The sequence below is a fragment of the Daphnia pulicaria genome, chromosome 4 (assembly GCF_021234035.1).
Source record: "Daphnia pulicaria isolate SC F1-1A chromosome 4, SC_F0-13Bv2, whole genome shotgun sequence".
Classification (NCBI taxonomy): Eukaryota; Metazoa; Arthropoda; class Branchiopoda; order Diplostraca; family Daphniidae; genus Daphnia; species Daphnia pulicaria.
In genome coordinates, this window is record NC_060916.1 from 14,741,879 (window position 1) to 14,808,871 (window position 66,993).

The 66,993-nt window shown below is 41.2% G+C and overlaps 11 protein-coding genes, 4 long non-coding RNA genes and 2 other non-coding genes across 26 annotated transcripts in view; 14 read left to right on the plus strand and 3 right to left on the minus strand.

Moving 5' to 3' along the window:
• The window catches only part of LOC124338438, a 728-nt gene extending 419 nt beyond the window's left edge, over nt 1-309 (plus strand). Inside the window, exon 3 of the long non-coding RNA XR_006917837.1 lies at nt 1-309. This exon is cut by the window's left edge and continues 187 nt beyond it. This is a non-coding gene — a long non-coding RNA (uncharacterized LOC124338438).
• A 258-nt stretch (nt 310-567) lies between these two features.
• Nucleotides 568-2,290, plus strand: LOC124337763. The gene is made up of 2 exons (XM_046791787.1): nt 568-582; nt 626-2,290. Exons 1-2 carry the CDS (start codon nt 568-570, stop codon nt 2,288-2,290), a joined length of 1,680 nt encoding a protein of 559 aa, XP_046647743.1.
• A 1,080-nt stretch (nt 2,291-3,370) lies between these two features.
• LOC124337764 lies at nt 3,371-5,620 on the plus strand. The gene has a single exon (XM_046791788.1). The coding sequence runs from the start codon at nt 3,371-3,373 to the stop codon at nt 5,618-5,620; it is 2,250 nt and encodes a 749-aa protein (XP_046647744.1).
• A 132-nt stretch (nt 5,621-5,752) lies between these two features.
• Nucleotides 5,753-6,121, plus strand: LOC124338436. The gene is made up of 3 exons (XR_006917835.1): nt 5,753-5,885; nt 5,946-6,015; nt 6,080-6,121. It is a non-coding gene; the product is annotated as an uncharacterized LOC124338436 (long non-coding RNA).
• Nucleotides 6,122-11,768: 5,647 nt separating this feature from the next.
• LOC124338272 (trypsin II-P29-like) lies at nt 11,769-17,670 on the plus strand. Its single transcript, XM_046792387.1, has 9 exons — nt 11,769-11,971; nt 15,157-15,265; nt 15,345-15,551; nt 15,643-16,104; nt 16,190-16,311; nt 16,383-16,512; nt 16,603-16,884; nt 16,990-17,077; nt 17,149-17,670. Exons 3-9 carry the CDS (start codon nt 15,537-15,539, stop codon nt 17,226-17,228), a joined length of 1,179 nt encoding a protein of 392 aa, XP_046648343.1. The 5' UTR covers nt 11,769-11,971; nt 15,157-15,265; nt 15,345-15,536; the 3' UTR covers nt 17,229-17,670.
• LOC124338273 (zingipain-2-like) lies at nt 12,263-14,201 on the minus strand. 2 transcript variants are annotated; one of them, XM_046792389.1, is made up of 9 exons: nt 14,110-14,201; nt 13,932-14,040; nt 13,723-13,866; nt 13,570-13,665; nt 13,364-13,500; nt 13,007-13,306; nt 12,851-12,944; nt 12,560-12,787; nt 12,263-12,492 (listed from the first exon to the last, which is right to left on the minus strand). In XM_046792389.1, the coding sequence occupies exons 2-9, from the start codon at nt 14,028-14,030 to the stop codon at nt 12,415-12,417; spliced, it is 1,176 nt and encodes a 391-aa protein (XP_046648345.1). In that variant the 5' UTR covers nt 14,031-14,040; nt 14,110-14,201; the 3' UTR covers nt 12,263-12,414. The 2 variants fall into 2 exon arrangements, with proteins under 2 accessions (XP_046648345.1, XP_046648344.1); XM_046792388.1 differs by having other exon boundaries at nt 13,932-14,044.
• Nucleotides 17,493-17,564, plus strand: Trnac-gca. Its single transcript has one exon. It is a non-coding gene; the product is annotated as a tRNA-Cys (tRNA).
• A 212-nt stretch (nt 17,671-17,882) lies between the features above and the next one.
• Nucleotides 17,883-18,716, plus strand: LOC124338383. The gene is made up of 4 exons (XR_006917764.1): nt 17,883-17,979; nt 18,166-18,273; nt 18,349-18,388; nt 18,496-18,716. It is a non-coding gene; the product is annotated as an uncharacterized LOC124338383 (long non-coding RNA).
• A 1,564-nt stretch (nt 18,717-20,280) lies between these two features.
• Nucleotides 20,281-22,450, plus strand: LOC124338270 (venom peptide isomerase heavy chain-like). Its single transcript, XM_046792384.1, has 7 exons — nt 20,281-20,435; nt 20,600-21,109; nt 21,219-21,340; nt 21,408-21,537; nt 21,611-21,889; nt 21,988-22,076; nt 22,150-22,450. The coding sequence occupies exons 1-7, from the start codon at nt 20,421-20,423 to the stop codon at nt 22,226-22,228; spliced, it is 1,224 nt and encodes a 407-aa protein (XP_046648340.1). The 5' UTR covers nt 20,281-20,420; the 3' UTR covers nt 22,229-22,450.
• Nucleotides 22,451-22,652: 202 nt separating this feature from the next.
• On the plus strand, nt 22,653-22,724 carry Trnac-gca. Its single transcript has one exon. It is a non-coding gene; the product is annotated as a tRNA-Cys (tRNA).
• Nucleotides 22,725-29,659: 6,935 nt separating this feature from the next.
• Nucleotides 29,660-32,578, minus strand: LOC124338209 (mucin-5AC-like). 3 transcript variants are annotated; one of them, XM_046792292.1, is made up of 8 exons: nt 32,467-32,578; nt 31,529-32,378; nt 30,962-31,474; nt 30,732-30,893; nt 30,520-30,661; nt 30,341-30,446; nt 30,047-30,277; nt 29,660-29,980 (listed from the first exon to the last, which is right to left on the minus strand). In XM_046792292.1, the coding sequence occupies exons 1-8, from the start codon at nt 32,533-32,535 to the stop codon at nt 29,858-29,860; spliced, it is 2,196 nt and encodes a 731-aa protein (XP_046648248.1). In that variant the 5' UTR covers nt 32,536-32,578; the 3' UTR covers nt 29,660-29,857. The 3 variants fall into 3 exon arrangements, with proteins under 3 accessions (XP_046648248.1, XP_046648247.1, XP_046648249.1); XM_046792291.1 differs by having other exon boundaries at nt 30,962-31,492; XM_046792293.1 differs by having other exon boundaries at nt 30,962-31,461; nt 31,525-32,378.
• An 8,847-nt stretch (nt 32,579-41,425) lies between these two features.
• Nucleotides 41,426-45,879, plus strand: LOC124338225. 4 transcript variants are annotated; one of them, XM_046792312.1, is made up of 7 exons: nt 41,426-41,557; nt 41,632-43,820; nt 43,964-44,390; nt 44,467-45,391; nt 45,532-45,654; nt 45,739-45,745; nt 45,834-45,879. In XM_046792312.1, exons 2-3 carry the CDS (start codon nt 42,083-42,085, stop codon nt 43,984-43,986), a joined length of 1,761 nt encoding a protein of 586 aa, XP_046648268.1. In that variant the 5' UTR covers nt 41,426-41,557; nt 41,632-42,082; the 3' UTR covers nt 43,987-44,390; nt 44,467-45,391; nt 45,532-45,654; nt 45,739-45,745; nt 45,834-45,879. The 4 variants fall into 4 exon arrangements, with proteins under 4 accessions (XP_046648268.1, XP_046648269.1, XP_046648267.1 ...); XM_046792313.1 differs by having other exon boundaries at nt 41,632-41,804; nt 42,081-43,820; nt 45,739-45,879; XM_046792311.1 differs by having other exon boundaries at nt 45,739-45,879.
• A 1,066-nt stretch (nt 45,880-46,945) lies between these two features.
• LOC124337765 lies at nt 46,946-52,408 on the plus strand. The gene has a single exon (XM_046791789.1). It carries the CDS (start codon nt 46,946-46,948, stop codon nt 52,406-52,408), a length of 5,463 nt encoding a protein of 1,820 aa, XP_046647745.1.
• A 1,221-nt stretch (nt 52,409-53,629) lies between these two features.
• LOC124337766 (keratin-associated protein 16-1-like) lies at nt 53,630-54,726 on the minus strand. Its single transcript, XM_046791790.1, has 2 exons — nt 54,625-54,726; nt 53,630-54,523 (listed from the first exon to the last, which is right to left on the minus strand). Exons 1-2 carry the CDS (start codon nt 54,649-54,651, stop codon nt 53,630-53,632), a joined length of 921 nt encoding a protein of 306 aa, XP_046647746.1. The 5' UTR covers nt 54,652-54,726.
• A 1,681-nt stretch (nt 54,727-56,407) lies between these two features.
• On the plus strand, nt 56,408-58,193 carry LOC124338386. 3 transcript variants are annotated; one of them, XR_006917769.1, is made up of 7 exons: nt 56,408-56,637; nt 56,720-56,808; nt 57,267-57,351; nt 57,407-57,528; nt 57,594-57,697; nt 57,858-57,946; nt 58,008-58,193. It is a non-coding gene; the product is annotated as an uncharacterized LOC124338386 (long non-coding RNA). The 3 variants fall into 3 exon arrangements; XR_006917770.1 differs by having other exon boundaries at nt 57,423-57,528; XR_006917768.1 differs by having other exon boundaries at nt 57,267-57,528.
• A 2,816-nt stretch (nt 58,194-61,009) lies between these two features.
• LOC124338268 (cell wall integrity and stress response component 3-like) lies at nt 61,010-65,228 on the plus strand. 2 transcript variants are annotated; one of them, XM_046792379.1, is made up of 6 exons: nt 61,010-63,263; nt 63,327-63,455; nt 63,513-63,837; nt 64,343-64,524; nt 64,601-64,838; nt 64,944-65,228. In XM_046792379.1, the coding sequence occupies exons 1-5, from the start codon at nt 62,814-62,816 to the stop codon at nt 64,808-64,810; spliced, it is 1,296 nt and encodes a 431-aa protein (XP_046648335.1). In that variant the 5' UTR covers nt 61,010-62,813; the 3' UTR covers nt 64,811-64,838; nt 64,944-65,228. The 2 variants fall into 2 exon arrangements, with proteins under 2 accessions (XP_046648335.1, XP_046648334.1); XM_046792378.1 differs by having other exon boundaries at nt 64,601-65,228.
• A 569-nt stretch (nt 65,229-65,797) lies between these two features.
• Nucleotides 65,798-66,559, plus strand: LOC124338355. The gene is made up of 3 exons (XM_046792501.1): nt 65,798-65,929; nt 66,062-66,211; nt 66,299-66,559. Exons 1-3 carry the CDS (start codon nt 65,828-65,830, stop codon nt 66,377-66,379), a joined length of 333 nt encoding a protein of 110 aa, XP_046648457.1. The 5' UTR covers nt 65,798-65,827; the 3' UTR covers nt 66,380-66,559.
• The last annotated feature ends 434 nt before the right edge of the window (nt 66,560-66,993 follow it).

Here is a 66,993-nt window from a genome sequence, read left to right on the forward strand (position 1 = left end):
TCGAGATTCTTCTCACCTTCCAGGCGGTTTAGTGTTGGTTGCTCATTCCGAGCCCTAAACCTGCTGACAAGTCATCGAAACTCTTCATCTTGATTCCTGGCCGGTCATCGTAGATTCGATATTCTTCTTCAACGTTGGGTCCATCGACACCACCTACTATGGACGCTGCAGCTATCACCACGTTGAAGAAAAAGAGGACGACGTTACGACAACAGATCACCAGAGCTGTCACCAGCCTCACAGCCTTGGTCAACGCTTCAGGTTCACGGAGAGGCGTGAAGGCGCTGGTGGTACACCTCGATGATCTTATTCTCAGAACCTCCGTCTTGCAGTCGGAAATCACAGCCGTAGAAGAAGACGATGATGAAGCGGAACGACAAGACGCCACGCATCTAACTTACGCTTCCAAGGGGGATGAAGTCATTGCAGCGGCCCAAGTTTATCTGTCCAGTCGCGAAGGAGAAGCCGCATCAGTATTAAACCCACTTGATGACCAGCCCGATCAGAATTCGCCGCTGTTTCCTATATCACCGTCAGAAGCAGACCAGCGCGACCAAGCACAGAAGGATGCAGCCGTGCAACGTGAGCAAGCCCATAAGAAAAAGTCGCAGCGGCTCAAAAGAAGTGTGATGAAGTCAGAGCTCGGGCAAACGCTCTTTGGGAAGAAGCCGAAGCAGCACAAGAGGCTCTCCGTCAGCTGAATCTCCGTCAACCAGATCCGGATCATTTCTCGTCCGTTAGTCAAAAGCTAGAGAAACGGTCTCCAGCAGCCGAGGAATGGCGGACCAAGCAACGAAACCTGAACGTCAAACAGGAAGCTCCGGATGATTGGATTGATCTCTACAATGCTGGCCTTCTACTTCCGGTCCATAGCCAATTCTCCTCTCGTTCTGCCGTCTCCGCGGAATTGGACGTTTATAACGGAAAAGCCGTTGAATGGTTTGGTTGCATCGACCTGTTTCGTGCATTAGTGCACGATACTCCGAACACCCCAGGAGAAAAGCTGGCACTACTAAAACATTACCTCAAGGGCGAATGTCTGGATGTAGTCTACGGGCTCGGTGGCGGAGAGACGGCCTACAAGCAGGCACTGGTGCGTCTGAAAGAGACATTCGGACGAAGAGACGTGATGCGAGCCGCCCACATCCAGGCTATCGAGCGACTTGAATTCAAGAATGAACCAAGAGTGTTCAAACGTTTTGCCGAAAGAGTTCGGACCCATCTCTTCGACCTCAGCAGGATTGGAGCCGCATCATCAGCCGACATCATCGAGAAGGTCTGCTTAAGACTCAACCAGCAAGATCGACTCGACTGGAACGCGGGACGACGTGGCCGTTTGGAATTCCGCAGCCTCAACGATTTCGGTACATGGATCTGTGAGCGAGCGTCCGATTACCTCAACGCCTACAGCATAGCCGCGGATCAAGCCAACGAGACAGGAGGGCCATCATCAACACCAAGAGGAGCCTTTCCACGTCGAGCTAAGACTCATCATTCGTCCGCAAGAGCTACAGATGGAGGCGGAGCTGGCTCAACGAAGAAACCCTTTTGCTTCAAATGCGAAAAGGGGCATTGGCTCCAAGATTGCGGAGACTTTAAGGCCCTTTCAGTGGGTGAACGGGTCAATTTCTGCATGCGTCGCCGGCTGTGTTTCGGCTGTTTCAGTTGCAGACATTCAGCAAGAGATTGCCAAAGCAAGCGCCAGTGCAAGCAACCGGACTGCAGATTCTTTCATCATATCCTGCTCCATGAAACTGAGAAGCCGTCGACGACGGACGCCCGTCCTTCAACCGCTCGTGTCATTGGCCGACAGAGAGTGGCCCTGGGAATGATGAGGCTGCACGTGCAATCCGCAGATGGTAACTGGATACTCGCCAATATTTTCGCCGACGAAGGCAGTGATACCACCCTGATGAGGACGTCATTTGCGTCAAATTTAAAGCTGCAAGGGCCGTCGCAGGTGTTGACGGTGGATGGTGCCGGCGGAGTCATCAACCGATACCAGTCCAAACGAGTCCAGTTCCAGTTGCGCGCTGAATCAGGCGAAATCTTTACGATGGAAGGTTCAACAATGAAGATGGTCGCCAGCCCCACTCCTATCACGGATTGGAATAAAGAAAAGCAGAATTGGCCGCACCTCCGCGACCTCCCGGTCGGAGTAGTGGGAGGAAAGGTGGATCTTCTCGTAGGTACAGACTACCTGCATCTTTTGGTGCCTCGCGAGACCAGAGAAGGGCGAGATTATGAACCAATCGCCTTTAAAACAAGACTTGGTTGGATCGTGCGATGAGTTACCAACCGAGGCCATCAAGTTACATCCATTCGTAGCTGCACGATTGCTGGCCAGACCCCCCTGGATAATTTGACAGCGGAAGTTCGTCGTTTCTGCGACACCGAGGCCTTTGGGACCGAATTCACCGCCGGATGTGTATCAGCCGACGACCGCCGAGCTCTAGCGATGGCAGAGGAGAAGACCCGGAGGTTACCCGTCGGATATGAGGTGCCAATTATCTGGAAGGAGGGGGAGCCGGACCTCGTGAATAATCGACCCATGGCCGCCAATCGCTTCCAAAGCCTTCTCAGGAGGTTCCAGCGCGAGCCGAATTTGGAACGAGACTACGAAATGACGATGCAGAAAACTCTGGATCAAGGATATGCATCACGGGTTCAAGATCCAGCGGATGAAAAGTACTTCCTGGCCCACCACGGTGTCTACAAGGGCGTGAAATTACGAATAGTTTTCGACGCCGCCGCCTCTTTTAAGGGGAAATCATTGAACGACGCAATGCTAAGTGGCCCTGCTCTACAACCTGCGCTGGCCGCCGTCGTCACTTGCTTCCGTCGGCATGAAATCGCTTGGGCGTCTGACATCGAGTCCATGTTTAGCCGTTTCCGGCTTTCAGCAGAAGATTCGAAGTACTTTTGTTTCCTGTGGCGAGATGCAGCAACGTCGGAGCCAGCGGTTTACAAGATGGAGCGACTGCCTTTTGGTGCCAGCTGCTCCCCTTTCGTCGCCATCCGCACAGTACGTCAAATCATGGAGGATGCCGGAGACGAAAAGATGGCTGCCGTCGTACGTGAACGGATGTATGTAGACGATTATTTAAGTTCAGCAACAACCGTGACAGCCGCCGTGCAAGAGGCCTCCACTATGAAGACGAGATTGGCCGAAGCGGACCTGAATCTGCAGAGCTGGGTCTCCAATTCCGAAGAATTTATGCGAGCCATGGCATGCGGGGAGAAAGCTGAACAGAAGACACATCCGTTAGGCGACAGCGGCGAAGAGAAGGTGCTGGGAGTATTTTAGGATACACGCACTGACACGTTAGGCTTCAAGGTTGCCGAGAAGTCTTACACGGAGTTAACTCGGATGGAGCTGGTTAGCCGAGTTGCTGGAGTGTTCGATCCGTTGGGCACCGCCTCTTCAATCATCGTTAAGGCTAAGATTCGCCTCCGAGACTTAGGCCAAAAGGGCCTAAAGTGGACGGACGTCGTCGAAGGAGAGGACCGAAGATGGTGGGACCAGTGGTTCGAGACTGTCCTCCAGCTGAACGACGTCAAGATGCCGCGCTGTCTCTTCCCAGATTCCGCCAACATCGTCTCATCTGAATTACACACTTTCTGTGACGCTTCCGAAGAGGCTTATGCCGCAGTGGTCTACGTCCGAAGCGTCTATGGTGACGGAAGCGTTGTCGTCCGGCAAGTAAAGGCGACAAACAAGTTGGCGCCAAAGAAGACCATCTCCGTTCCAAGGCTGGAATTGAACGCCGCTCTGCTGGGAGCACGAGTAGCCCGAGAAGTTCAAGAAGCTCTTCCAGCTCATGTGAAACGACGACGGTTCTGGACCGACAGTAGCACGGTCCGAAATTGGATACGAGCCACCGCAGCTGATTATCAAACATTCGTCAGCAACCGCGTCGGAGAAATCCAAACCATCACAGAAGAAGAAGAATGGAGGTTCGTGCCAGGGCTGTTGAATCCGGCGGATGCGGCCACTCGTTCCACCCTAGACGGCGTCAATTTTCCTGCCGTGTGGCTGACAGGGCCGGAATTTCTTATGCTGACCGAAAAGGACTGGCCGACTGATCTTCCGTGGCTTGTGGTGAAAGATGAGTCGAGGACTAGCCGCACCTTGCTTGCTTCCGTGCCGGAATCGCCGGTCGTTTGGACCGACGTGAAGATAGCCCCGGACGACATTGCTGCGCTCAGTAAAATGGACGGCCGATATTTGGAGTTGGTGAAGAGCTGCCAAACCGAAACATTCGAAGAGGAGATCCGTCGCATCCGGAGAGGCAAGAATTTGCCGTCTTCATCGAACATTCTGGCCCTAGCACCAATTTTAGATTCCGGCGGAATTCTTCGACTCGGTGGTCGAGCCGGGCGGGCGCAATTGCCCTACGACCAGTTGCATCCGCCGTTGTTATCCGGAAAGCATCCTTTTGCCGCGACGGTGGTCCGTGCGTTCCATGAACATTTAAAGCACGTTGGAACAGATTTCTTGTTGGCGTACGTCCGTCAACATTATTGGATCACCAACGGCCGTGAGCTGGTGAAAAGAATACGCCGTGACTGCGTCATCTGCCGACGGAATAGGGCCAAACCAGGAGAGCAGCTGATGGGAAACCTGCCGAAAGCTCGACTGGATGCTGGAGCGTTGCCGTTCACTCGGACAGCAATCGATCTGTTCGGGCCTATAGAAGTCGGTCTCTACCGTAACCGCACGGCCAAGCGATGGGGAGTACTCTTCACATGTTTAGTGACGCGAGCTGTTTTTCTTGAGTTGGTGCCTTCTCTATCCAGCACGGATTTTCTGCTATCGTTGAGGAAGTTCATCGCTTTGTACCGCCAGCCGGCGGTTATTCATTCGGATAACGGGACGAATTTCGTTGGTGTGGAACGTGAGCTACGTGAAGCCGTCGAGGCCCTACACGCCTCCGGAGAGGTTCCCGTTTTCATGGAGAAGGCAGGGATTGATTGGAATTTCCAGCCTCCACGTACACCCCACTTTGGCGGCGCTCATGAGTCGTTGGTCAAATCGACTAAACGCGCCCTTTACAACGCACTGGAGATAGAAGGAAAGAGTCTGCGTCACCCAACGGAAGACGTCTTGAGGACTCTTTTATATGAAGTCGCTGGTTTATTGAACACCAGGCCGCTCACATATGTGAGCTCCGATCCCGAGGACTTCCGGCCGCTCACACCGAACGACTTCCTTAAAAGATCGCCGACCGCCTTCCCGCCAGCTGGATGTTTCGATGATGCAAGCCCTCGTGAACATTATCGCTATCTACAACGGCTGCTCAACTTATTCTGGGATATCTGGAGGTCAGGGTATCTGCAATCTCTGGCCGCCCGCAAGAAATGGAAGGTGCAGCGGCCAAACTTCACGGTGGGAGATATCGTTCTCGAGATAAATAAGACACTCGGCCGCGGACAGTGGAACATCGGACACATAGTTCAAGTTTATCCTGGGTCAGACGGCTGTGTCCGAGCAGTCGACGTCCAACTACCAACTGGAATCTTCCGGCGAGGAATTACCGAATTATGTCTTCTGGAATCCAGCTCGGCCGGCGAGCCGGCCTCGGGGGAGGATGGATCGGCGAAAGCGCACCCCGTCTGAAATTTGGCAACGTTTTCCCTCCCTCCTTTTTCCCCATCTCAATTGTAAATTAATGTCGTCTGTAAACCACGTTGAATTCTGGGCTTTCACTCTCTCTCTCTCGTGTTTAACTGATTTGTTCGTGATTGCCCAAAGTCAATTTTTACTGGGTTTAAGGACCCGCGTGTGTGTGTGTGTCGCTCTTCTTATTCTAAGAGACGTCACTCGAGTTGAATCTAGTGTGTGACGATATATCCGACATTTGTGTGTCACAGGACACTAATTGGTATGTGTTATTTATGAATTCATGTCAATCACCTTAATTACAATGTATGTTCCCTCCCAGGCCTATACACCTCTGGGTGTTGACCCTGTGTACGAGTGATTCTCACCTTGTGTGTAGCCTGTCTTCACAGGTAGCTAAATTTTTACTCGCTCTCTCTTTGATTATGTCCCTAACCTTATTTTATTCCTTCTCAGGAACCACCACTTCCTTATCACAAAGTACACCGTGTTCATTTATATGAACACAAGTCAAGTCGAACACAATACAAGAGATTTTGCTCTTACGAGCCAACTCAGGTTTTCATTAAGTGGAAACAGTATTGGACATCGATTAACATATCCTGTAACAGGGAAACCCTTAACATTTGTAAAACAATCAGAATCGTCATTTCAAATTCATTGAAGTTGTGATTTTCAGTTCCTGGAAGTATTTCTTTCAACTTATTTATATTTCTTTTCCTTCATGCATGTCTTAATATATTCATTGATTTTAAAGACTTGAAATAGTATATTGGACATCGATTAACATATCCTGTGACAGCGAAACCCTTGACATTTGTAAAACAATCAGAATCGTCATTTCAAATTTATAGAAGTTGTGATTTTCAGTTCCTGGAAGTATTTCTTTCAACCCTTATTTCTATTTCTTTTCCTTCATCCATGTCTCAATAGATTCATTGATTTTAAAGACTTGAAATAGTGTATTGGACATCGATTAACATATCCTGTAACAGGGAAACCCTTAACATTTGTAAAACAATCAGAATCGTCATTTCAAATTCATTGAAGTTGTGATTTTCAGTTCCTGGAAGTATTTCTTTCAACTTATTTATATTTCTTTTCCTTCATGCATGTCTTAATATATTCATTGATTTTAAAGACTTGAAATAGTATATTGGACATCGATTAACATATCCTGTGACAGCGAAACCCTTGACATTTGTAAAACAATCAGAATCGTCATTTCAAATTTATAGAAGTTGTGATTTTCAGTTCCTGGAAGTATTTCTTTCAACCCTTATTTATATTTCTTTTCCTTCATGCATGTCTTAATATATTCATTGATTTTAAAGACTTGAAATAGTGTATTGGACATCGATTAACATATCCTGTAACAGGGAAACCCTTAACATTTGTAAAACAATCAGAATCGTCATTTCAAATTCATTGAAGTTGTGATTTTCAGTTCCTGGAAGTATTTCTTTCAACCCTTATTTCTATTTCTTTTCCTTCATCCATGTCTCAATAGATTCATTGATTTTAAAGACTTGAAATAGTGTATTGGACATCGATTAACATATCCTGTAACAGGGAAACCCTTAACATTTGTAAAACAATCAGAATCGTCATTTCAAATTCATTGAAGTTGTGATTTTCAGTTCCTGGAAGTATTTCTTTCAACTTATTTATATTTCTTTTCCTTCATGCATGTCTTAATATATTCATTGATTTTAAAGACTTGAAATAGTATATTGGACATCGATTAACATATCCTGTGACAGCGAAACCCTTGACATTTGTAAAACAATCAGAATCGTCATTTCAAATTCATTGAAGTTGTGATTTTCAGTTCCTGGAAGTATTTCTTTCAACTTATTTATATTTCTTTTCCTTCATGAGTGTCTTCATAGATTCATTGATTTTAAAGACTTGAAATAGTGTATTGGACATCGATTAACATATCCTGTAACAGGGAAACCCTTGACATTAATAAAACAATCAGAATCGTCATTTCAAATTCATTGAAGTTGTGATTTTCAGTTCCTGGAAGTATTTCTTTCAACTAATTTCTATTTCTTTTCCTTCATACATGTCTTAATATATTCATTGATTTTAAAGACTTGAAATAGTATATTGGACATCGATTAACATATCCTGTAACAGGGAAACCCTTGACATTTGTAAAACAATCAGAATCGTCATTTCAAATTTATAGAAGTTGTGATTTTCAGTTCCTTGAAGTATTTCTTTCAACCCTTATTTCTATTTCTTTTCCTTCATCCATGTCTCAATAGATTCATTGATTTTAAAGACTTGAAATAGTGTATTGGACATCGATTAACATATCCTGTAACAGGGAAACCCTTAACATTTGTAAAACAATCAGAATCGTCATTTCAAATTCATTGAAGTTGTGATTTTCAGTTCCTGGAAGTATTTCTTTCAACTTATTTATATTTCTTTTCCTTCATGAGTGTCTTAATAGATTCATTGATTTTAAAGACTTGAAATAGTGTATTGGACATCGATTAACATATCCTGTAACAGGGAAACCCTTGACATTTATAAAACAATCAGAATCGTCATTTCAAATTCATTGAAGTAGTGATTTTCAGTTCCTGGAAGTATTTCATTCAAATTATTTCTATTTCTTTTCCTTCATGCATGTCTTAATAAATTTATTGATTTTAAACACTTAAAATAGTATATTGGACATCGATTAATATATCCTGTAACAGGGAAACCCTTGACATCAGAATCGTCAATTCAAATTCATCTTGTTAAAACTCTTTCTTTATTACAGGATGTGTTAATTGATGTTCCAATACATTTTAAAGTGTATTGAATCAATAAATTCATAAAGCAATTCATTAAGAAATAGTTTTAGAAAAATGGTTTATAGAAAATCTTCTAGGAACTGCGACACTTTTATGAGATTGAAGTTGTTATAATATATTTTTCAGTTGTTAGAACTATTTCTTTATTACAGGATGTGTTAATCGATGTCCAAAACACCATTTCAAGTGTATTGAATCAATAAATTCATAAAGCAATTCATGAAGAAATAGTTTTCGAAAAATGGTTCATTGCAAATCTTCCAGTAACTGCGAAAAACACTTTTATGAGATTGAAGTTGCTATTATATTTTTTTCACTTGTTAAAACCATTTCTTTATTTCAGGATGTGTTAATCGATGTCTAATACACCATTTAAAGTGTAATTTATTAATCAATAAATTCATAAAGCAATTCATGAAGAAATAGTTTTGGGGTTTTTTTTGCAGTTTTTTTTTTTTTTGTTTTTGTTTTTTTCAACGCTAATTCAACCTAAGAGTTGGTAAGATTTATCTTGTGGTTTTATTGTAGAATAAGGTATTACACACCGATTTAGAACACACCAAGCACGATTTGAAAAATTTTGAGGGTTAACTATTAAGGCAGTTTTTTTGGTTTTTCTTGAACGCCAATGCAACCTATGATTTATAAAGAGTAATCTTATCATCTTATGGTTTTATTGTGGAATAGGGTATTGGAAACGGATTAAGAATGTAATAATTACCTTTATAAGTGAAAGGAAAGGTATCCATTACGATTTGAAAATTTTTTAGGGTTAACTATTGAGCAGTTTTCTGGTTTTTCTTCAACGCAAATGCAACATATGATTTATAAAGAGAAATCTGATTGTTTTATTGCAGAATAAGGTGTTACACACCAATTTAGAACGATAATTACCTTTATAAGTGAAAGGAAAGGTATCCAGCTCGATTTGAAAAATTTTTAGGGTTAACTTTTGAGCAGTTGTTTTGGTTTTTCTTCAACGCCAATGCAACCTATGATTTACAAAGACTAGCAGCTGAAGTATTCATTTGGCAACGGCGTTAATCATGGCGGCACGAAAAAAATAGCACAACAAAACAAATGAAAATCGGGGGGCAGGTGGGTGAGTCGAATAAGGCGCCGCTTAGGCGCTTAGTGATCGGGGCAGTGGGGCACTTGGGGTACCTACCGAGTTCGACTCTCCTGGTGGGGTGAGCATATATTTGCTCCCACGCCTGGGCACGCACCACTACACATACAGTTCACACCTCTTCCTTTCTAGAAACGCATAAATCGTCCAAAAAGCACAGAAATCAAAATGATGGTACTTCCATCACCCTCTTCCACACAATAACACAATACAACAGTTACACTGCTCACGCGAACGCCAAAAAAATCAAATATCTCGTCGTCGGTGCAAGAAGGTCATCAAGGTGAAGACCAGTTGAGATGTCGGATGCTAGCATAGCAGACGCACCTTATCCTACCCATGGACTACTTTAACTAAAGGACGGGACTCTTCGGCCTTTCCTATGTCGGCCATGTAAAAACTTTTCCGGGAGAATCGGAATCAAAATTTAAAAATATGTATTGTGTTACCTAATGTCCCTATACCTAAAATGTACGGTTATAGAGATATTGCAAATTACTTTACGGAAAATTTGAAAAAAGACAAAACACCGGTGCCATCTAGGAACCAAACCTCCTAAGCTTTTGGAAGTCTGCCCATTCGTGCATACCAAGAGAAAGAGACACCACTCTCTTATCTCTATTGCTTTCACATAGCTGCCTAACTCTCTTTTACCTTGTGGCATATATTCTTGAGAGCTTAGGGTGCTTGGCTGCTAGATGACACCGGTGTTTCGTCTTTTTACCCCTACTCCTGAAAGTAAAATTAGAATACCTTATTAATTAGTTTTTTTTACTAAGATTTATAAACACAGTTGGAATCAGCGAAAAAAACTGCATTTATTGATGTTTTCCATTAATTATCTCCTGAACAAACCCCACCCGACTAGCTTTAACACGGCGAGATAGGCGAAGAGTCCCGTCCTTTAGTTAAAGTAGTCCATGTCCTACCAAACCAAAACCATAGACTACGAAGTCTATGCCAAAACAAATGAAAATTACAAAAAAGTGGTCGTCGATTCGTCGTGTCTCTTCATAAAATTGTTCATTAAACAGGTAAATAATTTAAAAACTAAGAATGGAGTAGTTGGACATCCTGCGTTGCGCATTCTCCGCAAATTCGAAAATCTCATTTGTGTCCAACTTGATCTGTGTCGCCTACAGCGTCTTATGGAAAAACCAACTTTTTCTCGGTAAAAAAGTTGTTTTCTTACCTATAACTTTCATTTCCCCCCTTTTCTTCCTAACAGTGAATACTTTATTCATTTCTCTATTACCTAATTTTTATTTCTATCCCCAATTCCATCTGGTTAATTTTTAATTGATTTTTGTTTGTGACTGGTTTTTTTGTTGTCTCCTGTAGCAGAAGAATTTCGTTCGTAGCGTGGTCGATTCTGTCTAGAAACGTCTAGAAACGTCTGCTACAGGAGACGAACAAAAAAACCAGTCACAAACAAAAATTAATTAAAAATTAACCAGATGGAATCGGGGATAGAAATAAAAATTAGGTAATAGAGAAATGAATAAAGTATTAACTGTTAGGAAGAAAAGGGGGGGAAATCAGAGTCATAGATAAGAAAACAATTTTTTTACCGAGGAAAAGTTGGTTTTCCCATAAGACGCTGTAGGCGACACAGACCGAGTTGGACACAAATGAGATTTTCGCATTTGCGGAGAATGCACAACGCAGGATGTCCAACTTCTCCATAAAAGGTATGCCTAGTGTGATTAAGGGAGCTTAAATGAGAGGAGAAACTTGTTCCACAGAGATCGACGATTCGTCGTGTCTCTTCATAGTCTGGTACACATCTAGGTCTACACACTCAATATCTGATTATTACCAGGCTAGTAAATTACTTTAAACTAAAGAATGTCAGTAATTTTATTATGTGAGCTTAAATAGGAGGAGAAGTTTGTTCCAAACATGTAAAATGTTTCTGACTAGCACCAAATAAACCCCCAGCTGTCGATGCATGACAGCTTTGGCAGTTGGTTTGCCAAGCAATGCAAGGTCAAATTTTAATTTTGGCAGTGTGTGTTGCCTGAACCAGTCATCATAACAACGAAAGCAAGTTTTGTTGGTGCGCTGGTAATGGCTTGTCATCAGCAACAACCTCAGTAAATCGACAGTGAAACCTTAAATTCTCCTGTTTAAAACCCACCATCAAATTTCCTGTTTTTATTTATTTTTGTCTTTGCTTTCATGAGTCTAACCCTTTTAAATTTTCAATTTAGATAAAAAACACCCCGTTTTTTTGGAGAATCCACCGATGACGTTCGACTCATCTCTTCTTCCCTTTCGTTGAATCCTCGTGTACATTTGATCGGTGTATACACGAGGACCCCTATCCCACCTGACATATTGAACTTACTACGTATGGAGCACCTGTGAATGCCTGGCCGTATTTACCAGGCTTAAAAGGTAGAAACAATATTACTCTTCTCTCTTTTTGACTATTTGGCGATCAAAACAAAATACGGAGAACAAACTTATACAAATGTGTATACCGATCAATGAGTTATCATTCAATAGTGAGTTCACCCTTGCAGAGTACGATTTTGTATAGACGTGCCGTCTTGTAGAGATACCGACAATAGGCGAATAATTTCTAGATGAGGAACATTGAGGTCTGGTTTTTCACCAATCCAGACATGCGGAATTTCAAATCTACCGTGAATTTTTAGCATCATATTCACAGAAATCGTCATATTTCGGTATTATACTGTATATTCAGGAGACTTAAGAATTGGCCAAGTAAAGGTAACATGGATTTAGGAATCCAAAGTCGATTTTCAAATAAATTTCAATTAATTCATAATCAAGGGTCTGGGGGGAAAATACTGTAGCTATTCGTTTTAGGTTCTTTAATTACAACCAGGTACGTTGAAGCTGTAGTCGCAACTGTTGTATTTCTCATTGAAAGCCAGACCGGATGGGCAGTTCTAAAGAATCAAAATCACATTAAATGTAAAATAGCAATAATTAGAAAGAGCCGAGTACTAGTCTCACCATTTTGTAAGCCGATCCATTGGAACACGAAATATAAGATTGGCATTCGTTCGGATTAGCGTAGTTGCCGTTAGGCCTGTTTGTGCAGAAATTCTCCAGCGAAGTTGTTGTGGTAGTGTCAATGTTAGTAGTGCGAGCATAGGATTCAATCAGGCACAGGTCGATGCCCCGTTTGACGAGAACGTAGCCGGAAGAACCCCATCCAGCTCCCCACGAATTGCGCATAACCTTTTTTTCCCAAAATTTTCTTTTATTAATTGGATCATTTTAAAGTTTTGATTAGCAATTTACCCAATAATCGACACCGTTCAAGGTGCCATAGCCGACGGGGTTCAGTGCGTGAGCACTTCCGCTGTTGCATTTGGTATCGTCAAAAATGCCACTCCTGTGTATAATAAATAAGAACTTACGTCATAAATTTGCGCTGTAAAATCAAATTCGGTTTACTTGTAATTAAAGAAACTGTCGGGCAGGTGGATGTAGACGGTAAGAATTCGTCCATCCGACAAGATATTCATCATGGTGGAAGTGTCTTTCGATGGTACCCATTCGACAGAATTCGAAGTTAAAAGTTTAGCTCCGATGGTCATGCCCGTAGGGCTGAACCTGCAGGCCCCATCTCTTCCTGCGTAAGGGTACGAGGACTCGAGGGCGTGACCACCGCACGAAGCCAAATATTTCCAGGCGTCGTGTTCCCATCCGCCGGAACAACCGCTGCCGGGACTGCAATCCACTATCTGCTGTTCACTGTTAATCAAATTAGACTTAACTTTAAGTCTCAGTTAATTGATTCAAATTTTGTACCTGAGATCGATGGCATTTCCACCGCTCTTTTTGCATTTGCCAAATTCGACCACTGCGCTGGCAGTGTAAGCCCAGCAGCTGCCACATCCACCTTGGTTCCTCACAGGTGGCATGCAAAGATCGTTCCTGTAGTCCATCTGTTTAATTCCCAATTATAAAATTCAGTCAAAGTCGTCTTATAAGTTCAAGTGGACAAATTTACTGACAGTTGCAGGCAGTTTGGCGACGGATGGGCCGCGAGTCAAGTTGGAAGGTGGGACAGGTAGTCGAGCTCCGAGATACGATTGTTTCTCTGCATCAGTCTTTGATGAAATTTAATAATAGGTTGGCCAGGTCGTAACTTAGATAATAATTATTACCATAACCGAGAAGATGTTGTGGGTCATTTCAAAATTGGCGCCTTTTTGGGCGTTGTTTTGCTCAATTTTGGCGTGAATTTCGGTAAAGATTGTTTTGCGCATGTTTGACTCGGACATGGTTGGAAGTGGCATAGGATATTCAGCCTTTAATCGAATGAAATTACAATTATTATTGAAGGAATGTTTTGAAAATAAAATATAAGGCAAACCAGATATTTTTGCCAGGCGGTTTCCACGTCTTCCCCTTGGATTCTGACAGTCCATGAGGCCATCATCATCACAGCCAAGATGAAAGAAAACTTGCCCATTTTGTGTACACTTTCTTTGAATAAGACAAAAAGTTAAATGGCATTTTCATCCATTTAGAGTAGGTCAACAAATTTGTACCTTTGTAGTCGATGAAAAAGTCAGCTGAGAGCTCAAAATCAAGTGCGGGTTGGACGTCTGAGATAACTAGAATAGAACCAAATGCATTTCAAACTCCGTTATTTATGCAACGGGCTTTTCATTCTTGATGCAACTCTGTTTATTAATGTCTTAACTTTTCCGTAAATCCCCCTTATCAAGTATAATTGCCTGCTGTCATTGAATTGCGCTTTGTAGCGTGTGCGAGTGTCTCCAATTTTTTTATTCCGCTGGATAAGGTGACGCGCGGCCAAAAGACGTCCAATAAAACACGTTATCAAACGGTTTAGTTTTTAAATAGTCGCCGTTGACGGGTAATCTTCTTGTGACGGAGATGACAATTTCCAACTCATTAGTAACGTGTGCTGAAATAGTAAAAAAACATACGGCCCAAAAATCCCCCCCCTCCCCGTTTAACGTGTCATCCACATCATTATAGACGGCGGCGTTCTGAAATTTGAACTTGCGATTTTAATTTGGGTTTTATTGCATCCGGTATGACGATTAAGTTTGTTCTGGTTCCAGGAGTGAGCACAGAACGCATAGCAGATGAATCGAGCCTCGACCGTGAATAATTTGGGAACCTGTTTAATCAACAAGTTTGATGGGGACGTGCTTATTCTACGTGCCCAACAGACATTTCACAATGTCTGTAAAAGCTGCTTTGTTTATCTTGCTTCTAATCTAGCTACAGTGCTACACGACACTGACTAAAATTACTGCCAAGGAATTAAACTAGTTTAGATCCAACTTTCGCAAATATGGTGAAGGCCATATTTGTTTTCCATCAGAGAACGAAATAAAGTTGTTTTACAACACGATGGATTGCTCGTAAGAAAACGAAATTATTGGTATTTATTTTCATCTTTTATGATTGAAGTTAATTAAATGAAATTGACCTTTCGAACTAATGGAACTTTTCTACAAATTCTTTCTTGTCTCGATTTTTACTTTTCTCTGTCAATTTTCCTTATTACTTTTAGTTAATTTTTATTTTGAATTAATTGTGATAATTTCAATTCGATTCAGACTGAATTGGCAATTTATTGACAGCGAGTGCGTCATCAAAGATGAGCGGAGTTCCCCGTTTATTCGTTAGTTCGGTGTTGACTATACTGAATCCACCGACTGCAAAACTGTAAGTATAGATGCAAGGCCATTTAATCAGTAACCAGTTATACAATATACCTATACACTCTCCCGTCTCTCCCCAACAGCAGATATTTTCTTAATTTTGGAACGCAGTCGTTTATTTCCAAAAAGGAAACGGTATGCAAATTCAGTTGCCAAGGTGGAATGCAAATAAAAAAGAAATCAAGTGGCCATTGCCATCGACCGGTCGATGACAGTCAACACATGGATAACAACTCAGTTGGACACCTTCAATACTGAGCTCCAGTTGAGGAATAATGAAGTCTTCAACGGTAAGTACCCAAAATTTAATTACCTTTTATTGTTACTACAATCATCTCATGTTGGAGCTGAAATTTAATTGGAAATGTCATTCATTTACAGTTGGTGTGTCTGTTGGCGTTTGTGGCTGTGGCCTTCACTACTCCTCAGTTGCCGATCCTTTCTCCTATCGGTTCACCTTTCTTACCTGTGCAGCCGGGCTCGCAGGATGAAACGGGTCGTCTTATTCCTGGCGGATTTGTTTATTCCGCCCAGGGAAACAGGCAAAACGGTTCTTGGCCAATGCTGATGAACCCCATGCCCTACTACCCCATCGATCCTCGTTTTATTATCTACCTTGGCAACGTATTCTCAGTCAGCACGAGTGATTCCAATCCCATTAAGGAAATCGAACCCGTCGCCCCGATTGTTCCACCCGCTGAAGTTGTTGACACTCCAACTGTTGCCGCCATCTCTCGTTGCAGTGAGGATGAATTCGACTATCCTTCTAAATCCAATACCTCAATTCCCTACAAGTACATGGTAGAAAGTGACATTACTCCCAAGAATCAGTACCCATTCATGGTGAGTTCATCAATTCGTCAACACAGTGTAAAACAAAACCAAAATTCATGTTTTTCCAATTTAATCAGTTCAAATTCATTGACAGGTGGCACTTGTCGTGTTCGACAATACAATCTGGAAATACAAGTTATCCTGCGGTGGATCTCTGATTAGCTCAACAAAAATCCTGACTGCCGCCCATTGCGTAACCGAACCTAAAAGTACCAAGTACAAGAATTCAATAACTCTACGATATGGATAAGAATTAATTGTAATTTATTTACGATAATCTTCCGCAGCGTTATCGACGCAAGCCGATTCAAAGTTAAGTTTGGCATACACTTCTTGAGCATAATGGAAAACGACGCCCAGCTGTCAAGGAAAGTCCAACAAATTAAGATCCACGAGGAATACGATCCTGTGAAAATTGTGAGTTTCCTTTAAATAACAGTATAGCGTTTAAGAAAGACTTTTGATTTCATTTTAAAAGTGTTCCAATTGTTTTTTTTTATTGAGCAGTACAACGACATCGCCATTCTGACGCTGAGTTCACCCGTGGAATACAGCACGGACACCATTTCCCCCGTTTGTCTGGTGCCGGAGTGTTTCGACGACGATGGCAATCGGCAAGCGATTGCCATGGGATGGGGACACACCCAATCGGGAGGATTGAATTCTGATTACCTGAGACACGCTTTTCTGTCTACGGTTCCGTTCTCAAATTGCCAGAAAAAATATGGGGATAAAATCGATGAAGATAAAATGCTTTGCGCCTTTAAAAAAGGTCAAGATACCTGCCAAGTAAGTAACATTTGGGATTAATCCAATACAAGCCGCAATCAACTGGCGATATGAAAAATTTAAGAAATTAATTAGTAATTCTAATGGTTATTTTCTTAATTATAGAATGACAGTGGCGGCCCGTTGGTAATGGAATTCCCGGATGATTCGTCATGTCGTTTTATGCAAATCGGAATCGTCAGCTTTGGGAAAGGTCCGTTACAAATGCTATGGTTTTGCTAAGTACCTGCCATAAAACGTTACATCTTGATTTGATTTGAACAGGATGCGCCTTTAAGAACTACCCCGGTGTTTATGTTCGTATCAAAAACTATTTGCCTTGGATTGAAGAGAACACGAATTAGTGCAGACATCCTGACCTAATTTCTTTCTTCGTCACGTACAATCGCATTCTTACAAGTGTATGCGAAATCTTATGCAATCCTTGACTCAACCGGCTGACTCATTTACGTCGGTGAAGTACCGATTCCTGGGTCCAGTGGTGTTGCTCTTGTTACGTTTTTGTCCTATTAGAGTTATGGTGAAAAAAAACAAAAAAACAATAAAGCTCAGTGACGTTTCTTGTGTTTCATCGAATCATTTTTTAAAAGGGAATTTGTCATGTAACAGGGGGTATAGCTCAGTGGTAGAGCATCCGACTGCAGATCGGAAAGTCCCCGGTTCAAACCCGGGTGCCCCCTTTAGTTAAATGAATTTGTTGCGTAATGGATTAATGCGGAAGGTATAGAATGTTTTAGTTTGTTTGTAATACAATAATGTATGGTGTCAACAAATTTATTTTGATTATTTTAATTTAAAAAAAAATTTTCTTATTTTTATAAATTCTTGTTATATTTATATTATTAGAATTGTTTTATTTTTACATTTACTGTTGTCTTGCCTGTATTTTTCGTTGTCTACGGAAGACGAATTTGTTTGAACTTGGCGCCTTGACGGGATGGGAGACGGGGAGGGAGGGAGCGCAGAAGTACATTTGGTCATTTGGCAACGGTGTTAATAATGGCGGAACGAAAAATAGGACGAGAAATGTAATACGAAAATGTGGTCGTCGTCTTTCTTCATAGAATAGATTATTAGTACAATGCCGATTAACAGGTAAATAACTTAAAACTAAAAGTAAAGTAGGGTGTTTACAGATGACTGAAATAAGACGAGAAACCTATTCCAAAAGTTGTGAAATGTTGGTTTTTGACTGACACTTGCCATGCAAGCTCCCATGTCGATGCATGGCAGTTTGTTTGCAATAAGTTTAACGTGGTCTAACAACTTTTTTTTGTGCAGATTTGTGGCCTATGCCAGCCATCTTAACAACAAGAAATGCAAGTTTTGCTTATGCTGTTATTGACCTGTCAGGCTGTCATCAGCAACAATCTCAGGATCATCGTTAGGGTAATTATGTTGTTAATCTTTCTCCCTGCAATCTGCTTAATATTCTAATGATGTATGACTCACATTGATATGCAGTGTTTTGCAGAGAAACCTTGAAGTTCCTCATTTATTAAAAGTTAGTGTTAACCCATCAGGCCACCATCGTCATTTATTTCAATTTTTCTTTATTTGTGGTTTCCACGAATATTTTTCCATATCTTTTTTTAAAAATTTTTAATCTAGATAATAGCCACCTGTTTTATTGGAGAATCCGTGGACGTTGGGCGATTTATCTCTTTTTCGCCTTGCCTCGTGTACACCCATGCGAGCGTGAGTGTACGAGTACCCCCCTTTTCCTATCCCACCTGGTGTATAACATTTTTCTGTGGATGGAGCACTTGTGGACGCCTGGCTGTTTCTCCCAGGCTTAAAGGTAGAAATAAATTATCCCAATTTTTACTCTAGGTGGCGTCTTTAATATCGTTACAACATTATTCCGTTTTGCAAATTGATTAACTGCCAACAACAGCAATATATAGGAGAACAAGCTCATGTAGATAAGTGTCAGTTTGATGAGTCCTTGTTAACCTTAACACTGTTAAATCAACAGTAAGTTCGTCATCGCCATGGAGAGGAGAAGGCAGAGAACGATTATTCCTGAGCGTGCGGTTGATAGCTCCCATGTTGTCATAGAAACGATCCATCGATGTCGACCTGCCATCTTGTAGGGATCTCGAACTGACAGCAGGGTAATAATTTCTAGATGAGAAACATCAAGGACTAGCATTTCAGGGCAGGGTTGCTGAGCTCCAAGGTACGATTGTTTCTCTGCGTCAGTCTTTTGATTTGATTTAATTTGAAAAATTAGTAGTTAATTTAAATCATTGAATATTATATACTATCACCGAGAAGATGCTGTGGGTTATGTGAAAACTGGCGACTGTTTGGGCGTTGTGTTTCGTAAAGTTGGCTTTGGAATGCCGTCGTTTCAAGTTTAAACCTAACACGACCTTATTATATATACATATTTTTTTTACATCCTCTGCCAGTATTTCAGTTTCGATATAAGGGTGTTTCCCGCAAAGGATTTGTAATACAGAAAACGTCTCCGACTAACAAACATAGGTAATTACTTCTGTTACCTGTAACCTTTCGATATATTCTATTTGGAAAGTAAATATTCTTCTACGCGTTGAATGCACACACACATCCTCGACTGTCGAAAATCTCAAGGAAATAAAGTCTGCAGCTAGAAGAAGCTTGTTTGTTTATCTTACTTCCAATCCATTGGTATTGAATGAATAAATTTACTATCAAGGATGATGAAGGCCATTTGTATTCTAGCAGTGAACAAAAGTTGCCCTACTATGTAAGACTTATAGACGAAAAATTCAAAATCGATCGACATAAGTCGAATTAGGGCAATCTCTTAGCTCTGTCTGCAAGCGTCCAGTTTTCTGAATTAAATTATCGCCTTTTTCTGACGGAGCCACTTCGACCCTCGAGTTGTGAGGGTCGATATGATGAGAGAGGGTGTGTCCACAAGTTTACTTCATCGACGTGTATATAATGGTTATTGAAATCTATTATCAATTATTTTCTATAGTTGGCAAGTTAAATAATTGAACATAAGATTGATGTTTTCAGTCTTAAACAGGAGACGAGGAGAGGAATTCACCTGCGGAAATATCTGTCAATTGAAAAGTAAGCCCACCTTTGACTTTCTTTTTCATGGCGATATGTATTTAAAAATTTAAATTATTTTCATTTGTAATTTATTTTTATTTGGTGCAACTCGATCCCAAGTTTAGTGCCAATTTATTAACAGCACCCAGGTTCTTGTCAGCGACGAAGATGCCCGTCAAATTCGTATTTGTCGACTACTACCGTCTAAGATCCAATGTGGATCACTGTTGTGGAGTATACTCAAGATCACTTTTTCAGTTATACCGGTCATCGTCCTTGGTCTTGGGGTGTAGTCTTTGATTGCGTGAGAAGAGAAAAATCTGTAAATTCGGTTGCCAAGGTAAAATGCAAGATGGGAAAACAAGTAATGGCTGTAAACCGATCAGTCGCCGCTGTGATGGCCACCGTCTAGTCGATGAGTATAAAAGAAGTGGATCGCAACTTAGTTGGATATATTCATCGCTGAGCTCCAGTGAGGAACAATGAAAGCTTCGTCGGTAAGTACTCAATATAATAAGTATCGAGTATAAGTATATATTGACTAGTAAAAGACTTTTACTATAACTATAATCTCAACCTCTTGTCGGAGTCGAAATTCATTGTTTGTTTTTGTTTTTGTTTTTTGTTTTTGTTTTTTCAATTCAATTCTTATAATTGGCAGTTGATTTGTGTGGTGGTCTTGGTGGCTGCAGCCAGCGCTGCTCCCCAGTATCCAATCCTTTCTCCCATTGGTTTTCCCTTTTTACCTGTGCAGCCGGGCTCACAGGATCTATTTGGCCGTCTTATTCCTGGCGGATTTCTTTATCCCGGCCAAGGAAACATGCCGATTGGTTCTTGGCCATGGGGGTTGATGAACCCAATGCCTTCCTACCCCACCGATCCTCGTTTTATTGTTTATCCCGGCACCGGATTCCCAGTCAGCAATGACGACTCCAAGTTGGTTTCCATTAAGGAGATCAAACCCATCACCCCGATCGTTCCACCCGCTAAAGTTGAGGACACTCCCATTGAATCTAAGCCAACAGAATTATTATCCCCCACCCCAACTGTTGCAATTCCTCGTTGCAATAAGGACAATCGTAAGCGCCGTTCAACTCCCGAAGACCCACCACCCGATGTTTTTTTTATGGTAGGAAGTGACCATGCCTACCCGAATCAGTACCCATTTATGGTGAGTTCTATATTTCAAACAATGGATTTTTAAAGTGCCTTTCGTCAACGTAGTTATTAAAAGTAATAAAATAGGATTTTGAATTGAATTGGTTGAATTGAATTGACAGGTGGCACTTGTCGAATTGAATGATGACACCAAGAGACACGAGTTAGCCTGTGGTGGATCTTTGATTAGCCCAAATAAAATCCTGACAGCTGCCCATTGCGTAACCGAATTTAAGAAAACCACGTACGAAAATGCAATTTAATGTATCGATCAGAATGAGTTTTAATTAATTTAAGTTAATCTTCCACAGCCGTTTACCTGCAAGCCGATTTAAAGTAAAGCTTGGCATGCACTTCTTGAACAAGACGACAAACGACGCCCAGCTGTCAAGGAATGTCAAAAAAATTAAGATCCACGAGGAATACGATGCTGTGAATGTTGTGAGTATTCTTTCTCTAATATTGTAGTGCATTTCGTTTTACGAGTCGTTAATTTGTTTGATTGATTCAAAAGTACAACGACATCGCCATTCTGACGCTGAGTTCACCCGTGGAATACACGGACACCATTTCCCCCGTTTGTCTGGTGCCGGAGTGTTTCGACGACGATGATAATCAACAAGTGATTGCCATGGGATGGGGCAACACGAAATCAGGTGGAAAGGATTCTGATTACCTGAGACACGCCTTTCTTTCGACGGTTCCGTTCTCAAAGTGCCAGAAAAAATGGGGGGATGAAATCGACGAAGATCAGATGCTTTGTGCCTTTAAAAAAGGTCAAGATACCTGCCAAGTAAGTAACGGGAACAAGCCAAAAAAGCCGCAACGAGTGGCGATATGAAAAATGAAACAAATTAATTAATAATTATTTTGGTAATTTTCTAATTATAGAATGACAGCGGCGGCCCGTTGGTAATGGAATTCTCAGATGATTCGTCATGTCGTTTTATGCAAATTGGAGTCGTCAGTTTTGGAGACGGTCTGTTATTAATCTTGCCGACCAGAATTCAATATATATAACTTTACTTACAATCTCATATTTATTTTGCATAGGTGTGGCACTAGTACAGCCCCCGGTGTTTACGCGCGAGTTAAAAACTATTTGCCTTGGATTGAAGAAAACACGAATTAGTGCAGACATCTCAATATTCCGTCATAAACGTTCGCATTTCTTCAAGTTGTATGCGAAGTGTTGTGCAATCCTTGACTCAACCGACCGACCCATTTACGTCCCGAAATCCCGATTAATGGCCAAATTGATTTCTTTTTCCAGTGGTGCTGCTTCCAATTACTTTTCACTTTTTCAATTTCATCTTATTAGCTGTGTGAAATGCAATAAACCACTTTGCTTGAATTTCTATTGATATTCTGTGTAATTGTTACAGATATGCTCAAAAACGCAGTTCAAGAGAAACGTTGTCGTTTCCTGTGTTTCATCCGGAAGACATATTTCCGCATTCAGTTTTGTAGATCGGGATATCATAATCGACAACGGTTATAAACCCTAATGTCAAATGGGCGAGTGTTTATAAAAATCAAAAATTTCATTTGAAAAGGGGGGTATAGCTCAGTGGTAGAGCATCCGACTGCAGATCGGAATGTCCCCGTTTCAAACCCGGGTGCCCCCTATTGAAAATTCATTGATATAATTTAAATGAGTGACAGCGTGTCAGTAAAATATGAATGGTGATATGATGATGATATTATGGAACGAAACTCCATCACGCAACAGTGCACTACTATGTAATAATATTGTAAATCGGTTTAATAAGAAAATTAAAAAGTTACAAACAGTGCGCATTCCTATCAATTATCACCATAAACAAAGGAAATATATCCTATTTGCTTTAAATTCAAACACTTACATTTCTTATTATTGTAGTACATGTTTCTTAGATTACTATTTTTGCATTTCTCTTTACCATTTTTTTTTAAATCTTTGTCTTGGTCGTCGTGGTTCATGCATTTCTTCTTTTTTTAATTTCTCATTTTTTGTAATTTGGCGCCTTGCGCTCCTTGGCGGGACTGGGGCCGGAAGCAGAAGTACATTTGGCAACGCCTTAAGATGGATGTACGAAATATTGCTCAAAATTAAATGTGATCGTCGTGTCAGAACTCTGGTCGCGTCGTTTCTTCAAAGAACAGAATAATAGTTATTAGTTAATACACATCCATCCTGGAGCACAGATAAAAAACGTCAGGTAAATAACTTAATAAAATGTAGGAAACTAGGAATACAAATAGGATGGTTGTTGGAGCTTAAATAAGAGTAAGAGGAGAAACCTTTTCCTCATGCTTGTTGGTTAAAATGTTGGTTCCTGTTTCCTGACTTGCACGTATTATGTCGATGTATTGCAGTCTGTTTGCAATCTAAGTTAACCTTGTCTATTGTTTATATTTTAGATCTGAGGCAGCCATCATCAACGAACAAGAAATGCAAGTTTCACTTGTGCTGGTATCAACCCGTTATCAGAAGCAATCTCAGTATCTTCACTAGGGTAACTATATTTGGTTATTTTGATTCTGTAATGTCTGCTAAATATTGTAGCGATGGATATCTTGCATAGGTATAGTGTGTTGCATGGAAATTTAAATTTCCACGTTTATTACAAATTAGTGTTTACTTACCATCTCATTGTCAGCTTATTCTTATTTGTTTTTTTTTTTTTTGTAATTATTTATCACAACCCTTTTTCTATTTCTTATTTAGATAAACAGCCAAATTTTCATTGGAGAATCCGCCGATGGAGGGCGACTCATCTCTACTTCCCCTTTCTTTAAATCCATCATGTCCTTGTGTACGCCTATGTGAATGTGGGTGTATTCACGAGGACCCCTTTTTCCTATTCAGTCTGGTGTATTCAACGTTTCTGCGAATGGAGCACCTGTGGAGCTGCTGGCCTCCTTCTGGCCGTATTTGTATTCCCCAGGCTTAAAGGTAAGAAGAAATGTTACTTTTTTATATTGCATTGTGACTATAATGTTAGGCGTACTGTATAACAGAAAGATCAGTGAACTAGAAACACCCAATAGTTTTTCCCATGCTCAAAATTGTATTTTTCAAAATTCGAAGTAATGTGACACAATCAAATCAAACAAAATTTTCAATTTTTACACATTATTAACTACATAAGTGGGTAAATTTGGGCCATCAGCTTTGCCCAAGTGAAGGCGTATTGAGCAACAATCCAACTTGACTTGCGCCTCGACAATGCCAGCTCACAGTTTTCACTTATTGTGAGAAGCTCTTACGTGCAGATACATCAAATGGAATTCAGTTAACTGGTTCCCATGGGGCATTAAAAAATTATTTCAATTCTTTTTTGCAATTTGTGTTCATCAAATTGTTAACTAGACCCAAGATTGTTATTTTTTCTTCCTTGTTCCTGTCAGAAAAACTAAACGGTAATAATGAGCTCAGCATCGAATTAATAATAGTGCTCACTTCATTTTCGTCGTCATTATCGTCGTAATATTTTATGAATCGTTCAAACACTTCACTGCTCTGTTCATAAAAATTTAAGCACATTCGAATGCGTAAAGGATCAGTTCCTTTAAAAATACTAGTGTTTTTCATAATTTCACGAAATTCAGCTGGGGTGAACATAGTATCGAAACAGTCACACAGAAATCTGAATATGTTTCCGTTCCTCTTTTTAATTGCATTTTCTAAAATCTTGAACTCATTTTCATTCGCTTTCCATTCGTTGGTAAACATTTTTAGCCGTTCTGGTAATTCTTTTCGTTTGTTGATATTCTTACGCCACTGTTTATCTTCATCGACGATTTCCTTCAACATGGAATTCAGAAACACCTTGACACCTTCGTACGTCTGTTGATCGACCATCATTTCGATGATCAGATTGCGAACGGATTCATTTTCTAAAAGTCTGTTGTGTCCTTTTTCGTCGATAACAAATGCTTCGTAGAAATGTTTTGCCACTAAATACTCGGCGTAGGTTCGATGCAAAAACTCAACTTTCTCGTTATCTCCCCGTTGGAAAGTCAATCCGTATTTGAGGGCGTGTTTGGCGACGACATTTTCTTCTTCTGTCATTTGGGCTTCCGTCTGTTGGTACGGCGTCGATATCCTCAACACGTCAACGATTTTTTTGTTTTCTATCTTCCGATTTTGGAAAATAACTTGAATGGCCAATTTCGTTAAATAACGTTCGATCCGCCACGTCATGATGGAAATGGCGTCCTTCAGGAACTCGTTCTCATCTGAGGATGGCACAGTCTTCATCTTTTTAAGCACAAATACGTCACGTTTGGTCTCCATTAACCGATTGTACAAGAAAGCCAAGTCGAATGACTTGCCATCAGGTATATTGACGTTGGGTTTATTTCTGCCCTTATTTGTTATTGCTCGACTCTCTGACTGGAAGCACTCGGCTAAATTTCGGCACTGCAAAGGGATTCCGACAAAGGACTTTTCTTCGTCTTTCAGAGTCTCCGACACCCGATCGACTAACGACTTGGCAAACTGTTGAAGGGACCCATCGTTATCAACAGAAAAATTTGGTTTTTTTTCCCAAAATGAGGTCAAATAATCGATCTGGTCTTTTTCAGTAAAGTTTTCCAAATTATAAGCCAGTTGGGATAACTGGAATTGTAAGTCGTCCAGCATGTGCGGTCGCGTTGTAACGTACAGCTGGATTAATCTGTCTTTAGTTATAGTCTTCATCAATTGAATCACTTTTTCTTGACATTGGTCATTGATTTCGTCGAATCCGTCAAACATGACGACGATTCGATCCCCTGTCTTCATCCTGTGTCTTAATAACGAGCGAGAAAATGAACTTTTATCGTCGACGACGTGTAACTGATTGACAAAAAACTCGATGGGATCCCAAGGAATTAAATCCAGTTTCGAAATTGCTTCGTAGTGATCCACTAAATTAATTCTAATTACCCAGTAGTCTGGTTTCACCGTTTTTATTTTTCTATAGTAGCGAGAGAGAAGCGTAGATTTTCCGGTTCCGGCCACACCGGATATGATGACGATTGATTTTTCTTTACTATTCTCTTGAAATGGGTCTAAATGATGATCTTGGCGAATTTCACCTGATGAGGATTGTTTATTTGTGATAACGTTTATGATTTTATCCCATATTTCTTTTTGGCGTTTATCATCAACGAGCCATTCGATGTGGCCATCCGGATGAATTCTACACGATTCCGCTATTTCACTCTCAAGTTTATGGTAGATTGGAAATTTCAATTGTCGCTTGATGTACATGTGCTCATCAAAGTTGGTTTTGTCATCTAATGAAGGAATAATTAATTCCTTCTCAAATTGGGTCAACTCCTTTATTGAATTTATATCGATTATCTCTTCCGGATTGCCACCAATCAAGTCCCCCACGGTCATTTGATCATTTTCGGTTTCCTGTTGTCCCAAGTCTTTTTGGGGCTGAAAAGAAACTTTTTGAGATAGGATTTTTTGCTTGAATTCATCAGTTAGCTCAGCGTACTTTATTTCGTCAGTTATCATGGCAGTTTTTTCTGGACTTATGATAACCACTTTATTAATTTTGTTATCTGTTCGTCTAGTTGGAATAAGATTGGCATATTCTCTGCAATTTTGAGATGATTCATCGTCACAAACTACGACGAGTAGATTGTGGGAATCCTTGTTCAATTCCAAACAGTTTTTAAAATTTTGAATTTCAGCCTCGTCTTCTAATCTCTTCGATGACGTCACCAAGAAACTGTCGTCACATTTAAAATCAGGAATCGCTTTGATGGCAGCAATAAGTTTGACAGCCGTGTGTTGAGGTGACTCTGAGTAAATATTTACAAGTGAGCTGGAGGTGTGTTTGAATAACGGTTCCAATTTCTCAGTCATAATTTGAATAGAATCTCTATTAAATTCTAAATCCATCAGGTCTTTTTTCAACTGGTTCTGATAGTCGATTGAAATCGCATTGACACGTATTGATTCCATAATATTTTTCGTCTTGTCTAAAAACAGTTTTTTGGCTTCTTGTGACGACAGCCAAATATTGTCTTTTCTCTTGAACCAGTTGACCATTTCGTTCATGACGAAGGCTGATTGAAGATCGGTACTGAGTAGCGTAAAATAACTGCTAACTTCACTTTTGAGTACGTCATCCAATTCCCCTTCGTTTGGCGTGTTGACTGCGAAGACTAGCTTATCCAAGAATCCTTGGATTTCCTCGTCCTTCACAGCAACGGGTAGAGGATAATTAAATATTTTGGGCTCCAGTGGCTTTTTGCCAAAATTGTTATCAAACTGGAAAATCCTTTTTTCCAAGTTTTCGACGTTTTCACTTAATTGTAAAAGATTTTTACGCAATTCCTTGGCACCTTCAGTGAGTTCATCCGGTCGATTAATGAAATCTTCGTGAAATTTTGGGGTCGCGGGATTGATTACTTTTTCATTTATCAGAGCAATGTGATAATTTCGTATTGATTCATGACTTGTGCAAAGTCCTTTAGCTTCTTTTCCGTCGTTCAAATCCCACAAAATTTCGGCCAATATTTTAGAAGTAGTCTTTTCTTTTAATATATTTTTGTGGCCTTCGCTTTTAATTTCTAATTTGTATCGAGTTGGTGTTTTGCCATCGAATAGATTTTCGAATTTTAGAATAGGATCAATTAGTTTCACTTCCTTGACTTCAATTCCATTTTCTCTAAGGCACTCTTTATTTGTAAAATCAATGTTTGTGCAAATAATGCAACTGTCAATCTCGTCACCTCTTCTTATTATTTCACGATAAGAACGAAAATATTTTGGCAGGCTGAAATCAATGTTAATTTGTTTCCCTTTCGCCGGTACAGCGAATAAATCTTTAGCTGTTATTTTATCTCTTTTTTCGTACATTCGGCTTTTGGCTTGTAAATATTGATAAGGCCACTTTTCTCCTTTATTTCCCGCGTTTTCATCTTTTTTAAATTTGAAAATCAAATCGTCAAACTTGTTGCCTTGATCAAAGAGTTCCGTGCCTAAATAGAATTTGTATCCGGCGTTGATTGCGCGGATGCAAAACAACATTAAAAGTTTTGATTGGAACCGGTTACCGTGCCCCGCGTCGGATCCCTTCTCGCTCTCCGGTGGAATCTCATCCGTCGGCAATGATCTAACTGCCGAAGCACTTGCGGTCCCATCCGATAGCTCATCCGCATGGATCTCTGCGAAGACATCGGACATTTTTCGAGTTATGTTTCTGAGCGTCCGGCGATCTAAAAAATGTGAAGCGGAAGTTATAATCTTTTATGGTTGCCAACGATACGCGATACTGTATAGTGTTCAAAACCGCAACAGCCTTAAAGTAATTTTTAAAAAACCACTGATAGCCCGTCATATATTAAATCGAGAAAGCAATTCAAAATCTGTACCGAAATTTTCGTATAGATGACACTTTTAAAATATTGTTTTTTTGTTACACTTTGCGTAAATGACACTTACAATACTCGATAACACGCTTTTAATGTTAGGACACAAAGCACGAAAGACTGTCGAGAAGCGAAGCACAACGACTAAATTCCACTTTTCCCGTCTACGAGAGTCTAATGTGTTAATCTGTGTTATCTACAGACAATACGGTCCACACACAGAATCACGCAAAGATCTTGAACGAAACCACTTCTAGCAACAGTATATACGCGGGACTGAATGGATCATGCGTAATTTTTATTTCCTGTCGGTGGGACTCGTGAAAAAATCATCCCCGTTTTCCTACCCCTCCCCCCAAACTTTTTTTTGGTGTCGATAATCGTTACATCATCCCCCCCCCCCCCTCCCGACTGTTGGCTCTTATGCAAGATGCTCAACTGTCCTTGAAGCAAAAGTTCTGGGCCCCAATGGAAAGAATGTTGTGACACAGTTTAAGATTAGAGTTGCGCAACAATAGCTTTCACGTTCGTTACTCTCAAACAGAGTCACAAAAATGTGGAAGCTCTTCGAATGGAATTTGACCGTCTAAGAAACTAACGTAATCGACGACGAGACTTTTTCCTATGGTCTTTTACCGTCATTTCCTTTTGTGTCCGATGTCCGATTTCGCTTTTGAGTGATGACTGATGATGATTGAATGTCGTAATAATAAGCCCATTGTGTCGATTTAGAGCAGAAATTTCCTTTTGCCGTCATTTGCAGTGTTAAAGCGCTGTGCTAAAAGTTCCGCCACTCGACAAGAAAAGATTGTCTGGCGCTATAGAATTATTGAACGTCATTTTCAAATTTAATGACAAAAGTTGCGTCTAAACGGTTGCTATTTATTTAGTTCCCATGCTAGACTGTTGTTTGAAGCCTATCGTTTATCTTGGATTCTCTCCCCTTATAAAGATCCCAATTAATCGCCTGTATTCGTTTGATTACAAAAAGATCCCAAAGTTCCATTTTGATCTATCAAATGTACAGCTAGTACTTTTGAACAAATTCTAACTTATTCGACACACCACTCTTAAATTTCTCCTTTCATTAGTAAATTTTGCATATCTCACTCCTGACCGTTTCAGTAAAATATGGTTTTAAGGCATTTGTCTTTCCAAAAATGTAATTTAGTAAAAATATAACTGAAATTGAGCCCAAGAATTCGTTACAACTGGGGAACTATGGGGTTCCCACCTAGGTTTTTATTGCCCTTACAGGTAGATTAACATCTAAAATTGTTAGATACACACAGTCAAAAGGTTTGGCAAAAACATTGGCAAAATGATCAGAGATTTGGGTTAGATTCGTACAATATCTGTGCACCGGCCAATCAAATTAGCGTAAAAGATTATTAATAAATCAGGCCACCCGTCGTGGTGGCGGATTGTAAATGACAGTTCGCCGGTGACTGTGCTGAGTTGGACGGACGTTCCTAGTCAACTTCCGCCCATGGTCGTCGGTGAGGAGTCGGAATTTGGCCAACTATAAATACGAATGACGTCAATATCCATTTCAAATGAATGAAGCCATTCAATTAAATTGTAATACCTGTCTTTCGGAAATGGCGATCGGGGTGTCAAATACCGTCCAGATTACGTCTTCGTTACACCTGGCGTCGGTCAAAGATCCTGCGTATCGGTAGAAGCTTGTAGTGCTGTCCGGAAGGAGATCGGCAATTGGGACGGAATAGGACAACTGGTCGGTTTTGGCGCATCCGACATCCATGAGTTTCTCGAATTGTTCGAGATGGCGGAAAGCAATGTTGTCTCGAGCTTGCAACTAATTAAAGATAATGTAAAACACTTTTTAATTCTGTTCCAGGTGGAATATGTTCGTATTTACCTCCACCAGGACTCCCAGGACAGCCAATCCGTCGTTGTGCTTGGTGGCATTGACGAAATTGCCGTACTTCGTATCCCAATGGACGATGTGAACTTCCGCAACGTATCTAAAAAATTTTGGTAAGTTATGTAAGTTAATTTTAATTTACATATCTAAGCCAGAAATCAATTACGCATTACTGTTTTCCGTCGATGGTGTGTTCACTGCCAAACATTCCTTCGCCCCAGTGGAAATGCAACTGGGCGAATTGGTAGGTGCCGTCCAAACCTCCACCGGAAATGGAAGGCAGGTCCGTAATTAATTTGTCGATGCTCAGCTGAACTGTTGGGATTCAAATCCAAAAATTTATTGATAAAATTACGTAATAGCGATAAGCATCAAATTGTATTACCAGTGTGTCCGTTGTTCTCCAAATTCTCGGGGTAAGATTTGTCGTAGTTGACAAAGGTGAAATCGGGGTAAGATGATAAAATGGTTTTTCGAGTTTGAATGTCGATGGGCGATTGATGGGGTCCCTTGCACAAGGAATTGTGTTCCTTCCATTTGTTGGGATCTTTAAAATCAATCGCAATCGTCATTTTAAAAATTCCCAAATTCTTTGATCAAAAAGTTGAAACTTACCATCGTAATCAAAATGAATGTGGTCGACTGTCTCTACCAAAGAGGTGTTAGTGATCTCCTTCATGTCGCTTTTGAAACTCGGAAGTTTAATTTCAGCTGCTTTCTTGGTCAAACTGGAACCCTCAACAGGGGCTGTTCCGTTGGATGTACAGGTTGTGCAAGTGGTGGTTGTAGTTGTTGTTGTAGTTGTGCAGTTTGCACAAGGTGCGACTGACGACGAATCGGTACTTGGCTTCCTAATACGTGTTGGTCCGGTTGTTGCAGTTGCGTTGGCTGTTCCGGCGGTGGATGTACACGTTGGACAAGGTACTGACGGATCTGCAGGAGTAGTTGTCGTGCCAGGAGTTTCCTTCTTTGTCGGAGTTGTTCCGGTTGCGACGTCTGTTGCGGTGGCTGTGCAGTTTGTGCAAGGTGTTCCGGTTGCCGAACCGGGTTTTCTGATTCGGCTCGTATCTATTGTGCCTGGCTTCTTAGTAGACGTTGCATCTGTCGTTCCTGTCGTTCCAGCTGTTCCTGTCGTTCCGGCTGTTCCTGTCGTTCCGGCTGTTCCTGTCGTTCCAGCTGTTCCAGTTGCACCGACTGTTCCGGCGTCTTTACAAGTTGTGCAGGCTGCTCCGGTTGCTGGATCGGTTTGATTGGCGGAGACGGTATTTATCGTCCCACCTGCCCCTCCCAAACTTGGCTTTCTTATGGAGGTTGTTCCAGTTGTGCCTGTCGTTCCAGTCGTTCCAGTTGTTCCAGTTGTTCCAGTTGTGCCTGCTGTTCCTGTCGTTCCAGTTGTGCCTGCTGTTCCTGCGGTTCCTGTCGTTCCAGTTGTTTTCCTTGTTCCAGTTGCTCCAGTGGCTGTGCAGGTTGGACAGGCTACTCCGGTTAATGGAACTGCAAGATTTTCCGAGCCGGTGGCAGCCCCTGTGGAGGTTGGACCGCCCGTCCCTGGACCACCCGTTCCTGGACCACCCGCTGTACCGCCTGCTGCACAATTTGTACACGCCACTCCGGATGGATCTACTTGATCTGCTGATCCGGGAGTTATTATGAGACCTCCAAAAGTTAGTTTTTTCAACGGGGCTATTCTGTTTGCTCCAGCGGCTCCAGTGGCTCCGGTACAGGTTGGACAGGCTGCCTCTCCGGTCGATGGATCGGCTGGATCGAAAAAGCCGCCAGCTCCCAAGGAAGTGTCAATCTTTTGCTGGTTTAGAGGTCCAGCGTTGATCAAACTCGGCCTTCTTGGTCGGCCTACCGGAAGGAAGCCTGGTTTTCTAAAGGAAATTTCTTCTGAGTCGCCGTTACGTAATCCAGGCCTAGAGCAACGACCGTCTTCGCAGCTCTCTTCGCTGTCCTGATCTTTTCTTCTCGACGATCTCTGCGGCATGGCGCTGACCACCACTAGACTTATACAGCACATCACCAGCAAAAGCTGCGACAGGTAACAAATCAATTGACATTTATTTGACTATTAATTAGACAGAAAAATCAGGGGGGGGGGGGGGAAATTGTCGACTTACCTGGCACAGCAAATTCGTCTTCACCATTTCTGCTTCCCAGTTGTGGGTAGTGTGTTGGTCATGTTGCATTTCACTTGCTTATTTATACTCCGAAATGGGCGCCAAAATTTGTTTTTCCCTAATGATTTCATGAGGGGATTGAGAGACCTTGCCCATCTCCTTAATGGAGATGTAGGACCCCACCTCTTCCATCATCCACTTCTTTGATTTAATTAGGGATTTCCCCTAATGTGGAATCATGCTTCCTGGGGAAGAAGTGGCCGTGAATCAAGGGCGTAACGGTTACACCCATCTCATGTAAATCAACGTTCGAATTCGATTGATGTTGCTAACTGAACTCAATTTGGCGATGAGCAGTGGAAGATTGCCAGGCGGGGGGTCTATAATTAAGTCGTTGATTTTGAAACTTTACGATGATTAACTGAAATTTTCATACCTTTAATTATTTTCTATTAAAATTCGCGTTAATTTCACTAGGATCAGCACGGACTGGGCAGTTTTGTAACGGAACTTTTGTTATGTAATATTAGCCCACTGATGGGATGTAAAGTAGGACGACTGGACGATAGACATTCAAGGCTTTCGTATACGTACCCTTGAAAGTAAAAACCTACCGCGCAGCTTCTTATATATGTCAATATAATACTGTGATCCATCCGCATCCGGCCCATTTTGAGTTAACATTGAAAGCTAAAATAGGCTAGTTCAATCATTGAACTCGCCAAAACACGGGGAAAATTTGTTTCAATAACCACACAGATTTGATTAGCGCTTTGGAAGAAGAGTCGGGCTTTTGTCACTGTGTGCTCTGGTTCACGACTAATGTGAAAATGGATATTATATGTTACTTTCAAATTAACTATACTTACTCTAGAGCGCCCCGATCAAACGCATCCTTGCTGACTGAGCATAACACCTCCGGCAATTAATCGATCGGGAGTACGTTAGTTTTTCAGTTTGTCACGTACGCCACGCCAACCATATATGCAAATCAAATTTTTGCAACTTAATTCTGTTAAACTAATTGATTTCCCGTTCAGCACTTGATTAATACTACAGTTAGGGAGAGGCGTTAATACTCAACTATAATTGAATAATTATTTTAAAAAATGAGATCTGTGGTAGTATTCGATAAAAACGTCAAATGAAACTATCCAGGTGGCAACTTCAGGGTCAATTTCTGAGTAATCCTTGGCCGATGAACTTTTGTCTTTATTTCAGATGGACTTATTCTCAGAAAACCTTGACAGAGCAATCAATTATCGTCCCAAAGCCTCGACTGGATGTTACTAACCTTTGCCCTGTGAAATTAAATCGACCGATGTCTTCAGTCCACCTCAGATTTTGGTGAGTCATTACTTATTCCAATAACGTAACGTTGAAGTGCTTGTCGCTGCGTAGCATGTCGCTGGAGAGCTGCTTTTCCATTTTAAACGACAGAATAAGATGAGTTGAGTGGAGAAGCACACACCTCTTGCTCTCAAAGAGCTAAGAATTGAGAGAAAAGGTGAACTAGATAATTATTTTTCAGATGAAAAATTATCCGTCGCCTGACAACCTTCTTTTCAAAACTAAACTTAAATGACCAAGCATTCAACTTTGTCGCCTTGCAAATCGTACTAGACTAACTTGAAGTTACTACTATTAATTTGTAGAACATAGCGCGTCACCTCGAATAAGTTGGCCGACTTTTTATTAGCCAGATTTCGTTATCATCGAAAATTAAGACGAAAGATAAGTGGGGGGAAATATCACTTTTACTCACTACTCAAACCAGTTCTGTTTCAAAAAGATTACCGACACGGTTCAAAAAGTAGACGGAGATCTTGTCTGACATATTTCGGCTGAGAAGGACCCACTAGTTTAGCATGTTGATGAGATACGTGTTGATTCCCCTAATATTTTTTGCTTATTTGGCCTGGAAGATTTATTTGGCCGAGACGTTTCAGTCCATTTAATCAGAGAAACTATAACGATGATGTGATCTTTTTTTTTTTAACATCAATCGAAAAAAAAAGAAACATTTGGTTTCCCCATTTTTATTCATTATCATCATGTAGCCAGAAAAAATGGCTCATGTAAAATTAAGGTAGGACGTTTTACTTTATGTTGGGTCACAGATAATTGCCAAAAGAATGATTTGTATCTTTTGCAGGAATGCATTAGTCTTCCCAAGAGACTGTCGTTTCCTCAGTAGCTGATTTCATAAACATACCGTATAGTATTATGAACAACTGAGACGGAAAACACTTATAGAAAGGGAGTCCTTATCTTTAAAAAAAAAATAAAAAAAATAAAAATAGAGAAATAAAATAAAAACTTATTAGCGAACCGCCGTGCAGTAACCAGGTGATAAGATAGTGATAAAACTTTGACGTCAGTTTACTAATCCCGTTATTAGGAGCTTTTCTATGCGTGAATTTGGTGACATTTTATGGTGGCTCAAATTCAAATAACGCCTTGGGAGTTGCGACATTTTGGAATTTAATCGAAGCAGACGAAACAACGTTTTTATTCAATCTATAGCGAGAAGGAGTTAATGTGCGTCTTAAACAAACTAAAAATCAGGGGTTAGTTACGAGCTGCTTTAAGTATTCAGTAATTCATCTTGGCTAGCAGGACCAGCAGACCAGCTACTAGGAATACCTTGTCTCATTCCCACTCATTCCATTTTAGAAAAGTAAATTGCTAAAGACACTTTCTTTACTGGAAGATATTATATCGATATCGAGATTAGTACGGTTGATGGGAAAGTATCGTCGTTTTTATTACCTGCACGCAGGGTTAGATAAGCGCCCTAATAGGATGCACATTCCCTTGCAGCTGTGCTGAACACCGACCGATTGAGAATTGAAGTTAAACAAAGTTCGCCATGCCACGTTCGCTACGTAACCTGTAAATTCAACACACATTTTCCAACCTATATTCTATAGAAATTAAAATAATTTTACGTAAAGCTTTTGATTACGCTTCAACACCGTAAGGGAGAGAGAGATGTTTAAATTGAACTGCGCCATTCGATAAGTCGACAAATGTCATCGATAAAACGTAATTAAACGCATCATAAATAATTCCAGGATCAACTTCTGTGTTAATTCTTGGCCCATTTACTTAATTGTCATCGATGCTGGGCCACTTCTCGGAAGACCTTGACAGACCAATCAGTTACCGTCCCATAACCTCAACTGGATGTTAATAGCCTTTGCCCTGTGAAATAAAATCGACGGAAGTCTTCAGTCTACTACCTCAGATTTTGGTGAGTCATGGCTTATCCTAGCGTTCGATTTCGTACTCTATACTGTATGTGTAATTTGTCATAAAATTGCCATGTCTTCAAACAACTGCGTGATTTTCTTTTCCAAGCTACAAAGAATGTGAGAATGGCTCGTGGAAACAACTGTAACATTGGAATTAGTGGAATCGGAAGAAAATGGAATTTTTCACCAACTACTAAAAAAATGGACAATTTCTTTGCAAAGTCGATGGACCTTTAGTTCTTACTCTTCAAGTTATTCAGAATATTTTCGTTTGGAAAAATCTTGATTGCGTCTTACAACGGTTTCGAATTTACAGTCGAAAGATAACGTTGAATAATCAGCTACGAAGCCCTGATTTCAAAACTCTACTGCGCAGTTTCTCTTGGATTCGCATCAGCAGAGACAAATTATTCAGTAAATTATTCAGTAAATTATTCAATCGAGAAGCGTCCTAGCTTGAATAGATTGGCCAAAAACTTGCTAAGTTGTTGCCTGTTATATTTTTATTGTTATGAATATTGGTTTTATTGATGCGTTTCAATCCGAGTCGCTGCAGAAGCAATAGCTGATGACGTAATATTTTCTCAGTTACATAATTTTCTACATTAATTAAAATTTCTGTTTTCTCCATCCCAGGCTTGCGAAGAAGATTTTAAAGCAGCAGCAGTCGATCACCTGCAAGAAATCGTGAAACAACAAGAAGAATTGTTAGAAATTATGAAGAACGAGGCCGAAAAACCTGAAAGCTGGTGGATGGGTGAGTATTCATTTTCCCGTGTTTCTGCGTCCGTTTGCCTATCTTTCATCTTTTAATCTGAAACTAGACGAATTTATATACCTATTGACTTAATATCGGTGATGCCGCCAAAACTTTGTTGTATTATTTTATAAATTTTCTAAACACATATGCACAGGTTTGGCCTGGTTTCGGTTTTGCTTTGGACTTCTGCGATATGGAATACTCTGATGATAACTCTATTGTAAGCGTAATGAAGGTTAACTATTACATGATTATCCAGCACCAAATGGATTATTATAGGCACATGCAATTGTAATAAGAATTGTTCCATTCTTTTTTACAGGCAGTCGTTTGTCATGTGGCAAAGAAGTCTTCTTAATTCAGTGTCGGTAAAATTATAAGAAAAATTCTGCATTATTCATCTATATTTCATTTGAGTGAGATAGTCTATAATAAAGAGGATTATACGCAATTACTCTTTGGCCCTTTTAAATGTGTTTGCCTTGTTTAGTCTTGCCTGAAGCTTAATTTTTTTTATGTGAGCCACTCAGCCAAAAGCTTAGCGTAAATAATCTCTAGCTTGTAAAAATCTAAATTGCGTCTTGCAACAGTTTATGAATTTTTTCTTTCGAAAGATAACGAATTATCAGTTTAATTAGCAGCTAGGCAATACGAAGCTCTGGTAATTTTCAAAACTCTACTGCGCAGTTTCTCTTGTATTCGCATCAGCCCCAGAGGCAAATTATTTAGTCAGTTATTCAGTCGAGAAGCGCCCTTACCTTAAAGATGGCCAAAAACTTGATGAGTTGTTCCCTGTTATATTTAAGTGTCACTCTTATTGTTATGAATATTGGTTTTATTGATGCGGTTCAATCTGGGTCGCAGAATAAGCAATCAACTGATGACGTAATATTGTCTCATTTAAATCATTTTCTACATTAGGCTAATTAAAATTTCTGTCTTTCCCATCCCAGGCTACCAAAGCAAGACTCGATTTGCTGGAAGAAACGTTGAAAAAACAAGAAGAAAAGTTTAAACAACAAGAAAAAAAGTTTAAACAACAAGAAGAAAAGTTAAAAAAACAAGAAGAAAAGTTAAAAAAACAAGAAGAGTTTGAAAATTCGAAGAACAAGGGAGACAACATACTCTGGAACGCTGTTGAATGGGTGAGTATTCTTTTTTCTCTGTTCCTGCGTCCGTATGCCTATCTTTAATCGTATAATTTACAAGTAGATAAATTGATAAATTTCGAATACATATCGGTGTTGCATAAGGGATTCGCCAAATCTTTGTCATATTAAATGTTTAACCACTGATATTATGCACAGTTTGGCTACTGTTCCTTTGCTGCTTCTGCTACTTCGTTTATCTGCAAACTTGAATTTATTGATCGGTTTCCTTTTGTAAGCGGAACGAAGGTAAACTATCACGTGCTTATCCAGCGACGAATAGATTATTATCGGCACGTACAAATGCAATAAGAATTGTTCCATTCTTTTTACAGGCAGTCATTTGTCCCTATTTTACCAAGAAGTCTTCTTACTAATTCAGTCGCTGGTAAAAATAACAAGAAACATTTAGCATTATTCTTCACATTTTGCATTATTTTTCATTTGAGTAGTAGTCGATAATAAATAGTTTATGCAGCAATTATTCTTTGGCCCTTCTGACAGTCTTTGCCTTTTTCGTCCTCGTGTCTTTAAACTTTAACCTTTTTTTATCTGAGCTGCTCAGGCGAATGGCTTGAGGGAAATAAAAGCCAAATGTAGATAAATGCAAACAAATCTTTTTCCTTCTGAGATGATTGCACCAACTCATAAGTTTGGTGTCGTGAAATTGCCCAGAAGATGCATATCTCACGCAGTTCTCAATAGCGGTGAAAGTTTGCCCCAAAAATTTCCCCTTGACGCGACACCATTCAGCAGCTGGTAATCCATTATCCCTTACAAAATTAATTGACGAAATTACGGCAAGTTATTAAACCATTTTTTTTAAATTTATCGCCAAGATATATTCCCGAACGATGATCTAATCCTCCCGTTATTATTACAGACTGTGATTGCTGATTGCTGAGTTCCTTCCAACTGTCATGTAAAAAAAAAGCCACAATGAATAATGGATTTCTCCACCTCAATTTTCTCTTCCAGCCCATCCAGCTTTCGAGTTTAGTATTTTTAAGTATATAACCAAAAAGATGGGTACACACACCATATAGATACCAATTACATCATGAATTATTCCTTCTGTTAACACTAATCTTAATTTGTTTGTGAATCAGACAGCGACATGAAATGGAACTACCCGCTATCCACATCATATAATTCCAGGGTCAACTTCTGAGTACTTTTGCCATGAATTCAGGGTGTCTTCTCGGTAGACCTTAACACTTCAATCATCATACCCATTATCGTCTCAAAACCTCAACTAGATGTTGACAGCCTTTGCCCTGTGAACTAAAATCGACGGAAGTCTTCAGTCTTCTACCTCAGATTTTTGGTAAGTTATGGCTTATCCTAGCGTTTGATTTCGTACTCTATACTGTTTGTGTAATTTGTCAGAAATCGCCATCGTGTTTTCAAACAATTGCGTGATTTTCTTGTCCAAGGTAGACAGAATGGTCAACTCTTTGCCAAGAAAAAGGTCAGCATAACCCAGCTCAGATTGCGAAAAGCATTTCGGGCAAAGTTCCCGTCCTCTATTTCATTATATCTAATCGACGATACGGGATAATGCTATTTTTGTTGTTTAAGTTTGTTTTAAATTGTTTAAAAATGAGTATAAAATCATTTGGTCAGATAAAATGGGAAACTATTGCTATTGTCTTTCTAGGCGGGGCATTATTTTTTTTTAAATATATGCTGTTCTTTTGCGAGTACCATCAAAACAATAATTACATGTTTAAAAAAGCTTTGGCTCTTCGTAACGTGATCGGTGAACCTCCATTAATTGATATTGATCGGAATATTGAGGGATGTGTTGAATTTGAAAGGTTAGGCCAACTAGGGCAATTGGCGACAGTGAATTTTTCACGAACTACTGAAAAATGGGCATTTTCTTTACAAATTCTGAGCATTTAGTTCTGCAGACTCTTCAAGTTATTCAGGGCATAGTTAGCGAAAACCAAGAGGGCGGGGGAAAAGAGGCTACTCATAAACGCGAAAAGGAGATAAGTAACGTCAGCTAGCATCTTACAAAGGTTTCGAATTTTACAGCCGACAGATTACGAATTATCAGTTGAATTATCAGTCCCAGATCATTTTGAAAACCCTACTGCGCAGTTTCTCTTGGATTCGCGTCAGGAGAGGCAAATTATTCAGTCGATTATTTAGTCGAGAAACGCCTTTACCTTAAAAATGGCTAAAAACTTGTTATATTTAAGTGTCACTCTTGTTGTTATGAGCATTTGTTTTGTCGATGCGCATCAATTAGGGCTGCAGAAGCAAACGACTGATGAAGTAATGTTGTCTCAGTAAAATAATTTTCTACATTAATTCAAATTTCTGTTTTCTCCATCCCAGGCTAGTAAAGAAGGTTCTACAAGTCAACCAATAGACAATCAACTGCTGCTAGAAATCTTAAAACAACAAAGCAAATTGTTAGAAATATTGACGAACGAGAAAAAACGCGCGGAAGAGCCCCAAAGCAACATATCATTGGAGAATGCTTTTAAATATGTGAGTATTCATTTTCTGTGTTAAAGCTTCCGTTTGCCTATCTTTAATCGTCTAATCTGCAAGTGGACGAACGATTTATAATTTCGAGTAAATATTTTTATTATAAATATCGTTGATGCATAACGAATCTGAAAAATTTGGGAATGTAGATGTGGAATGGTTTTAAATTTGCATCGGAATTCTGCGCTATTGAATCATATGAGGATAAATCTATTTTAAGCAATATGAAGGTAAACTATCACATTATTATCCACTATCCAGCATCAAATAGATGCTCATCGGTACATACAAATGCAATAAGAATCGTTCCATTTTTTACAGGCAGTCATTTGTCCCATGACCGAGAAGAAGTCTTTTTAATTCAGTGGCTTGTAAAATCACAAGGAAAGATTTCGCATTATTCTTCTGTTTCGTTTGAGTAGTAGTCGCTAATAAAGAGGTTATGCAATTATTATTTTGCTCTTCTGACAGTCTTTGTCTTGTAATCGTCGTGCCTTGAGCTTTAACTTGTTTAATCTGAGCTGCTCAGCCAAAAGCCTAGCGTAAATAAAAGCCAAATGTAAATTAACTGCAATCAAGTCTTTTGCTGATAATTTGGTCACCAGTTAGTGTTGGAAATTGCCCCGAAGACGCATATCCCTCTCGGTTTGTGTTCCTCAACAAGCGGCGAAACAAAGTTCCCTTGATGCGACACCATTCAACAGCTGGTAACCCATGAATCACCAAAGAATAGGTCTAAATGACATAGACACGGAAGTTAAACCATTTTTTCTTAATTTATCGCCCAAGATCTATTCCCGACCGATGATCTCATTCTCTCATTATTATTACAGATCCTGAATGTTGAGCTCCTTTTAACTGACATACTGGAGAAAGAAATGTTCCAACATCTTTTGCCCACGTCATCGCGCTGCTTCCTGTTACTGAAAGCCAAGTGAGAAAAAGGATTTTAACAATATTTTATTCAACGTGCTTTTTTCGCGAGAGAACAATCCAAGAGACGAGCCATCAGCTTAAAGGTAAGGCCCAAATTTGAAGAACAATTCTTAATTAAGGAAACAAACAAAATATTGCTTTTCCCAGCTATGGTGATTTGTGTTTCGTTTTTTTTTTTCAACAGCGACCTGTCCGAGCGACATGAAAACGCACAGTTGTCAAAATCATCTGATTCCAGGGTCGACTTCTGAGTAATTCTTGGCGCCGATGTACTTTTGTTTTTATTTAATATCGATTTATTCTCGGTAGACCTTGACAGTCCAATCATCATATCAATTATCGTTTCGAAACCTCAACTGGATGTTAATAGCCTTTGCCCGACGGTGAAATAAAATCGACGGTTGTCTTATTCAGTCGATTTCGGCCGAATGTTGATGTAAACACCTGCTGATTTTTATGCTTGAGTCCTGGATTTATTCGTATAGGTATGACGTTTTACTTTATGTTGGGTGTTTAGCACAGATATAATTGCGAAAAGAATGATTTGTATATTTTGCAGGAATGCATTAGTCTTCCCAAGAGACTGTCGTTTCCTCAGTAGCTGATTTCATAAACATTTTCTTCGAACAACTTAGACGGAACACAGTAACAGAAAGAGTCCTTTATACCTCAAAGAAAATACGACATTTTGGAATCGAATCGGAGCAGACGACACGGTTGTTATACAATCTGGTAAGAATAAGTCGACGTGCGTCATCAAGCTAAAAATCAGGGTCATCTGCGAGCTGCTTCAAGTTATTCACCCCGACAGTCAGCAGAATCAGGTCAACTACTTGGAAGACCTTGTCTCATTCCCACAGGAATTTCACCTCCCAACTAACAGCTCCATTTCCAACGAGTCTTCCCTCTACCTTTGCCCTCTTTAGTCGTCGATTGATCCTCCTGGTGCATTCAACTCTCCGTCATCATCAGCTCCAAATAATTCTCAATCGTCTCTCCAAAATTCAGAAATGGCTAAGCAAATAAGTGTCCAGGATTTCATTTTTGAAGCCGTCACCAACAAGCAGATGCCTGAACTGAAGAAACTGTTCGGTAAATTCGACAAGGCCGGACAAATGGAATATTTGCGTAAGCGCAACCAACTCGGAGAAACAGCGCTGGCAGTCGCCATCAAGTTGAAACATTACGAAATGATCGAGTGGTTGGTGAAACTCATCAAAGATTGCGTCAACAGGAGACTGTGCCGTTCCTTGTGTCTGCCCACCTTCTGTCAGATTCGCATCAACCAAATATCCGTTGTTGAGATGATGGATTATTTGCTGGACCCTTGGCTGCTGGAACCGCGGCAGGACGAGCTTAGTTGGCTCGAGTTTCTTTTCTATTCCGTCAGGATCAGTTCTGTCACTCAAAAGGAAAAGGCTCACCTGTTTGAGCTGATCGGTTCCGCCTTCATCTTTTACCAAGCGTCGAAGAAATCCCGCAAGATCGGAAATATCTATATCTATGATCGTGGAATCGAGTGCTGGAAAAGCGCCATCGGCGTGAGGAAATCTCGTCTCGGTAGGCCGGCCATCCCCAAGATCCCGTACGAGCTATCGGACACAGCCCGGAAGGCCTTCGTGAACAGTACCGAATGGTCCGGATTAGAAGAAATGGAACAGTTCGAGAGAGAAGCCTTTTCGATCTCTGATTCCGGATTGCCAGTTTGGAAAATTGAAAGTTCCGATTGGTATTTCCAACTGCAGGTCCAGGCTCTTCTAGTGACCCAACGAATCGCCTGCCAAGTGAATTCCGGAAGAGCCGCCAGCCCCAATTACTTTTATCTGAATCACTTGATCCGTTTGGGTTGGGAGTGCAACAAACGGAAGCATTTCGACCAAGCCATCAGCATTTGCTTCCTCTTATTCGAGCAATCCGCCGGATTAAACCCGACGACAGTGTCACCTAAATGCACAAACATTTTCATAGAAACGTTCGATCTGTTGGGGAATTGTTTCAAAAATATCAAAGAGACGGCCGGAACCACCAGCGAAGAATTGTCGGTCGTCAACATCCTGTCGGCTCTTAAGTATTGCATAGCCATAGCCCATTTGTTACCTGTGTCGTTCGCCGAGAATAAGGATCGCAATCGTCGCAAAGTGAAACTGTTATCCGTTTACGATTTCGTCTTGTTTCTGTCCGATCTGAAGCTGAGCAAAATGGAACACCAACAGCTGGAAGAAAACCTTTCGCTCTACGTCCGTCACGTCGTTCATCGAGGATCGTGCCAACTCCTTCACGCTGCAGTTAACCAGGCCATCTGGTATCACGAAATCGTTAGCCAGGATGTGATCCAGCTGCTGTTTAGCGTCGGCGTCAATCCAAACGCCACCAACAAAAAGGGGAAAACTCCGCTCCACGTTTTGGCTGAGAGTTGGAATTGGACTCGGCTGTCCAGTTCCGATTGGGATCAGTTTCCTGAGCGAGAATTCTCGATCCTGTTTCGGTCGATAGTCAACGCCGGTGGTCATCTGGATCAGGCCACTCCGGGTGGCCAAACAGTTCTCAGTATCCTGAAGGAAATCCGCGCTAAACATTCTCTCCTTGCCATTCCGTTCGATCCTTATCTGGATTCACTCGTCAATGTCGTCTTGCCGCTCTCCTGCTATTGCGCAACAGCCATACGGCGAAATGGAATTCCGTACGAAGATGAATTGCAACTACCCCGTCGTCTTCACTCGTTTGTTCACCGTCACAGTGCGCTGAAAGGTTAACGACACTAAGATCTTTTATTCCGTATTTTCCTGCTATTTTTATCGTCCCTCGTCGCCAGAACCCAATCAATTCTCAAGGGAATGATTTACTTGTAATAACATTGTCTATTCTTAACTTTTTTTTTTTTCGTGGTATAGTGGATAACAGCAGCTCAATGTAGGAAAGATTGGCCAGAGAAAACAACGGGATCGCATTGCTCATCAGATTGGACAATGTCAATGTTTCCGAGTGTATTGTAATCGCCTAAATTTTCATCAACAATGAAAAGGACAGATGGATATATGTGTAAAGCTGCTAGCATCTCGACTACCATGGCAGTTATTAAACCGGTTCAACCAAAAAGAAAGCCAACAATTGGAGTGATGCCTATCGAAATGTGTGCGTCTTTCAGCCCCTAAATGAATTAGAAAAGAAAACTGTTTACTAGTTGATGTAATTATGCCTTTTTCTCAAGCTCATTCTCTCGGGGAACTGTGTAGACCCAATCGTTTGCCATCATTGAATTCCTTTTAGAGATCAACTTCCAACTCAGGCTGGAGTCGTTCGTCCTTCGAACACTTCCAGGTAAAAATTGTGTCAAAGATATCTCCGTTCAAATCCACCTTACTAATTGTTTTTTTTTAAATTTTTCCTTGATTAGAGATTTATTCTGTTAAGCATCGAATGATAGTAACCGTGGAGCGTGAACGGAAGGAATCATCATAATTTGCATAAACTATGAAATGACATTTTTTTAAATTTGATGTATTTTTTTTAAACTGAGAATTAAGAACACTATAAAATGAAAGAGATCTGAAAATTATTTATCGCAATTAGCAGTTGATATGACACAATCGTGAATCGTCAACTAAAAATTCCAGCAATGGCAAAGCTTATCAAGTCCGCTTACAGTTTTTACCTTTCTTGTTTTTTCCCGCATTTGAATACTTCAGAATAGCGTTAAAGCTGCCGAGAAAGTGTATTTTTATTATTTGATGGATCTTCTAATGAAGGTATAAAAGTCTTTTATTCGTTAATAATTTCGTTAATAATTTGAATTTGAACTGAGTGGCGAAAAAATGACGCGTACGTTTCTGTGGTTATCTAATCAAGAGCTTAAGATGTTTGGTTGGTAGATGGCGCCAGCGCCCTTTTCCCGCTTCTCCTTAAAGTAAAATACAAATTTCTTGTTAACGATTAATTCTAAGTAAAAGAAAAGTTGGTGATTCAGTTATTTTTTGAATGTTTTTTTTTTCAAATATACTTCCGTTAAAAAATTACATGGCCGAAAAATCATCGGTAATATTGCCCGCTAGGTGAGTAGTCCAGTCATGCTCCAACTCTAGTCTAGACTGTATGTGTTATGATGTAAGGAAGAGACAAAGGACTAAACAATGAACATAAATTAAGTCAGTAACAATTTCTGTTACTTTTAGTACCATGTGGTTTGTGATAAAATTGATGAAATGATTAAGTTCATTTTCATCGAAGTTGTTAAAACGTCATAAAGAAATGGTATTGCCATACAAATTGAAATCAGATTTCATTGTCTAATAAAGCATGGTCAAAGTAAGGGCAAGCCCATGGTAAGGGTCTCTAATTCCCAGTTCAAAGTTCTTTTAGACCTTGAATATCCATGTATTATCAAGCATCAATTATTGTTGATGGCCTGATCTGGAAAAATCAACTTCTTTGATAAAATTTTTTACATTTTTCCAATTTCTAGGTGGCGAGCATTTCAGCAAATGAGAGTGTAGGCCTAGATGACATATTTGATAGAAAAGTGAAGTTGTCTGAGAGCTACACACATAACAATTTGTTGTTATCAAGTTGAAATGCCAATTTAAAAGTATGTTAGGTTTGATTTAATTTATATTTGGAGAAAAAAGTTGTTGAGTTATCTTGTATCTAACCATATTTTTATTTCCTGCAGATTTCAGGTAAAGAGTGGTGAACTCAATAGACCAAGAAAATGATCTAGGAACTGGAGACAAACTGATGAACAAAAAAATTTATTTGGACTCGCAGGTTTTTCATTAAGTTATTTCCCTCAACTTCTCCCCAATTCTCATCCTCAATCAATTGCAGAGGTTAGTCCATTTATATCAACATTTCAAAGCTTTTGCTCAAAAAACTAAAATCAGCAGTTGATTTAATTGTTTTTGTCTGTATAGAGTCAAAACCATTTAAGTTAAATTTCTTACACATGCATTCTTCTGTTTACTAGATTGTTTTCCTTCATCCCAAGTGGATCGGCGAAAGCGCACCCCGTCTGAAATTTGGCAACGTTTTCCCTCCCTCCTTTTTCCCCCTCTCAATTGTCAATTAATGTCGTCTGTAAACCACGTTGAATTCTGGGCTTTCACTCTCTCTCTCTCGTGTTTAACTGATTTGTTCGTGATTGCCCAAAGTCAATTTACTGGGTTTAAGGACCCGCGTGTGTTTGTGTGTCGTTCTTCTTATTCTAAGGTATTTCCATCATGAATTTATGTTGTATTTCCCTACTAATTCTGTGTCGTATGTTTCTTCAGAGACGTCACTCGAGTTGAATCTAGTGTGTGACGATCTATCCGACATTTGTGTGTCACAGGACACTAATTGGTATGTGTTATTTATGAATTCATGTCAATCACCTTAATTATAATGTATGTTCCCTCCCAGGCCTATTCACCTCTGGGTGTTGACCCTGTGTACGAGTGATTCTCACCCTGTGTGTAGCCTGTCTTCACAGGTAGCTAAATTTTTACTCGCTCTCTTTCTGATTATGTCCCTAACCTTATTTTATTCCTTCTCAGGAACCACCACTTCCTTATCACAAAGTACACCGTGTTCATTTATGTGAACACCAGTCAAGTCGAACACAATACAAGAGATTTTGCTCTTACGAGCCAACACAGGTTTTCATTAAGTGGAAACATTTGGTCCTTCGAACCGGAGTTCTCTCCACATCAAGCAAGATCCTTCTTGCATCCTACTTTTGCATCGAGATTCTTCTCACCTTCCAGGCGGTTTAGTGTTGGTTGCTCATTCCGAGCCCTAAACCTGCTGACAAGTCATCGAAACTCTTCATCTTGATTCCTGGCCGGTCATCGTAGATTCGATATTCTTCTTCAACGTTGGGTCCATCGACACCACCTACTATGGACGCTGCAGCTATCACCACGTTGAAGAAAAAGAGGACGACGTTACGACAACAGATCACCAGAGCTGTCACCAGCCTCACAGCCTTGGTCAACGCTTCAGGTTCACGGAGAGGCGTGAAGGCGCTGGTGGTACACCTCGATGATCTTATTCTCAGAACCTCCGTCTTGCAGTCAGAAATCACAGCCGTAGAAGAAGACGATGATGAAGCGGAACGACAAGACGCCACGCATCTAACTTACGCTTCCAAGGGGGATGAAGTCATTGCAGCGGCCCAAGTTTATCTGTCCAGTCGCGAAGGAGAAGCCGCATCAGTATTAAACCCACTTGATGACCAGCCCGATCAGAATTCGCCGCTGTTTCCTATATCACCGTCAGAAGCAGACCAGCGCGACCAAGCACAGAAGGATGCAGCCATGCAACGTGAGCAAGCCCATAAGGAAAAAGTCGCAGCGGCTCAAAAGAAGTGTGATGAAGTCAGAGCTCGGGCAAACGCTCTTTGGGAAGAAGCCGAAGCAGCACAAGAGGCTCTCCGTCAGCTGAATCTCCGTCAACCAGATCCGGATCATTTCTCGTCCGTTAGTCAACAGCTAGAGAAACGGTCTCCAGCAGCCGAGGAATGGCGGACCAAGCAACGAAACCTGAACGTCAAACAGGAGGCTCCGGATGATTGGATTGATCTCTACAATGCTGGCCTTCTACTTCCGGTCCATAGCCAATTCTCCTCTCGTTCTGCCGCCTCCGCGGAATTGGACGTTTATAACGGAAAAGCCGTTGAATGGTTTGGTTGGATCGACCTGTTTCGTGCATTAGTGCACGATACTCCGAAGACCCCAGGAGAAAAGCTGGCACTACTAAAACATTACCTTAAGGGCGAATGTCTGGATGTAGTCTACGGGCTCGGTGGCGGAGAGACGGCCTACAAGCAGGCACTGGTGCGTCTGAAAGAGACATTCGGACGAAGAGATGTGATGCGAGCCGCCCACATCCAAGCTATCGAACGACTTGAATTCAAGAATGAACCAAGAGTGTTCAAACGTTTTGCCGAAAGAGTTCGGACCCATCTCTTCGACCTCAGCAGGATTGGAGCCGCATCATCAGCCGACATCATCGAGAAGGTCTGCTTAAGACTCAACCAGCAAGATCGACTCGACTGGAATGCGGGACGACGTGGCCGTTTGGAATTCCGCAGCCTCAACGATTTCGGTACATGGATCTGTGAGCGAGCGTCCGATTACCTCAACGCCTACAGCATAGCCGCGGATCAAGCCAACGAGACAGGAGGGCCATCATCAACGCCAAGAGGATCCTTTCCACGTCGAGCTAAGACTCATCATTCGTTCGCAAGAGCTACAGATGGAGGCGGAGCTGGCTCAACGAAGAAACCTTTTTGCTTCAAATGCGAAAAGGGGCATTGGCTCCAAGATTGCGGAGACTTTAAGGCCCTTTCAGTGGGTGAACGGGTCAATTTCTGCATGCGTCGCCGGCTGTGTTTCGGCTGTTTCAGTTGCAGACATTCAGCAAGAGATTGCCAAAGCAAGCGCCAGTGCAAGCAACCGGACTGCAGATTCTTTCATCATATCCTGCTTCATGAAACTGAGAAGCCGTCGACGACGGACGCCCGTCCTTCAACCGCTCGTGTTATTGGTCGACAGAGAGTGGCCCTGGGAATGATGAGGCTGCACGTGCAATCCGCAGATGGTAACTGGATACTCGCCAATATTTTCGCCGACGAAGGCAGTGATACCACCCTGATGAGGACGTCATTTGCGTCAAATTTAAAGCTGCAAGGGCCGTCGCAGGTGTTGACGGTGGATGGTGCCGGCGGAGTCATCAACCGATACCAGTCCAAACGAGTCCAGTTCCAGTTGCGCGCTGAATCAGGCGAAATCTTTACGATGGAAGGTTCAACAATGAAGATGGTCGCCAGCCCCACTCCTATCACGGATTGGAATAAAGAAAAGCAGAATTGGCCGCACCTCCGCGACCTCCCGGTCGGAGTAGTGGGAGGAAAGGTGGATCTTCTTGTAGGTACAGACTACCTGCATCTTTTGGTACCTCGCGAGACCAGAGAAGGGCGAGATTATGAACCAATCGCCTGCAAAACAAGACTTGGTTGGATCGTGCGAGGAGTTACCAACCGAGGCCATCAAGTTACATCCATTCGTAGCTGCACGATTGCTGGCCAGACCCCCCTGGATAATTTGACAGCGGAAGTTCGTCGTTTCTGCGACACCGAGGCCTTTGGGACCGAATTCACCGCCGGATGTGTATCAGCCGACGACCGCCGAGCTCTAGCGATGGCAGAGGAGAAGACCCGGAGGTTACCCGTCGGATATGAGGTGCCAATTATCTGGAAGGAGGGGGAGCCGGACCTCGTGAATAATCGACCCATGGCCGCCAATCGCTTCCAAAGCCTTCTCAGGAGGTTCCAGCGCGAGCCGAATTTGGAACGAGACTACGAAATGACGATGCAGAAAACTCTGGATCAAGGATATGCATCACGGGTTCAAGATCCAGCGGATGAAAAGTACTTCCTGGCCCACCACGGTGTCTACAAGGGCGTGAAATTACGAATAGTTTTCGACGCCGCCGCCTCTTTTAAGGGGAAATCATTGAACGACGCAATGCTAAGTGGCCCTGCTCTTCAACCTGCGCTGGCCGCCGTCGTCACTTGCTTCCGTCGGCATGAAATCGCTTGGGCGTCTGACATCGAGTCCATGTTTAGCCGTTTCCGGCTTTCAGCAGAAGATTCGAAGTACTTTTGTTTCCTGTGGCGAGATGCAGCAACGTCGGAGCCAGCGGTTTACAAGATGGAGCGACTGCCTTTTGGTGCCAGCTGCTCCCCTTTCGTCGCCATCCGCGCAGTACGTCAAATCATGGAGGATGCCGGAGACGAAAAGATGGCTGCCGTCGTACGTGAACGGATGTATGTAGACGATTATTTAAGTTCAGCAACAACCGTGACAGCCGCCGTGCAAGAGGCCTCCGCTATGAAGACGAGATTGGCCGAAGCGGACCTGAATCTGCAGAGCTGGGTCTCCAATTCCGAAGAATTTATGCGAGCCATGGCATGCGGGGAGAAAGCTGAACAGAAGACACATCCGTTAGGCGACAGCGGCGAAGAGAAGGTGCTGGGAGTATTTTGGGATACACACACTGATACGTTAGGCTTCAAGGTTGCCGAGAAGTCTTACACGGAGTTAACCCGGATGGAGCTGGTTAGCCGAGTTGCTGGAGTGTTCGATCCGTTGGGCACCGCCTCTCCAATCATCGTTAAGGCTAAGATTCGCCTCCGAGAATTAGGCCAAAAGGGCCTAAAGTGGACGGACGTCGTCGAAGGAGAGGACCGAAGATGGTGGGACCAGTGGTTCGAGACCGTCCTCCAGCTGAACGACGTCAAGATGCCGCGCTGTCTCTTCCCAGATTCCGCCAACATCGTCTCATCTGAATTACACACTTTCTGTGACGCTTCCGAAGAGGCTTATGCCGCAGTGGTCTACGTCCGAAGCGTCTATGGTGACGGAAGCGTTGTCGTCCGGCAAGTAAAGGCGACAAACAAGTTGGCGCCAAAGAAGACCATCTCCGTTCCAAGGCTGGAATTGAACGCCGCTCTGCTAGGAGCACGAGTAGCCCGAGCAGTTCAAGAAGCTCTTCCAGCTCATGTGAAACGACGACGGTTCTGGACCGACAGTAGCACGGTCCGAAATTGGATACGAGCCACCGCAGCCGATTATCAAACATTCGTCAGCAACCGCGTCGGAGAAATCCAAACCATCACAGAAGAAGAAGAATGGAGGTTCGTGCCAGGGCTGTTGAATCCGGCGGATGCGGCCACTCGTTCCACCCTAGACGGCGTCAATTTTCCTGCCGTGTGGCTGACAGGGCCGGAATTTCTTATGCTGACCGAAAAGGACTGGCCGACTGATCTTCCGTGGCTTGTGGTGAAAGATGAGTCGAGGACTAGCCGCACCTTGCTTGCTTCCGTGCCGGAATCGCCGGTCGTTTGGACCGACGTGAAGATAGCCCCGGACGACATCGCTGCGCTCAGTAAAATGGACGGCCGATATTTGGAGTTGGTGAAGAGCTGCCAAACCGAAACATTCGAAGAGGAGATCCGCCGCATCCGGAGGGGCAAGAATTTGCCGTCTTCATCGAACATTCTGGCCCTAGCACCAATTTTAGATTCCGGCGGAATTCTTCGACTCGGTGGTCGAGCTGGGCGGGCGCAATTGCCCTACGACCAGTTGCATCCGCCGTTGTTATCCGGAAAGCATCCTTTTGCCGCGACGGTGGTCCGTGCGTTCCATGAACATTTGAAGCACGTTGGAACAGATTTCTTGTTGGCGTACGTCCGTCAACATTATTGGATCACCAACGGCCGTGAGCTGGTGAAAAGAATACGCCGTGACTGTGTCATCTGCCGACGGAATAGGGCCAAACCAGGAGAGCAGCTGATGGGAAATCTGCCGAAAGCTCGACTGGATGCTGGAGCGTTGCCGTTCACTCGGACAGCAATCGATCTGTTCGGGCCTATAGAAGTCGGTCTCTACCGTAACCGCACGGCCAAGCGATGGGGAGTACTCTTCACATGTTTAGTGACGCGAGCTGTTTTTCTTGAGTTGGTGCCTTCTCTATCCAGCACGGATTTTCTGCTATCGTTGAGGAAGTTCATCGCTTTGTACCGCCAGCCGGCGGTTATTCATTCGGATAACGGGACGAATTTCGTTGGTGCGGAACGTGAGCTACGTGAAGCCGTCGAGGCCCTACACGCCTCCGGAGAGGTTCCCGTTTTCATGGAGAAGGCAGGGATTGATTGGAATTTCCAGCCTCCACGTACACCCCACTTTGGCGGCGCTCATGAGTCGTTGGTCAAATCGACTAAACGCGCCCTTTACAACGCACTGGAGATAGAAGGAAAGAGTCTGCGTCACCCAACGGAAGACGTCTTGAGGACTCTTTTATATGAAGTCGCTGGTTTATTGAACACCAGGCCGCTCACATATGTGAGCTCCGATCCCGAGGACTTCCGGCCGCTCACACCGAACGACTTCCTTAACAGATCGCCGACCGCCTTCCCGCCAGCTGGATGTTTCGATGATGCAAGCCCTCGTGAACATTATCGCTATCTACAACGGCTGCTCAACTTATTCTGGGATATCTGGAGGTCAGGGTATCTGCAATCTCTGGCCGCCCGCAAGAAATGGAAGGTGCAGCGGCCAAACTTCACGGTGGGAGATATCGTTCTCGAAATAAATAAGACACTCGGCCGCGGACAGTGGAACATCGGACACATAGTTCAAGTTTATCCTGGGTCAGACGGCTGTGTCCGAGCAGTCGACGTCCAACTACCAACTGGAATCTTCCGGCGAGGAATTACCGAATTATGTCTTCTGGAATCCAGCTCGGCCGGCGAGCCGGCCTCGGGGGAGGATGGATCGGCGAAAGCGCACCCCGTCTGAAATTTGGCAACGTTTTCCCTCCCTCCTTTTTCCCCCTCTCAATTGTCAATTAATGTCGTCTGTAAACCACGTTGAATTCTGGGCTTTCACTCTCTCTCTCTCGTGTTTAACTGATTTGTTCGTGATTGCCCAAAGTCAATTTACTGGGTTTAAGGACCCGCGTGTGTTTGTGTGTCGTTCTTCTTATTCTAAGGTATTTCCATCATGAATTTATGTTGTATTTCCCTACTAATTCTGTGTCGTATGTTTCTTCAGAGACGTCACTCGAGTTGAATCTAGTGTGTGACGATCTATCCGACATTTGTGTGTCACAGGACACTAATTGGTATGTGTTATTTATGAATTCATGTCAATCACCTTAATTATAATGTATGTTCCCTCCCAGGCCTATTCACCTCTGGGTGTTGACCCTGTGTACGAGTGATTCTCACCCTGTGTGTAGCCTGTCTTCACAGGTAGCTAAATTTTTACTCGCTCTCTTTCTGATTATGTCCCTAACCTTATTTTATTCCTTCTCAGGAACCACCACTTCCTTATCACAAAGTACACCGTGTTCATTTATGTGAACACCAGTCAAGTCGAACACAATACAAGAGATTTTGCTCTTACGAGCCAACACAGGTTTTCATTAAGTGGAAACACCAAGCTTCGCTCATTCCTAACACAGGTCTATTAGCGCAGTAGACAACACACGTCAATTGAGTTTCATGGCCTCCGCTCGTGCTACATATTACACAATCGATCAGGTAAGCCCCAAACTGTTAATCTCTTTGATCTTCATTATGATAAAGACCTTTTTATATTTATGGGACACCTTTAAGATCAGAGCGTGTTAAGTGTCAGTGGAATTGTTTTTAGTTTACAGTCTGGAAATACGGAATTGTTGCTTTTGTGGAAAAGGGTGAGATTAGAAGGGGGGGCATGGGAGGATTTGAAAATGAGTTAATAAGTCGAAAACCTTTTATAAAACAGTATTCGACAGCAAGATGCTCTGATCATTATTGCCGCGAGTTAAAGTGTGTCAGGTTTTTTTCTGAAATGTGTGGCGAATCGGAAAAAAACAACGACCTCAAAAATCAATTTAGTTTGTTCCTGTGTATTTGTGTATTGTATTAGCCTTCCCATTTTGTTATATCTATCAGCTACAGAATTGTAAGTGTGCAGCTATTGTATCCCATACCCGCTCTCGCTCGATCTTCAATCTCCGGTTGCACCGGCCGTTCAGGCAGTTGCACAGCCTGGGGTTGTACAAGTGGTTGGGGCGCAGTTTGTTGTGCAAGTTGTTGTGGTGGTAGTGGTGGTGGTTTTGCAAGTTGGACAAGGTGCAGCTGGCTCAGCCGGAGCGACTGGTGGGGCCGTAGTTCTTCTCCTTGGGGGTTTTGCGACAACAGGTGCTTCGGTGCAGGATGGACTTGTGCAAGGTGCCGGTGATGGTGGGGCGACGGGTGTGCAAGATGGACCTGTGCAAGGTGCTGGGACTCTTGGAGCGACGGGTGTACAGGTTGGACCTGTGCAAGGTGCTGGGACTCGTGGAGCGACGGGTGTACAGGTTGGACCTGTGCAAGGTGCTGGGACTCGTGGAGCGACGGGTGTACAGGTTGGACCTGTGCAAGGTGCTGGGACTCGTGGAGCGACGGGTGTACAGGTTGGACCTGTGCAAGGTGCTGGGACTCGTGGAGCGACGGGTGTACAGGTTGGACCTGTGCAAGGTACTGGTCTTCTGGCGGCGCCTTTATTTCTACAGGATGCATCGATACAGCCGGTTGCTGGATCTTCAGATTCAAATTCAATTTCAATTTCTTCTACAGATACACTGACTCTCTCTTCCACTTGTACGGCTTCCTGGGAAGTCTCGATCTCTAGGTTTCGTTCCTCATTTCCTGAGCATCCTCCGGTCGGACATCCTGTGGGTTGGCATCCTCCAGTTGGACATCCTGTGGGTTGGCATCCTCCAGTTGGACATCCTACGGGTTGACATCCTCCAGTTGGACATCCTCCAGCTTCCATGGAACTTTCTAGGTTTCGTTCTTTGGAGCTTTCGCTGCTGTCGTAACTTGATGGCATCGGCATGGCGTTGACGACCACTAGACTTATGCAGCACGACACGAGCAATAGCTGCGACAGGTAAACAAATTAATTGAGTAAATCCACTTGAAATTTAGGCTCTTATTCTACAGACTGCAGACAAATTGAAAAGATAACAATTTTATGCTTACCTGGCACAGCACACTTGTTCTCGCCATTTTGATTCTTAGTTGGGGGTTGTGGGTTTTGTGTTGGTTATGTTGGATTTTACTTGCTTATTTATACTGTAATGGGCGTCAATATTGTTTGCCTAATGAGGGGACTAAGACCTTGCACATCTCCTTAATGGAGATGTAGGACCCCACCTCTTCATCATCAACGTCTTTGATTTAATTAGGGATTTCCCCTGATGCGATATCATACATGTTTACTGGGGTGCAAGTGCCAAATGGCCATGAATCAAGGGCGTAACGGTTACACCCATCTCATGTAAATCAACATTCAGATTCGATTGATGTTGCTAACTGAACTCAATTTGGCGATGAGCAAAGGAAGATTGCATGGGGTGTCGGAGTCTAATTAAAGCGTCGATTTTGAAATTTAATTTTGCACTTTTAACTCGTAAACTTAAAATTTAAGTTCTTTCAAATTAAATTCGCTTCAGATCGACAATGATCATTTGTAACGAACTTGTTATTTAGTCCACTAATAGACTGGCCCACTACATAAAGTAGGACGAGACGCTCAAGGCACTTAGGTACATACTCTTGAAAGTAAAAACCTACCGCGCAGCTTCTTATTGATGTCAACACTCAGCACTGCTGTCAACCATCATGAGCGCCTCTTCCGGCTCTGCTACCGCATCTTCTTGCTTAGTTTTTTTATATCGTAAAAATCAGATATTAGACTCGATACGTACAGTAATAGATAAAGATGTTAAGTGGGAAAGAAAACCATTCAGCACACCTGCCACTATTTTACTGGTAAACTTGTGACACTCTTACTACCTATAAATTTATAGTATGACTCTTTGAAAGCCATTTGATCAACCTGTTCTTTACTTTCGTTTTGTAATTGCTTTTTATTTGATTTGATAGGTTAATTCCTCCCTTGATTGGAGCATCGAGTGATATTGAGGGGAATTTTTCTTATCAAGGCGCTTCAAGGTACGACATCTTCTTTTACCTTCCATTCTTCCTTTCACTTTCTGTTCACCGTCCTTGTTTGTATTTATGTGAACGTGAATATCTTCACGAGGGCGTCACCTATTGGTGCATTTATCGCCTGAGTTATAACGCTGTGTACCGCTACCGACGCCTATGGAGAAGTAAAACAAACAAAGTATTGAACGTATTTTGCTGTTTGCGGCTCGGTTACGATTTATTTTTTAGTAGGGCTGGTACAGTACTACTCCGTAGCTAGAATTGCGAGCCTCTGAAACCCCAAATTCTTGTTTTTATTGTTGTCGTCAGCGGCTATTTCGCAGTCAGACGTTATGTCCACCATTTTAATTCTTTTATTGTTGTAAAGTAAAGTTGAATGCACACTCTTTGCTCACATCACTTTTAAATCTTTCAGTATTTATAAGGCAGGCGTTGTGGATCGTGATTTTGGTCTTTTGCACTTTATCTTGAGCACCATGCGGCATCATTAATTCTTGTTTTTGTTGCAAACAGGTTGAAATTTGAAAATTGGTTAGAGAATTAAACAGCGATCAGATTTTGTGGGAATCTAGCAAAAACTTTGGTCGACTCCCCGGGTTAAGATTTTGCATACCCACTGTAGTTGCTTTTTACTTTACTGCTTGGCTCTGCCGCAATGAGGATTGGGGATGAGCCGATGAGGTAAGACCGTTTTCAATCTGCTTCTACTTCTTGATAATTTATTTTCTCACTATCACATATTTTCTTATTTTTTTTTTATTTGTGATCGCTAAGTATGAAGTTTTTATCGAATTTTTTTCGATCGTAATTTGAAATTAAACCTGTTGATGAAACCTCCGCTACTCGCCAGTCGCCACCGGAGGGCTACTCTTCGCCAATAATCGTTCCATATCCACTTTTCCACAAATTACGTTTGTATTTCAAGACGCTCAATTGTGGGAGGCAGTTAGTTATCTCTGGTGAGATTTCGTACGTCAAACTCAAACCAGTCAAACGTCAGAAGAAATTTTTGAATTTGTTCCACGAATTTTTGTGTTATAGGTATTTGTTACTTTGTGGTAATGCCCTAAATAATATATTGAATATTGTCTTAAGTTTCGACAGTTGGAATTTTTCCTTTCAGCATGCCGTCACTTCTAGCTTCTAGCATGTTTCTAGCTTGGGACACAGCTTGGGATCCAAATACATTTCCATGAAAAGTCTTCACAACAGGTAATCAAATTTTTATCTCTTCAAAATTGAGCTCTCCATATTTGTAATAGATTAGACTTTATTTAGTTTTGCTTGTTGAGCATTAAGACAATGGAAATGTAATGTCATTCTACAAGCCTCGGTTTTATAAACATCACATTTTTACCAGCGATGATTTGCAGAATCTTGCAATCCTCCTCCATTGACAAATGGAATATGTCGATTCTTATTTCCTCTCACATGAAATTTATTGTGTCAAATTATTATTTTTTTCTTATTATTATTGTGGTTTCTTATTTTACCTACAGAGTATGTTTAAACTTTTAAGGTTCACTGTTCACTACACATAGGTATGTCTGTTAGTATTTAAACTAAATTTCACATTACATTGTGATGAGTAATATAGGGAATGTCCTTCACATAAAATAGAAATTTATTGTATTAAGGTGATATTATAAGTTTATTTGTCTTTATTTCAGGTTTACATACTGCCGCTATGACACACTGGATCATTAGTTGTTGAAGCCCTTCTCAGAACAAGTTCTGTGTTGCTCTCTATTATTTGTACAATATTCTCAATATTTTTTTGTAAGAGAAATACTTTAAGTAATGTCTATAGTTATATACCTTGTCAGATACTACATTTGCTGCCATCTGTTCTGTGGACAAGACATTGCTGCCAGTTAAGAGGTTGTTGTGAACATCACTTGGGTTGTTATTAAGGAAAATGATTGATTAGAGGTATTGTTTTCGCTCCAATTTGGTTTGAAAATTATTGGCACTGAAATAACTCCTCTTTCTCTCAGGTTTGTCCCTCACTGATTTTAAATCAGGTTAACCCCTCGGCACTGTGCCATATCCATTGGTGGAAAATGAAAATATACAGAGTTGGATTGACCTGGAGTATATGGTGAGAGTGTTATCCTGGAATGTGTTGGTTGTTCTGTAAAATATTGTTATGTCTGTTTGTGATAAGCGTATTAATTTCCTCGTTAGATCAAATATTTTGTAATTTAAGACATTGTTTCCTTGATAGTTGATAATAATTGAGTTTTTTTTTTTATAAATAGGATTATCAGTCTGGTAAAACTATGAACTTCTTTGTTGCTGCCCAACGTACACATGGATTTGATGCAGCCAGCTGAGGGCTTCAACTCTTGTAAATAACGTAACGTGACATTTATTCATCTAGATTAATTCATTTCATTCTGGTTATATAGGTTTAGTGTTTTATGTTCGCGGTGTTTTATGTTCGCGTTGTTGCTGTGTGATGTGGCACGTTGTTGAAGCCTATGCTGGTGAAAGATCTTTCTTTTCTACATCAAGTTCAATTGACCGTTCCTTGGTGCTGATGTTGTGTTACCGAAGTTGCATCATATTTTGTTAAATTGTCATCGTGACTATTTTTTCGTTTATAATTTCAGAAACAACCAAAAAAAAATATGGGATGTTCATGTCAAACAAATAATAAACATGTCTTTGGGGTTGGGAAAGGAAAGTGGTGGATGTTGGAGGGGGGAGGGAGGATATTTCAAGTTTGGATAAATATTCAGTTAATCTATAACCCTACAAACGTATACCTGCCAATTAATCTCCAAACCCCACAAACATATACCTTCCAATCCCTCCAACCCCGAAAACATACACCTACCAACCCTTAAATCTATATCCTTAATCCTATAAACCAATGTTAAACCCCATGTAATATCTTAAAATAACCATGGAATAAATAAGAAGATACATTGTATAAACTATTTTATATTTTCTTTTTAAAATGTTCAAAAAATTCAATAAACAGAGCGTTCGGTTCAAGACGGTTTACTACTGCACGAGTTTAAACGCAACCCGCCACCACCGCTGCGGCAATGAGACAAAAAGCGATGGTTTAGTTTAGCGGAAATCTGCATCGTCTTTGTAACTTGATTGACGGAGATTTCCACAAAAAATAAACCATCTGGACCGAGAAGAAGAGAGAAGTACGAGGCAAGTTTTTCCGGGGAGATGTAGTCATACTAAACTTCCGGGTTAGACTCATGACTCTCCAAAAGTTTTCATCGGATCATGTGCCTTCCAAGTCCCCGTTCGACCAGAGCCCTCCCCTCCTCCTGGTTTCACAGCGGGTGAGTGACCACCGGCGGGCTTTGGTTAGTGGTTAGTTAGGGAAACGGGGCCACAGAAAAGAAGGGAGCCCAGATATGCACTTGTAATTTAGCTAACTACACAATTTAACGGTCTTGAATTACAGCATTCTCTCCATATCTTGTCGGTTTTCACCAATAGATGAAGTCCAAGAAGGAGTTACCCTGTAAGCAGAATGAACATTTATTATTTGGATGACAGTAATATTCAAACAAGATTGTGGCAACAGAAAGCAATACCTCAAATCAAGAGGGCCTGTGTAGGAAGTCAAGTGGGAGATTCAAGGGTAGCAGCCAACGGGTTAGCAAACAAGGAATCTTGTTGACTGTTTAGTCCTTGTCCTTTTTCTTGAAAGGACATGACATGCTTTAAGACGTCTATGATCTAAAAGAATAATTAAGCAGTTAGTAGTATACAGTAAACTCATAATCGTCTCTAAAATATTAGATAGTCGTAAGTGCAGATCAATACTTTAAATACATATTAGACTGGTACATAGAAAGTTCAGTGACAACATGAAAAGTGAACTTACACATGAAACCACCAGTCAGTTATCCAAGGTTTTCTCTAGAACAATGAGAGATTGGTCCATGCTGGGGTTGGTGATCTAGCAAGTCCAATACAAACAGAGGACAATTATGATGAATCATAATAAAAGATGAGAAGAAGAAGAACATATGTTTCAGCAATACTGCAATAAAGCTAATGTTGGTTGTTACCTGTATCATTTCGATGGCACATTCAGTGAAATACAATGATTTTGAACAAAATAGTTGACAGTAGGCTGCACTACTGTTAGATGTTTCCTCCTGTAAGTTGATGAGAGACATTAAGGTTATCCCACATGTTCACGGAATAGGACACATCACCGACAAGTTACATACTAAATCACTCGAATTTACCTATGAATTCATTGCTAATTTTCGAAGAAAAGATAGCTTAACTTTTGACAGCAAACTGCCATAAGCCCATGACTGACACAATCAACACGCCATCTATTTGACACGTCTCAAACTCAGTATTTAAAGGACTCGTCTTAAGATAATGTCAGGCGTCAGCTACCTGCGTCTGCGTTAGCACTTAGCAAGGTACCCAAATCAAATCAAGATAGCATATGACCTACAAAAGTTTGAAAAAAATAAAGAATTTACTTAATTAAAAAATACAAATAGCCTTTTCAATAAGGTTTAGTAGGGAGATGTCATTTGCTTTTTCATTCAACATAATTTACCCTTTCAAACATGAATTTGAAGAAAGAAAACGTCATAAAATCAAAAGCAATAAGTTGAAGGATTTGACAAGCAAAATTAAAAATTGTTTTCGCACAACCCCCTCCCCAATGATGAAAATCTGAATCTGAAATCAAGAATGGCCCTATCCTTAATTTAAAAATGTGCGTGATTCCCTCATCAGAAAAGTTTCTATGTTAAAAAATTAACGAAAGTCCAGCTATCACCAGATGATAATCAAGCCAACAAATAATCGAAATAATCACAGAACAATTCGATTTTTCTGCGTTGTTATCCCCCAAAATCGCCCAAAATAACAAAATTCATATTTAAAGGGACTTCAAATGACAAAAATTAACTTTGAATCACTTCCAAACTCACTCATGTCTTGATGTTTAAGTGTCCTATCAAGTTTTGTCTCATAACAAAAATTCAGATAACACATTATCAATATAGACGTAGCGAAAAATCTTCGTGAACACATCAGAGTCAACATTAAAGCGCAGATATAAGTGCGCACAACTGCGGTGTTGAGCATTCTACGCTATAGTGTAGACGTGTACATACGATGGATGTAATATTTTTGAGGATGTGAAATAAATTTGACAATTATTTCAAATAATGAAAAAATGAGACGTCACTAGACAAAAGCGGATGAGATCCGGATTCCGGAGTTCATGTAACACCGTCACCGCCTTCCACAACATAGGCAGGCGGGAATCAGCAGACATATATCGTCATTTGAACTGCTCAGTCAAAACTCTTGCCTAGATAAAAGGCAATTGTCTGAAAGAGAAAAAAAAACTAAAATGAAAATAAGTCATTAGCGCGCCCGCCTTCGGAGACGATTGCATCACCGAAATGACCTAGCGCTTTTATCACCAGTTTAATAAGTCGTAAAATTGCCCAGACAGCGCGTATCTCTCGCAGTACGTTTCTCGACAATGGTAAAGCTTTGTGTAAAAGTTTCCTTGCTGCCACGCCATGCATCAGTGCCATCACTAAAATGTTTAAATCGACCATTAAACGGAATTCAACTATTTTTCTTCACAAAGATTTAATCCGGAAGGATTAATAACATCCTTTCGTTATTATAACCGACCCTGACTGCTGAGCGAGAGAAAGGAAAAATTATGGATACCCTCGCCCAAAGGTTCTCTTCCATCATATCCAGCTCATCGACGTCGTCAAGAAGTTCAGGTGACGAATGGACTCGTAAATCATACTTCAACCCTATTCGTGAATGATCTTACGAAAGACACTGAGGAGCGTGTGATCACAAATGAAAAAAAATGAGATGTCACAAGATAAAAGCGGATGAGATCCAGATTCCGAAATCATGCAATCCATCGGCTTCCAGGACAACATTGGCAGGGTCAGTCTCAACAAATAGCCATCGAAATGGACGATTATGAAAAAAATTAATGAAAATGGAATATCGGATGCCAAAAATCAAATGATTATGCTGGCTACTGAACTTTTATCTACGCTTTACTCGTGGAGCGGAGATAAATGAACATAGTATTCTAATGCTGGTCCGCCGTCTACTATACTAGGAAAACATTGTTTCATTTCACAACGGATTTTACCACCCAAATCAAAACCCATTTTAGAGTGAGTTTTTGGTTCTACCAGTTGCCTGAATTGAGGAAGCTGTTCAATAAATTCGATAAAGCTGGACGAATGGAATATTTTCGGAAACGCAAAGACCTAGGATAAAAAATAGCACTGGCAGTTGCCTCAAGTTTAAACATTTAGAAATGAATCAGTGATTGGTAAACCTACTCAAACTCAGGAATTACATCAGCACGAGACTGTGCGGTCCCTTATGTCCGCCCACCTTCAGTCGTATCAACATGACAATTCTAAAATCCTTTGCAAAAATCAACAATTCCTTGTGGTGGCAGAGCAAAAGACAAGGACAAACGGAGCAAAATGCCTAAACTAAACGTGCCAGTATCAAACGATCGAATCCGCAGACACAAAAACCAAAAACCTCAATACCTTAAGAAACTTATCGGAAAACAATTCTAAAAGAATGTCATAAAAAATTCAGCTCTAGTGGAAAGGAAATTAACTACGTCCTACCTTCTAAGGAGAATACTGGGCAGCATGTCTGGGTGCTCTCCATCCGTAGAGAATTTTAGAGTTGACATCATCCGGGTGGGAAACGACGAGAATGGATTTAACCAAAGGCAAAGATTCATGTTCTCCATCGGTTGCAACTAAAAATCAAAGCAAACAAAAGGATTAGGTCACAAAAATATCGAAACTTTGAGTCAAATGGACGCATTAACATTTCAAACATTTAGGTAACAGCAGCATTAAGATAAACTTAAAATTCAACTGCACAACAATGTATAAAAAACTGAAGAAAATTAGGTCTTAAAAATTCGTACGTCAAAGCGATCCAAACGAATTTTCCACAGCCTAGTCCCAGATATCCAAATAACACCATAAAATCCAAACTGTTCTTTTCCGGCTCTTAAAAACAGCTATTTAAAAAGGCAATTCGTTTTTATCAGCTCATTTTCTTGTGTTAAAATATGCCGAGAAGCGTACACAGCTGTGTACACATTTAAACTGCCATTCCTGTAGCGAACGTCAACGCCTCTAGTTCATTGGCGAAATTTTTCTGTGACTTTTACTATAACCAAAATGGAAAGAAACATTTTCCTGCTGTCAGTCAGTGTTGTGTTGCTTTTATTAAACAACCTGACACTTGCCGGTGAATATTGTCAGGATGAGCACAAGGATTGCGACAACAGCGCCGGCGGAATAAAACCAAGAAATTCGCAACAACTTTCCGATCTAAACACCGATTTCGAAGTTGGGTCGCCAAATTTCTGGACTGACGACTCCCCATCGCAGACCGGAGTTCGATGGAAGATTGAGGACATTAACTCGTCATGGGAACTAAACAACCCGGCACCCCAACCTCCGGCCGGAAGAAATTACATACGTGTTGATCGTGGCGCCACTTTGTCGTTCGGCATCGCAGTTTTGCGCAGTCCAACATTTCCAATTCCTCCTTCCAGCTACAATGACATTTCCATATCTTTTGACTTTTGGATCCGATCCAAATGGCCCCAGTTCACTAATCTCGAGGTACAATTATTCTAGTCACAAATTGAATGGGATTACAGTATAATCTAAATTTTAAATTCTCAGTTGTATCTAAATGAAAACGGAAACGAGAGGCTGCTTGTCAGTTTATGGAACTATTCCGACATCAACAATCGAAATTGGGTTACGTATCCTGTCAGTTTCTCTCAACTCGACAGTGGATCTGAATTCTCGGTAAGTGCGTCACCTTCCAAAATGAATCAGATTTTATACTAGTAATTACGTTGACAGTTGGCATTTTACGCGTATTGCGGCACGGACGTTGTGGATGCTGTCGCCATCGACAACATCCGCTGGATCGATGCATCGCCAACGACAACCAGCAGCACCGTGACGCAATCGACAACACAAGAACGAACAACTGTCTCGACAATAACGACGACTGCTTCAACGTTTTCATCGACAACAGAAACTACAACTGTTAAAACAACAACAACTTCGACAGAATTACCGACAACGATGGATGTGTCAACCTTTCCACCGACAACAGAAGGACCAACTACAATTGATGAAACAACAGAACCTTCGACAGAATCACCGACAACGCCGAAAGCAGGTGATAAAAACCAATAGCAATTAAAGAACGTTTCAGATGATTATGAAAAACAGCAATGATTAACACAAAAGTATTTATTTTGGACGCCTAATAATATTTGTTATTAAATTTCTTACCACGCGGAATCACACGTCTGCCGTGTGATCTTGGCCATATTCTTTAACGTAAATTAAGAATTTACTCTATCTGATAATCCAAAACTGTTGCGATGACTTTACGGCAACGCCCAATGCTGCAAACATAACGTCACCATGCTATCAGAATTTTTACAAGTTAATCAAACTTGTTACTTTACCATCCCTGTGCCAACGACTATCGAGATTGTTGGGCTTAACTGGGCTTAACTTTTATGACTTTCATATTGAACCTTATCGAGACTTCGTCAGGTTCTATATGTATTTTTAAAATCATATATAATACTTATCGTGGTAACTGTGCAAGTTATTCAGTTTGACATTTAAATTCCAGTTGCAAAAGTCTTAATTAGTTTTTTAATTTTTTCAAGTATGCGGAGGCTCCTACATAGCCACAGAGGAAAGCACATCTATCTCGTCACCAAACTATCCAAACTTTTACTCTTCTAAAGAAGTCTGCATATACATCATCACCACTCCCGACCCGCCAATTGGGAAAATCAGATTAGAAATTGTTGATTTTCAAATGGAGGCTCAACACGACTGGCTATATGTAATACTGAACTCTTAATTATCAAACGTTAATTAAAATTCAAAATAATAATACTAAATTTGTACAAACGAACCAGGTATACGATGGAATGCCAAATGAATCGCCTCAATTGTTTTCAGCCACTGGTTACCCTGGTTTCGAGGCGCCTGACAATAATCTTACAGCTTCTCTTCCGTGTTACGTAAATTCCAGCGGTCCCATAATCTCAATTGTACACGATTCCGATTATTCACCGCAAGGCTCACTGAAGGGATGGTTAATAAATTTCGTAGAATTTGTTGATTAGACGTTCTGCAGACCACACACTATTACTTGTAAGTTGATAAAAACAGCTCCCATATTCATAACACAAGCAATTTAACAAGGGAAACATATTTTCGATGGTCGAATCGACTTAACGTTGGACAACAAACGCTCAGACATCTGCAGCCCTCGCTTTTCGCCCCAAAACTGATGAAAATTGGAAACGACGGTGGCAATTCAATTTTGGATTCTTCCCTTCCCCCGTACCTCCAACGTTTGCCTTTGCATCCCCCCTTTTGTATTCTTTCAAACGGGATATTTGACTTCTACTCAAACTTTCTGTTATTCAGTCGACCATCAGCAACTCACATAAATATAACACCATATCGACAGTTTTGTTTCATCCAAGAATTGAATTACATTTAGAATAACATCAAGTATTAAAAAATCGTACGGGCCAGGGTTTTTGCCGTTATATGTCATTATTTGCTTGAGGTAACAAAACAAGCGGGGAATTATCAACATCAACATTGATCAACTATTCAACCGGGATTACCACCGCAAACGCCGGTGATCCCGTCAGCACCTGTGACCCGAACAACGTGCCAAACACGGCCAAAAAAGGTTGGACCCTCATTTAGTCGCCCTGTTTATTAGACGCAAAAGTTGGAATCGGCAGACACAAATTCTGTCATTTTTCAGGCGAGAAGGGCCCTAACCTAAAGTCAAAAGTTATGTCAAAGTGTCCCTGATGCCACCACCATCAGAAACCGGCCAGCTATCACCAGATGATAATCAAGCCAACAAATAATTATAATAATCACAGAATAATTCGATATTTCTGTGCTATTATTCTCCAAGATAACAGAAATTCTAATTTAAGGTGACTTCGAATGACAAAACTCAAGTTTGCATATACTATCAACGTAGACGCGTAGTTTCATAAAAAATTTTATCAAATTATTAGCGTAGATATGAGACAAATTTTTGGTGAACACAAAGGCGGCTTCACCACTGTGGTGGGAAGCATTCTACGATCTGCTGTAGACGTGTACACACGATGGATACAACATTTTGGAAGTTTTTTTTAATTCTAGTCATTTTTATCGTTTGCTATCGTAATTTTGGCGATAGTTTTCCAAAAGTATTAACCATAACTTCGGTGCGTGAATAATATTTATAACTGTCTGTTGTATAATTAACTGATTTACGTCTAATTGAACTGGAAATAAAATACTTTACATTAAGTAAGGTCTCTTCTTTAAAACAAGAATCTTTTTTGGACAAATAACAGGCGGTTTTCAGTTGTCTTATTGTGGCAATCCAATTGTCTTCTCCCGCTAAAAATCCAAATCGTGGGAATTTTATGTACAGAATGTTGATCAAAGCGGCAGCCTTTTTTGGTCCCCCGCCTCGACCGAAATCCAATTGGGAAATCGCCGAGGTAATAATTATCAATTGTGGTGAAAGTTAAACGTGAAAAAATTCGAAACGTCATAATACGAATTGAATTTTCTTCCATGTTTTACAGGACCTGCTTGTCACCGCGGTGAAAATCCTTGCGTGTCTTACTACTCTACACAAATGTGCTATCGCATTTTCGGACAAGTGATGAGGGAATCGTAAAAGAGTGGCGTGGGCTTACGGTCAAATTTAGTGTGCGCCCAGAGATGCGTATCATAAAAATATTTTTATAATGGCGCAAATTTAAGGCGCAATTTTATGATTGCATATTATTTACGACGTATGTTTGTCATCTTAGTTATCATTTAAAAAAAATAAAAAGAATACAATGAGATCAACCCATGACTTTAATCGTCTAGTAAAAACTATTGAACAGAATACACTTTGCAAAGGATCCTGAAACTATAATTTGTAATTGCACATTTTTTTTCAACGCACTCACTTCGTGCTCGATTTATTCGCCGTCATCGAATGTCGTTAAGAAATCAACTTCCGCCGAAAATCTAGGGGAATTTCACAATTTTAAAATTCGCGGCTCTATCAAGCACGGTCAAAATGTTGAACAAAGGAACAACAATTTGACGTCACTAAACAAAAAGAGGATTAGATCCGGAATCTGTGTAATCCGGTGCAATCCATCGCCTTCGCGGTACACCCAGTATGAGACTCAAAAAGTAGCCACCAAAATGGACGATCATAAAAATAAAAAAATAAAAAATGTTCGCAGCTAAATAGCAAATGGTTATCTGCGCTTCGTTCGTC

Coding starts and splice junctions, on each gene's coding strand:
- LOC124338209 (XM_046792291.1), bottom strand. CDS start 32,535: ATGCAACATGACCAACACACTACCCACAACTGGGAAGCAGAAATGGTG. Junction 31,493..31,528: donor CGGAACAGTCGGTGCAACTG/GAACAGCTGGAA, acceptor CCGGAACGACAG/GAACAGCCGGAACGACAGGA. Junction 30,894..30,961: donor CATTCATTTTGATTACGATG/GTAAGTTTCAAC, acceptor TTGATTTTAAAG/ATCCCAACAAATGGAAGGAA.
- LOC124338355 (XM_046792501.1), top strand. CDS start 65,828: ATGGATACAACATTTTGGAAGTTTTTTTTAATTCTAGTCATTTTTATC. Junction 65,930..66,061: donor AAGTATTAACCATAACTTCG/GTGCGTGAATAA, acceptor GACAAATAACAG/GCGGTTTTCAGTTGTCTTAT. Junction 66,212..66,298: donor CCAATTGGGAAATCGCCGAG/GTAATAATTATC, acceptor CATGTTTTACAG/GACCTGCTTGTCACCGCGGT.
- LOC124338272 (XM_046792387.1), top strand. Junction 16,312..16,382: donor ACCGAACCTAAAAGTACCAA/GTACAAGAATTC, acceptor AATCTTCCGCAG/CGTTATCGACGCAAGCCGAT. Junction 16,513..16,602: donor AATACGATCCTGTGAAAATT/GTGAGTTTCCTT, acceptor TTTATTGAGCAG/TACAACGACATCGCCATTCT.
- LOC124337765 (XM_046791789.1), top strand. CDS start 46,946: ATGGACGCTGCAGCTATCACCACGTTGAAGAAAAAGAGGACGACGTTA.
- LOC124337766 (XM_046791790.1), bottom strand. CDS start 54,651: ATGGCGAGAACAAGTGTGCTGTGCCAG. Junction 54,524..54,624: donor GAACAAGTGTGCTGTGCCAG/GTAAGCATAAAA, acceptor TACCTGTCGCAG/CTATTGCTCGTGTCGTGCTG.
- LOC124338268 (XM_046792378.1), top strand. CDS start 62,814: ATGGAAAGAAACATTTTCCTGCTGTCAGTCAGTGTTGTGTTGCTTTTA. Junction 63,456..63,512: donor ACAGTGGATCTGAATTCTCG/GTAAGTGCGTCA, acceptor TTACGTTGACAG/TTGGCATTTTACGCGTATTG. Junction 64,525..64,600: donor CTCAACACGACTGGCTATAT/GTAATACTGAAC, acceptor CAAACGAACCAG/GTATACGATGGAATGCCAAA.
- LOC124338273 (XM_046792389.1), bottom strand. CDS start 14,030: ATGGGCAAGTTTTCTTTCATCTTGGCTGTGATGATGATGGCCTCATGG. Junction 13,307..13,363: donor GGAAATGCCATCGATCTCAG/GTACAAAATTTG, acceptor TTTGATTAACAG/TGAACAGCAGATAGTGGATT. Junction 12,945..13,006: donor GACAGTTTCTTTAATTACAA/GTAAACCGAATT, acceptor TATTATACACAG/GAGTGGCATTTTTGACGATA.
- LOC124338225 (XM_046792311.1), top strand. CDS start 42,083: ATGGCTAAGCAAATAAGTGTCCAGGATTTCATTTTTGAAGCCGTCACC. Junction 43,821..43,963: donor CCGTCACAGTGCGCTGAAAG/GTTAACGACACT, acceptor TTCGTGGTATAG/TGGATAACAGCAGCTCAATG.
- LOC124338270 (XM_046792384.1), top strand. Junction 21,538..21,610: donor AATACGATGCTGTGAATGTT/GTGAGTATTCTT, acceptor TTGATTCAAAAG/TACAACGACATCGCCATTCT. Junction 22,077..22,149: donor GTCGTCAGTTTTGGAGACGG/TCTGTTATTAAT, acceptor TATTTTGCATAG/GTGTGGCACTAGTACAGCCC.
- LOC124337764 (XM_046791788.1), top strand. CDS start 3,371: ATGGAGCTGGTTAGCCGAGTTGCTGGAGTGTTCGATCCGTTGGGCACC.